The sequence below is a fragment of the Lithobates pipiens genome, unplaced genomic scaffold, assembly GCF_037356315.1.
Source record: "Lithobates pipiens isolate NorthernLeopardFrog02 unplaced genomic scaffold, aLitPip1_a1.2 Scaffold_13, whole genome shotgun sequence".
Taxonomy (NCBI): Eukaryota; Metazoa; Chordata; class Amphibia; order Anura; family Ranidae; genus Lithobates; species Lithobates pipiens.
This window is the reverse complement of record NW_027507718.1, coordinates 511,676,089-511,748,177: the sequence shown is the minus strand read 5'-3', so window position 1 is coordinate 511,748,177 and position 72,089 is coordinate 511,676,089. Positions and strand designations below refer to the sequence as shown.

The 72,089-nt window shown below is 46.1% G+C and overlaps 1 protein-coding gene across 1 annotated transcript; it reads left to right on the top strand.

Moving 5' to 3' along the window:
* The first annotated feature begins 17,981 nt into the window (after positions 1-17,981).
* Positions 17,982-64,780, top strand: PAIP2B (poly(A) binding protein interacting protein 2B). The gene is made up of 4 exons (XM_077478060.1): positions 17,982-18,243; positions 49,477-49,629; positions 56,101-56,280; positions 63,283-64,780. Exons 2-4 carry the CDS (start codon positions 49,486-49,488, stop codon positions 63,337-63,339), a joined length of 381 nt encoding a protein of 126 aa, XP_077334186.1. The 5' UTR covers positions 17,982-18,243; positions 49,477-49,485; the 3' UTR covers positions 63,340-64,780.
* Positions 64,781-72,089: the final 7,309 nt, after the last annotated feature.

The following is a 72,089-nucleotide window of genomic DNA, read 5'->3' as shown; positions in this document are numbered from 1 at the left end:
ACAGGAGGACGGGGTGATGTCATCGTCTGGAAAAAAACTAAATTGCTATTATCTTAAAAATAAAAGCAGCACAAGTTTTTTTTTATGACACAAAAAAAGCACAAATGTAGCACTAACAAGTAGTATGTTTGTTTTTAAGATTTAATAACATGGGGTGCAAAGTGGGTGGGGTGTTATCAAATATTAACAAGCTGTTAACTAAAAAAACCATAACAGCACAAATAAAATTTTTAGCAGCACAAACCAGCACAAATGAGGCACTAACCAACCAGCCCAATTTTGTGTCTTTTGGGTGTTGTAGGGGGGCTCAGTGACCTTTAATAAATTATTAATAGCGCAAAAACAATAAAAGATAGAACAAAAATGTAAACAGCACAAACGTAGCACTAACCAATGAGACCAGTTTTGTGTCATTTGGGTGTTGTAGGGGGGCTGAGTGACCTTTGGTGACCTTTAATAAATCATTAATAACGTAAAAACGATAAAAGATAGAACGGAAATTTTAGCAGCACAAAACAGCACAAACGTAGCACTAATCAACGAGACCAGTTTCGTGGCATTTGGCTGTTGTAGGGGGGCTATGTGATGTCATAGTCTGGAAAAAACAATTGCTAATATCTTAAAAATAAAAGCAGCACAAATGTAAATTTTTATGGCACAAAACAGCACAAACGTAGCACTAACCAACAAGACCAGTTTTGTGGCATTTGGCTGTTGTAGGGGGGCTGAGTGACCTTTGGTGACCTTTAATAAATCATTAATAACGTAAAAACGATAGAACGGAAATTTTAGCAGCACAAACGTAGCACTAACCAACGAGACCAGTTTCGGGGCATTTGGCTGTTGTAAGGGGGCTAGGTGATGTCATAGTCTGGAAAAAACAATTGCTAATATCTTAAAAATAAAAGCAACACAAATGTAAATTTTTATGGCACAAAACAGCACAAACGTAGCACTAAAGAAACACAGTTGAGTTTTTATTTGTGCTGATTGTAGGGGGGCCAGCTTCAATGAGCTAAGCAGTGAGACTAACAGGAACACCAGGAACGTCACACAAAGGAAGCAATACAAAGAGAATAGGATACTTTTCCATAGACGTACATGGTACAGCAGGCACATATCAGGAATGTGAAATGGATTTACATATAAATGTATCAGCAAACAGTAACCATCAAAGCTCATAGTGTGACTAGACCTCACCAGCACCAGGATCTTGTGTCCAAAGCTGGCATATGTTGACACCGTCATATCCACAAAGTAAAGCTAAGTATGTGCGTGAATCAAAGGCCTGGCCTTACATACCTGGAAAACAGAGGCCTGGTGCCAAAAGTCCCAGCGTGTGCTCACTTCCCTGGCAGATTGGCAACTGGATGTTCCTCTCTTTATCCTATCCAGATGAAATAGTCAGGCAAACCTATCTAAAAATGGTTGCACTTGATTTAAGGGATCCCTTGTATGGCCTATTCAGAAAGTTAAGCAAATTATCTGCTTTCCAAAGGAACACTGTGACTGTCAGATAAAGCCTGACAACTCTAACCATGTCTAATACATGCAGAGCAGACTCTTTAGGACAACATGACCTTGGGCAGAAATGTTGGGCTAGGTCTCAACACCAACTTGAAGGATTAAAAAGCATGACTTACAGGACAAGGCTTCCAGCTTCATGATGAAGCGATGGCAAAAAGTAAGGCCACCTTCTCAGATAAGTTAATAAGAGTCTCCTATATCGGTTTATTAGGCGGAGTACTAGATTATGGTACCATGGTGCAGAGGGGGTTATAACAGAGGAGGATGTAAGTAACACCCTTACAACATACAGTATGTGTCACAAACTGAGCAAGCAGAGCTAACGGGACACTACCCTGACTACAAATGGGTTTAACGAGGAGCAAGCAAGTATAAAAGATGTGCGGTATTCACCAGGGACCTCCTTGCAACGGACTGGACTTGCGTTTGGCTGCATCTGCTCCCAAAGTCACTTCCAAAGCTACTGGCAGATGCAAAAGGCCCAGTGGTGGAAACAGCCAGGCTACAAGCAAGGAAATAAAGAAAGAAATATACCAGAAACAGTGGCAGCAACCAGAAGGGGGAGAAGGAGTTTGCCAGGAAAATCACCAGTGGCCAGGAGAGACAGAAGGAACCTACCATGAACTGTGCCAGTAGCCAGGAGTCATAGGAGGAAGGATTGTGTCAGGAATAGGCCAGTGGTGAGGAGCATACGAGGAACAGTGTAAGTGCTCATTGGTTGCTGGTGTAGCAGCCCATGGAGTACAGCAGCCATTTTAAGGATGCAGTCACGTGATCTTGCCTCAACTGCAACATGCAGGGCAAAACCTGGACCACATACTCTAGAAGCCGTGCCAATGGAGCAAGGAAGGTAAGTACTGGGTACAATTTTATGAACGCATTGCAGGTGAAATAGTGAATTCTGCGGGACGATGGCTTACAAATCTGGCAATTCCCAACTCAGAAAGGTTACACTGAGAGAGGCTATGCTCTCTCAAAACGTGAGCTTTTATAACAAAGTTATAACCAGTGACTTAGAAGCAGAATGCAGAATTGTCAATAATACTGGCAATAGAAGATGTCTGGACAAAGTGGAGAATATTCTTTTTTTGTGAGTCAGTGAATTACATGGCAAGGTCAGATGCCCACTTAGAGAGAAAGCAGGGATAAAGTCCACCGTCAGTCAAATCAGAGCCGCATAAATGGTAGAAAGACTATGGCTAAATGGTTCCCATCTATGGCAGATAGTCTCCAGTTCGGTGAGTTGACGGAAGATACCGGGGGATCATGAGCATTTACAAATGAAATGTCGAAAATGGAGACCACTCCAGAAATCTAAAGGGGGGTTCTGAGGCGGTGACAGGGCCGTCTTTAATACTGATTGGACCATGGGCAAAATTTTTCTTGGGCCCCCCCTCCATGTAGTTTTGCTCTCCATCTGCTCTGAGACAAACAATAAAAAGCAGGTAGACTCAAAATCAGTTTACTGAATCATATCAGGCAGCAATTGGCTGCTATTGGCAATTGTGATTGGATGCCAGAGGTTACAGTGTATCATTACCATTCACTGACTAGTTGCTAGAGGTTACAGCACATATTACAGCTCACTGATTATTTGTTAGAGGTTACAGCACATGATTTCTGCTTGTTGATTGGTTGCTAGAGGTTACTGTACATCAATACTGCTCACTGATTGGTTGCTAGAGGTTACTGCACATCATTACTGCTTACTGATTGGTTGCTAGAGGTTAAAGCACATCATCTCCTCACTGCCTGCACACCATGGACTGGAGAGGTGAGGGGACAGAAAACTCCTAGGGATCCTAGGACTCCTGGGATCAGTGGCGGTGCTGAGGGAGGTGAGGGTGTGATCAATGGCAATGCTAATTTTTTTTACCAACTACCAATATAAAGAGGAGTTTTAACACTGGCCACCAATGTAATAGGAGTTTACACCGACCACTAATGTAATAGGGGTTTACACTGACGACTAATGTAATAGAAGCATTCACAGTAATCACCAATGTAAGGAGGGATTTACACTGACCACCAATGTAAGGGGGACATTCATACTGGCCACTAGTGTGAATGAGAGGATTCTACACCAAGCACCAATGTAATAAGAAGATTTACACTGACCACCAATGTAACTGAGACATTTCATTCAAATTCAAATATTCATTCAAATTTAGCCTGCGTTCACATTTAATTTGATATAAAAGGGACCCAAGCTCCTCTCGGACTTTAAGGAGTTCCTGATAGGTAGAATGCGCAAGACTTTCCTTATGGGAACATTTCAGACTGCATAACATAGCCAGGAGTTCATCTGCATGTCGAGATCTCTTCCTCTTAAGCTGGACTCCAATCCTGATTAACATGCCCATAATTACCAGTTTGTGAGCCTCCAACACAACCAAAGGATTGTCTACTGAATCACGGCTAACAGAGAATTACTCCATCAGAGCTGTACAGTTCAGTGCATATGTCCACTGATTGCAATAGTGCCTTATTTAATCTCCAAGACAGGGGGCTCTGAAGAACTGGACCCAATAGGAGGGTTAAATGAACCAGAGGATGTTCTGAAAAAGAAATAACATTGATATTCGCGGATACAACCCTAGGCAAGGCCCCATGAAAAATTAAAAGGTGATTAAGACACAAATAATTATAGTGGACCTGAGAGAAGAAGGAATAGTCCCGTTCATTGGGATGCAATAGTGGCCAGGGGTCTACCAACTGCAGGAGTTGCAAATCTGCCTTTAGGTGTTTGAGTCAAGAATAAGATAGATAGGAAGAACCCCACGATACATCCAATAAATGAGTCCTTCTGAAAACTCTAAGGCCGCGTACACACGCGGGGACTGTTCGCCCAACTTTGTTCGTCAAACAGTTTGAGCGGACAGTCCGCTCAAAATTAGCATGGACGGACTTGGCCACACGACGACGAACGAACAGTCCGCTGAAACTTGCGCGATGACGTGAACGGCACGTACGACGGGACTAGAAATACGACGTCCTATACACTGCAATGCAACCATCGCCGTGTAAATCCTTTCTGAGCATGCGCGGAACTTAGTTTGACGAACAAGCCTACACACGGGCGGACTGTCCGCTCAAACCAAGTTTCAGCGGACAGTTTTACGGAATTTCCGAAAAACTTTGTTCGTCAGACTGTCCGCTGAAACTGTCCGCTGAAGCCCACACACGAGCGGACTGTCCGCCGAAACACTGTTCAGCGGACAAAGTTGGGCAAACAGTCCCCGCGGCCTAAGAGTATAGGAAGAAGGTCCTGCAAAAACTGAGGGTAATCTACATTCGGGAAGTAGACATTAGCAAAGGTGAGCTGCACATCCTAAATCTTCCCCTTGAGAAGGAGGTAACGACCCTGAGCATCCAGATACACCACACCAAAGGTCCAGGGCACTGACTTGGTGACCAGTATGCTAACCCCTTTAGAGTTAGAAATGGGTGAGGAACTGTGATACACCAGTGGAAAGTCTCTACTGGTCAGTTTAAGGGACATTGACACTTCTAAAGTGCATTTCTGACAGAAAGGCAAATTGAGATGTACTTTTCCTGAGGTTGGCTAAAAGCGAGAGATGTCTCTGGGACATTCAGACTTTGCACATTGAGGGAGGTGACCTTAAGAATCTCCATTGCCGGCCAGGGAGGAACACACTAACAGAAAAACAATAGGAATAACCCCCTCACTGAGCAGCCCTAGGCAAGACAGACCAGAAAACCAAGAAATTAGCACAGGAGAACTAGAGAAGGAGAGGGGAGGGGGATAGAAAAAAAGGGCAAGAAAGGGATAAGGGGGAAGGGAAGAGAAAGAGCAACTGACTACAAGTCAGAGAGTGGGACTCCTTCCGGCCTACTACAAAAAAATGGAAAAGGGAAGGGAAAAAGAGGGGATAGGAAGAGGTGGGTAGGATGGGAAACATCTATAAAAAACAATGTCACTTGGGTCCCTGACGAAATACACAAGGTACCCAAACAGGTACCAAGACAGGGAACCATCCTATCGGGGGGTGGTAAGAACAGTAAGGAAACAGGAACAAAGATGTACGGACTTAGGGTCCAGAAGAAACATTGTGAAAGCATAAATAATACTTCAAACGCATTGTGCATAGAGACCAAAATAATGGGGGCAGCATAGCATCGGTGTGCTGGGTGAAATTCTGAAGCCTGCAGCTACCCTGGGCAACTGCAACAGAAAAACAGAAGACGAGGGGGGAAGTGAGCAACAGTAAGTAACAACTTGCCCAGATCGTGGAGAGTGGTTGCTGAGCGGGAGCGGATCTCCCAGTAAGTATTCTGCATAAGGGCAATGGGCCAACAACCGTCCAAGCTGTGCCCAAAACTATTGGGAAGGGGGCTCATCAGTGGCTAAAACAGTCACCATTTGGAAAGACGGATTGCCCTCAGCCACAAAATGGGAGGGGGGCAAGTAGATGTAACCTTAAAGATGGCGACCGTGGAAACCCTGGGTTGGGAAAATTGAGGCCAACCTGGCAACAGCAGGTTCCCCAGTCCACAGGCCTCGATTCTGAGGCAAAGGTGCCAAAAAACACTCAGGGAGCTACCGCAAAAAAACTAGTGTGGCCTGGACAAATGGGGACAAAAAAAAGGGGGAGAAAAAATGTAGACCTGGGGGAGTCAAGGCTATATCAGAAAGAAAGAGGTCTAACACACCTAAGAACTCTCTACAAACGGGGCTCATGGGGTCAGGCCTAATGAGTCCGCATGAAGCATAGCTGGCAAGGTTAGTTTTCAGAAAAAGCTGGTGTGGGTCTGGGAGCGTCATAAATTGAAGTTCAGGAGCGAGGTCTCCAGATCTGCTGTGACCATGGCAGAGCTAGATTGGATGCCTCCAGGTAGAGAAAAAAATAAAACCAATTGGAGACCTCAACAGCAGGCTTGTCCAAAAAGCTAAACAGAGCAGGTAGCTGGTTGGGAGAGTGCAGTAAAAATTCTGACCCCTGATTACGCACATCTCAGCCTCACGAACGACCTCCAGGAGTGGTCGAAGCATCCCCCTCATGGCCCAAGTTTGCCTGGAGACATCTGGTTATACTCGGATAATGGCTCCATCAAAATCAGTAGGAGCGCCACCACTGTGGTGCATAAATCTGGGCCCATGGTGGCTTCTGGAATACCACTGAGATGTAGATTATTCTGCCGATTGCAGTTCTTGCCATCATCCAGCCGTAACTGAACATCAATGAAAGGGCAACGGAAAGCTTGCTGGTCAGCCTCCAGGGCGGCCAGTGGCAGTGGCGGATGTCTCAAAGTCCATCACCGTTCCTCCACAGTGTCGACTTGCTGATGGAGGTCATGCAGTTCATGGGTGAGAGCATTCACAATAGCGGTGGGCATAACTTGGATGTCCTGCTTGGTCGAGTGGCCTGCCATGAGCTCCCATAAGGTGCCCCCAGTGTGGCTATCCAACCCCTGTGAGAGCCCGGATGCTGTGCCTATTCTTACTGTGCCACCTTGATAATCTATAAAAGCCAGCACAGTAATATGTTGGCCCTTAAAAGGGTTGTAATGGCTGAATTTTTTTTTTTACTTAAAATAAAAAACATGTTATACTTGCCTGCTCTGAACAATGGTCCTGCCTATGTGTCCTGTGAATATAAGAAAAGAGAGCAGCACTTCTGCTGACGGACACAGTGCTGGATCAAAAGAGGAGCCAGGTAAGTATTTCAGGAGGGCTCGGGGGGGGGAAGCTGATCATGGAAGGTTTTTTACCTTAATGCAGAGGTTGCAAAAACCTTATGTCTTTGGAATCTCTTTAAGTATCTCAGTCCAAAGTAGGAGGGACAGGCATATTGCATGACTCCATGGGTTGATCAACAGTTTGTATCCATTGCTCGGGGACACTTATAGGTTTTTCCCAACTGGAGAGACTAATGCCAGTTGTGAGGATCTTCCAGTGAAGGGTCATGTCAGGAAAGACATTTGCGTGCATGCAGGCGCATAGGCCTAAGAACCACTGCCCGTGCCTGTGTGTGCAAACACTCCCTCATCACTTAGTGAAAATATTAACACTTTGGGCCCAATTTGGACATTTTCACTTAGGGCTGTACTCACTTTTGTTGCCAGTGGTTTAGACATTAATGGCTTTGTGATGAGTTATTTTGAGGGGACAGCAAATTTCCACTGTTATACAAGCTGTACACTTTCTACTTTACATTGTAGCAAAGTGTAATTTCTTCAGTGTTGTCGCATGAAAAGCTAGAATAAAATATTTACAAATTGTGAGGGGTGTAATTTTTTTTTGTCTCTTTTTAATAAGGTAGGACAATGGAGTGGAGGAAGTGAATTAATTTTTTTCTATTTCATATAACTTATTTCTGATTTTCTACATTATTTTTTATTTGTCTACTTATTATCTGTGACAATTGACCTATGTTGTTCACTAAAAATCCATATATACATACATATATATATATATATATATATATATATATATATATATATATATATATATCTCATTTTGTTTAGGGTAGGAAAGGGTTAAGCATAATTATATAAATATTACAAAAAAAAATATATATATATATGTAGCGTCGGCTCCTGACGAGCATGCGCTATATGTTTTTCAAAGTTAATTCTCCTGAGACCACAGTTGGGTCTTGGGGCTAATTTTACAAAATGTATGGTTTCAGTACCAGTCTGGCTGGGTTGCACTGGGTTCTCCTTGACCGCAGCTGTCGCTGTCACCTCTGGCAAGTTTGAGAATGCAGTCTAGCTGGGTGTATTGAATGTCACGTTTCTTTCGGAACCAGCCCAGTGGGAGTGTTCTCCTGCTGTGCCTTCTTGGAGGTGGTATTTAAGGTACTGACATCACGTGGTTCTGGGTTCCCGTCCAGAGAGATTTTCTGCCTGTTTGATTCTGGTCCTCCTGACCAGCCCCCATGGCCCTCCTGGCCTGGGGTGCGGATCCATGCATTTCCAAGTCTCGGGGCTGGCTGGCCCGAGGCGGCGCAACTGCAGGGACAGGCCTGAATGGATATCGGATCCTATTGATCCAAAGGTGGTCCGGTGCTGTCTCATCTAAAGGGAGAAGCCCAGCAACTGGAAAAGCACCCAGGGGAGGACTTTTCAGGAGAAGGCCGTGCGCAAGGCTGGCTTCTCTGAAGAAGCCTAGAGGCTCAGTTGAAGGACACTACATGGATCTGACACTACATGGATCTACACTCATACAGTATCGCCGGACCGGCTGAGAGATACTGGTACCGTATGATAGTTCTCTAAATGTGTCTACGTCCCTCAGTTACACTCAGGTCTGTGGCAGAGACTTTACTTAACACCCCACCGGCTGCTAGGCCTAGTGAGAGGAAGTCTATCTGGGGGTTGTGAAATCCAGTTGTGAAATGGTTATTCTCTGGATTTCTTCTATAAGAGGCCTATCATTTTTTGCAGTCCAAAGTACCTGAACTTCCTTCTAACCCTCTACCCTAAACTGAGAGACTCTGTTTATATTTCAAATAAATAACCCAAAAGAGGATTCAGTGTCAGTTTCCACATTTCTTTGGGCCATCTACCACGGGAACCCCTAGACGGAGAAGTAGACAAGAAGGTAACGGTAAGCCCAATAGCAGTTCCTTCGGAGGTCAGTGCTACATATATATATATATATAGTATGTAGCGGCGGCTCCTGAAGAGCATGCACTATGCATTTTTCTAAAGTTAAAGTTGCCTAAACTGCAGTTTGGTTTGGGTACAATTGTCTAAATTGGGCCTCGGCATCAGTCTGACTGGACTGTGAGATCTTTGGCCTGGCCACAGGGTGCACTGTCTCTTCTGGCAGGCATGGAACTATGGTCTGGTTGGGTGCTTAAATGAATCTCTCTCGGAGCCCGCCCAGGGGAGTGGCGCACTCGCTGTGCTTTCTGGAAGAGGGTATTTAAAATGCAGACGTCACGTGTTTCCGGGTTCCGGTCCAGAATGATGTACTGACTTCATGGTCCTGGTACTCCTGACCAGCCCCCAGGAAGGCTATGGCCTGGGGTGCGGATCCATCCAACTTGAATGTCTCGCGGCTGGCTAGCCCGAGGCAAGGAAACAAAAGGAAGGATTCTGAGGTGGTTGGGTGCCGTCTCTGGTTCGGGAGAAACCCAGTGTACTTCAAGCATTCCAGGGGAGGACTCTTCAGAAGAACACCATGCACGGGTTGGTTTTCTTAGCAAGAGCCTGGAAGGGTTGAAGTAACCAAGAGAATCCGGTCTTGTGGATATCGCCAAGCAGGCTGAGAGATCTAGGTACCCCACAAGTGTTCTCAAGCTTAGTTTTCCTATGGGTTCTACAACGTCTGTGGCAGAGACATTATCTTGTATGTTTCTACAACAACGTCTGTGGCAGAGACTTGTTCCTGAGTAAGCACCATGTTGGCTGCTAGGCCTTGTGAGAGAGGGACTGTCCGACCTGAGTGATCATCCAGTTGCGAATGGCTATTCTCTGGATGCAGTCAAAGTAAGCAAGTTCTTCAATGTTTTATTTGACTTTGACACCAAGAGTACCTGAACTTTCTTTTCCAACCCTCTGATTCCAAGTTGAAAGAATGTTCAATTGTCTGAGTTTTGCAAATAAAATCCATTCAAGTAGATCTATTGTCAGTCTCAAGTTACTGGGCCATTTACCACGGGACATCCCCTAGATGTGCAACAAGGAGAACGGAATAACCAGCAGTCCGGGATTTGCCATTACCCCTCTGTGACAGACCTAGCTGGGACCCAGGCTCTTGGAGGGGACTGAATGCGAGCCTCTTGCCTTGTGATTATGGGCCCTCGCATTTGGGTGAACGGTGCTCTTTGTGAGCTGTATGCCTGGGGACTTCTGATGTGGTGGATTCAGGTCTGTGCCCCCCCCCCCCCCCCCCAAGACACACAGACTATAATATGTAAATGCCATGTTAGCAATAGACTGAATCACACTATTGGGACACAAACTCTTAGATGCTAATATCATCACCTCCAGCCACCTGTCTGTATCTTGTATAATGTAAATGAGTCTAGTCTGGCTTGACACAGATTCTAAAGAGTATTTCACCTATTGTTGTTTTGTTGTTTGTGCTAATTAACCTAATTGAATTGTTAGTGAGCTAGGAGCCGAAAAGTCTTATCCCTCAGTCAACTAGTCTGAGTGTTGATTTAGATAATTAGCTCATGCTAATTAGGTTAGGTTTTAGTCTTCTACTGTATTATAAATACTTGGCATTTTGGTTCTAATAAAGCAGTCCATGTTGAGCAGCTAAGCAAGTCTCGTCTTGTTTTGTGCTTGTGAGCGGTTGGAATATCTGATATCTATATTCAGACTTAGGCAGCGGTATACTGACGGAAGCACTCAATGGGAGTGTGGGATCGGTTCCGTCACACCCTCAAAGAACTGTACACGTGGTAAAGCAAGGAAAGAGGGTTGTGTTTTTTAACTGCGCCATCAGCGCTGTCTTTGCTCGGACTTTCACTGGGGTGCGTGGGAGGAGCCTTTGCCGAGGAGCCCGTGAAGCTGCGCGGCCCAAGTATTCCAGTGGGAGGAGTTCGAGTTGTTCTTTCCTGCACGAGGCACCGCGTGAGAGTATGTTGCGGAAGGAGGAAGAAATCAGTTGATTTTCTCTCGGAGTGTTGGAGAGAAGATTTTTCCTCGAGAATGTACCATGCTTTGGGTATGCAGTCTGTGTCAGGACCCAGGATGCCTACTGCAAGGGGTTCCGCAGGTATGCAGCTGCCCGGTACTGTGCTCACAGACACAGGCATTCGCCTGATGCCGCAGAGGCGGTTCATACTGTATACCACTGAAGATATCGAGGGCCTTGGCATGTTATGGGGAAAGTGCAACCGCCTGGTCGCCAACCCTCGACCGTTCGCCAGATGCAAGAGGTGTGGAGAGTTCACCTTTAAAAGTAGAGCAGCTCACCGAATTGCCTCAGGCCTATTACATGGACTGGGTCATGGGCATGGCGACTGAGGAGTCGATCGTCTATGCCCCAGCGTCATCCATTGGAGCTCGCATCGCAAGAAAAGATGTTGCCCCATCTGAAGTCCAGGAGACTACTCTGGAGGTTGTGGACACGACCTCCGCCATGAGTGTTGCCGCTGAGGAGCTCGGCTGCAAAGAAGGGAAACAATCCAGTGTTTCTTGTGGCCATAAGAGCAGATCATCCCTATGCCTTCCCGGGCCGAACATTTGGAAGAAGATACCCGTGGACAAGCACAGGAAAGCTGCGGGTGTTGCAACTGGGAACTGCCGGCCCGCAGGGGAGTCATCGCAGAGCATGCGGAACAGTTCTGGCTCTGATGAAGGAGATGACTGGTACTTTGAACCGAGACTGCCGTGAGTAATTTTTGAACTTTCTTTTAAAGGCTTTTAGTTGATAAGCCAATCTACAAAAAAAAAATTCCTGATTATGACAAGGCCAACCCTGGTCTCTGAGACTTTTGGCATAAGCGGGTGGCAACAGAGTATGGGGTTGGAATTCCCCTATGTTCCAAGGTACATTATGACCATTATTGAAAAGAGCCACTTGGCATGGTACGAGGACGATGTTTGGAGCTATTTAAAAGTACCAAAGCCGCTTCGGAAAAAGGCTTTTTCACCGAAGCTATATGAACGGTTTATCGGTTGTTTACGGCGTTGGAGCTACGGTCGGCACATTTATGAGGACAAAGTTGTGATTTTCAGACCGGATAAAGACAGTGCTGTGTACTTTGTTACTACTGTGGATGCACAGGGGAAAGATTTAACTTTGCCTTATCCCCGTTTCTACTGGTGAACTGCTCCTGAGTCAAGACTTTAAAATTTGCAAGGAGGGTTTCTCTTGGTCTTTGCCTCTTTGCAATTTTTCTTGAAGCTACTGAACTGTGGGGTAGTTAGGCAGAGCCAGTTATACAGAGAATGGAACATGCACCGTGTCAAGAACACTTAATCTGTTTTAAGTAAGAGACTGCACTTTAGCGACGCGTACCACTAGGTGGCATGAGTCGGCGCAATTAGCACTGTTTTACAAGTAGAAAAAAAAAGTTTTAAAAGTTTTAGAGTTTAGAGGAGAGGAATCCATGGAGATTTGATGGAATCCTGCCTTCTAATGGTCTGTGTATAGTGTATTGTCTGTATGTTTTCTTCTTTTTCAGGATTCACAGAGGTGCATCTATCAAACTGCCGGAGAGTGGGTGGGTTAGATAGACAGGCTTGGGGGTTAACCTTAATGTATAATAATTTTATGCTTAACTATGTCTTTACAAAATCTAGAAAGTTTATTGTTTTCTTCCCCTTTTCCCCATTCCCACCCAAATCATTCAGGTACTTGAAGTTTTTTTTTGCTAGAACTAGTTGTTAAAGAGGAAGTAAACCCTGATGGGTTTACTTCCTCTTTCATTCCCTGCAAAGGTAAAGCATAGTAGTCCATTATGTGCCACTTACCTGACACAGGAGCCAGCGAAGTCACCGCTGTCCCCTGTAGTCTGGCGCATCCATCTTCTCGGTGGGCCTCGCCGCTCTGCCGCTGTCATTCGGCGAAGCCGCGATTACGTCACTCCCGCTCATGTGCACGGGAGCCACCACGCACGGCATATCGCCGTTGATGGGTGCTGCACTCAGTGCCCCTGCACGCCGCTGTCTACGGCGCATGCGCATCTGTGCCTGTCTTTCTGCAAATATCTCCTAAACCGTGTAGGTTTAGGAGATATTTCTTGGACCTACAGGTAAGCCTTAATCTAGGCTTACCTGTAGGTCAAAGTGTGTTGTAAGGGTTTACAAACACTTTAACTCTGGGTTTCTTTTTCCTGTCTTTCCCAGACGATGGGGACATCGTCTAAATAAGCAGGGGGAGCGTGTAGCGGCGTCTCCTGAAGAGCACACGCTATGTGTTTTTCTAAAGTTAAAGTTGCCTAAACTGCAGTTTGGTTAGGGTACAATTGTCTAAATTGGGCCTCGGCATCAGTCTGACTGGATTGTGAGATGTTCGGCCTGGACACAGGGGGCACTGTCTCTTCTGGCAGGCATGGAACTATGGTCTGGTTGGGTGCTTAAATTACTCTCTCTGAGCCCGCCCAGTGGGAGTGGCGCTCTCACTGTGCTTTCTGGGAGAGGGTATTTAAGATGCAGACGTCACGTGTTTAGGGGGTTTTCCAGTCCAGAATGATGTGCTGACTTCATAGTCCAGGTCCTCCTGACTAGCCCCCAGGAAGGCTATGGCCTGGGATGCGGATCCACCCAACTTTAATGTCTCGGGCTGGCTAGCCTGAGGCAAGGAAACTAAAGGAAGGATTCTGAGGTGGATGGGTGCGTCTCTGGTTCGGGAGAGACCCAGTGACTTCAAGCATTCCAGGGGGGGACTCTTCAGAAGAACACCACGTATGGGTTGGTTTTCTTAGCAAGAGCCTGGAAGGGCTGAAGTAACCGAGAGAATCCGGTCTTGTGGATATTGCCAAGTAGGCTGAAAGATCCAGGTACCCCACAAGTGTTCTCAAGCTTAGTTTTCCTTTACGGGTTCTACAACAACGTCTTTGGCAGAGACTTTGTTCCTGAGTATGCAACTTGTTGGTTGCTGGGCCTTGTGAGAGAGGGACTTCCAACATGAGCGATCATCCAGCTATGAATGGCTATTGTAAAACAAGGACACACTTACTCTTTCCCTCCATCTATTGTGTATCACCACTGCGCTAAACAAAACACTATACACTAAGCCGCCACTTTAAAAAAACAAAATGTGTGCAGTATTCCTTATCTAAACAATAGAAGAAGTGGCGCTGAATATAAATCCATACCAGTGAATTCAAAAATATTAAAAATAATAGACCCAATCCAGTGAACATGAATTACTAAATGTTACTACACTGTGCAAGCCCTGCCCCGAGCATACAGAAAATAGAAAAAATTAATTAATAGTTTGTATCGAAATTAATTAACACAACTTATTATATAGTTACATATTACCAGAAGAATAGTGATAACAAATATATATACGATCTGTTGAAAAAAATATCCTGTGACTAAATATTATTCAACACTAAAAATAAATAAACAAATAACGAGAATCAAATGAATTGTTTCAAGTTCTATCAAACAATGTCCACTTCCCAAGAACATTGTTACCAACACCACTGTGAAAAGCTCCTGAGAATATAATGTATCCCAGTAAAATCATAGTCCATACGTTGAATCTTCAGATCATAATCCAAATAATGGAATAGTGAAAAAAACGTTTAACCAGTGTCTCTTGAATAAACAGCAGATTACATCTACACTCCTCCACCACACCGCTCTAGATGTGACTCCTCTCCCCTTATGTGATTACACTCACCCGCTGTATATGCTTCACACTTTCGTGTTTGGCTGGATGTGCTTTTTCCCTTTACAGGGTTTAAATGGGGTATCCAGGTTTCCACTCCAGAATGCAGGGCTAGTACCATGGCTGTTCTCATAGACGCCACGGATGTTTCCATAGGTGTCACGGCTGTTCCCATAGATACTCTCATGCAACAAAGAAAAGATTTGCTTCCATAGCGTGATACAGTATAAAACTTTTTAATCACACATAAAAATCTCTCACATTGCACTCACATCAAAGGATGAATAAACACGCCAAATGTAAAAATTCACAGCACTCTTGAGTAACCCATACTGAAGCATAGGTGGTCACGGCGGACCCAGGATATGCGGGAATAGTGGATAGTCTCTCACCGCTCCTTAACTGTACCGCCGCTTTACAGGGATCAATGTAAGATGTTCAGCATCCTATATGTATCTCTCTCATTCGCCTAGTAGCCAAAATCCGACATGTTTCATCATAAAATTTACTTAATCATGGACCTGGTCACTAGGCAAGACAAACTGACTTATATTTTCCCCAAACTGCTCTCAATGGGCGGTGTATAATCACCACACATGCGCATCACCTGTGTCCCCAATTCCATCAATGCTTCAGTTCACACTGCTCATTAATCCAGAGTCAATCCATGATGCAATCTAACAAGCTTTTAAAGATTATATATAAATATCATTCCAACAATCTAAAACTCAATTGCACACAAGTAAAAGTAGATTAGTACTCTATACAGATATTGGTAGTGAATAGTAGCGGAGAATTTCCACAAGGGGAGTCGCTCTTAACATATCAATCTGCATCAGCATATATAGCGTCCTATCTCCCCCAATTTCTATTACTATCCTATATCAGATGCTACATGCATTGGAGAAGGGGGGTGACCTGCAGACTTAAAATAAACAAATTGGAAATGGGTTTTATTGATATCTATATTTCCATTAAGGAGAGCTAAATACCACACATGAGACAAATGTAATTAATGCATTCAAAAATGCCTTATGACTTAATAACATCTGACCCATTTACATGGATCATGCCTGCATGCAGGGGAATACACCTGCATTAACCCATATGTATATATCACTAATTAAGTCACTGGTCCTATTTAAACTAAAATTACAAAACTATATAAAAATATATAAAAAATACATATATTTATATATGTGTGATCACACTGCTTGCAGTGCGCGTGCAACACACATATATACAAAATCCTACTACTGGTGTTCCTCAAAGTGCAATGACACACCATGGCACTGGAACCCCTTCCGGATGTTTCCTGGATGTTCAGAGATTCGCACTCCTAATATCCGTTTGGTGCGACCCACATGAACCAATCCGCAGGGGTACCATAACAAAAAATTGATCCTTCCTTCTGATAGTAACAGAGGTCAAAACATCCCACCATGTTCAAACCTACTGTTCCAGCAGGTGATCAAGGTTTTATTTAAAAATGCCTTATGACTTAATAACATCTGACCCATTTACATGGATCATGCCCGCATGCAGGGGAATACACCTGTATTAGCCCATATGTATATATCACTAATTAAGTCACTGGTCCTATTTAAACTAAAATTGCAAAACTATATAAAAATACATATATTTATATATGTGTGATCACACTGCTTGCAGTGCGTGTGCAACCCACATATATACAAAATCCTACTACTGGTGTTCCTCAAAGTGCAATGACACACCATGGCACAGGGAGTGGCGCTATCACTGTGCTTTCTGGGAGAGGGTATTTAAGATGCAGACGTCACATGTTTAGGGGGTTTTCCGGTCCAGAATGATGTGCTGACTTCATAGTCCGGGTCCTCCTGACTAGCCCCCAGGAAGGCTATGGCCTGGGATGCGGATCCACCCAACTTTAATGTCTCGGGGCTGGCTAGCCTGAGGCAAGGAAACTAAAGGAAGGATTCTGAGGTGGATGGGTGCGTCTCTGGTTCGGGAGAGACCCAGTGACTTCAAGCATTCCAGGGGGGGACTCTTCAGAAGAACACCACGTATGGGTTGGTTTTCTTAGCAAGAGCCTGGAAGGGCTGAAGTAACCGAGAGAATCCAGTCTTGTGGATATTGCCAAGCAGGCTGAAAGATCCAGGTACCCCACAAGTGTTCTCAAGCTTAGTTTTCCTTTACGGGTTCTACAACAACGTCTTTGGCAGAGACTTTGTTCCTGAGTATGCAACTTGTTGGTTGCTGGGCCTTGTGAGAGAGGGACTTCCAACATGAGCGATCATCCAGCTATGAATGGCTATTCTCTGGATGCAGTCAAAGTAAGCAAGTTCTTTAACGTTTTATTTGACTTTGACACCAAGAGTACCCGAACTTCCTACCTTCCCAACCCTCTGATCCCAAGTTGAAAGACTGTTCAATTGTCTTGAGTTTTGCAAATAAAATCCATTCAAGTGGATCTGTTGTCAGTCTCAAGTTACTGGGCCATTTACCACGGGACATCCCCTAGATGTGCAACAAGGAGAACAGAAGGTAACGGCAAGCCCAAAAATAACCAGCAGCTCTTTCGGGGGTTAGTGCTACAAGTATATATGGGTTAGAGGGGTTTATATGTATATATACAATTTTTATATAGGGATTTAATTTTTTTCTATAATATATATTTATGTTAACCCTTCCCTATCCTAAAAAAAAAAAAACAAAAAAAAAAAACAAAGCAAAAAAATAAAAATAAAAAAAATATATATATATATATATATATATATGGATTGGAGGGAGATTATTTTTATATATATATATATATATATATATAATATATATATATAATGTGTTTTTAGACAGTAAATGGGAGCACGTGTCTATGACAGATTTCTCTCCTATGACCCCACATGGTCTCTCCATGCAGTTCAGCTTCTGGCTCCTCCCACCTCCATTCTGGAACGCCTCCTGCCCTCCCCCCCATACTAATCTTTGTCCAGAAGCCCCTCCCACAGGCCGTCCTCTTCCCCGCCCTTTTATTTACTAGTCCCAGCGGTGACGCCATTCCTGCTTTTCCTCTCCCAGATGAGAACGGGGCGTGGCCGCCGCACGTGGGGAAGCGTACGTCGCGGTGCAAGGGACGCTCGACCTCCGCACAGGGCCCCGCCCCCCGTCCTTCCTTTCGCCCAATCAGCGGCCCCCGGACCCCTTCCGCTGACTGGCCAACAAGAGGCGACGGTGCCCTCGCCTCCCTGACGTGGGTGAGAAAGGGGCGGGGATACGGAGGCGTTCGCGAGGCTCACACATAGACGGAGAGAGCGGGAAGGGTGCGCGCATCGGCCGTCCGGTGTCACGAGCAGAGTTGGGGTGACCGAGTACAAGAGCGGACAGGAGGAGGAAGAGGAGAAGGAGAGCGCCGAGCCGGAGGACACAGGAAGACACACACAGCCAGGCCCCGGGGCAGATAGCAGGTGAGAGAGCGAGGAATGCCGGCCTAGGCCTCACATTGTACCCCTCACCCCCCTCTCCTCATACCGCCTCCCCCTCCTACATAGAATACTACACCCCCTCTCCTCATCATACGGGCCTCTCACCCCGGATACCCCTCACCGAGGCCTCCCCACACTGACAGCACACACACCACGTGTTCTATACTCCCCAATACCCCCATCTACGGGGAGGAGCTCCGCACACCGCCAGCCAATCCGCTTCCTGCTTCTATTTGGAGCAACTAGAAGAGAGAAGCTGATTGGTTACCAGACACAGCAGCCCCAGTTGTACTTAATTCCCCACTGGGTGCCATTATCTGACCTCCCTCAAAGTCCTTGCCTCTGTACCCTGTGTACCTACCCCACTCTGTACTCTATACGTACCCCCCTGTGTACCTACCCCACTCTGTACTCTATACGTACCCCCCTGTGTACCTACCCCACTCTGTACTCTATACGTACCCCCCTGTGTACCTACCCCACTCTGTACGTACCCCCCTGTGTACCTACCCCACTCTGTACGTACCCCCCTGTGTACCTACCCCACTCTGTACGTACCCCCCTGTGTACCTACCCCACTCTGTACGTACCCCCCTGTGTACCTACCCCACTCTGTACGTACCCCCCTGTGTACCTACCCCACTCTGTACGTACCCCCCTGTGTACCTACCCCACTCTGTACTCTATACGTACCCCCCTGTGTACCTACCCCACTCTGTACTCTATACGTACCCCCCTGTGTACCTACCCCACTCTGTACTCTATATGTACACCCCTCTGTACTGTGTACCTACCCCCCTCTGTACTCTATATGTACACCCCTCTGTACTGTGTACCTACCCCCCTCTGTACGTAATAACCCTCTATATCTACCCCCTCTGTACGTACCCCTCTGGTATCTAGCACCTCTGTACTGTGTATCTACCCCCTCTATACCTACCCACCTCTGTACAAACCCCTCTATACCTACCTCATCTGTATTCTATATGTACCACCCTCTGTACATACCCCTCCGGTACCTAGCCGCTTTGTACTCTGTATGTACCTCTATACCTACCCACCTCTGTGCATACCCCTCTGTGTAGTCCATATATACAGAGGACCCTCCCCTCACACCCCAAACATGTTGCACTCCTCTTGGATTTTTTAGACCCCACACAGTGACTACCCCGGGTGGAGAAAATCCAGCACTGTGACTATTATACAGGATTTGGATAACGCCCCGTGGGGGACATTGGGGGGGAGTCAAATAATGGCATCCAATGGGGGAGAACTTACTACAACTGGAGCTGCTGACTATTAACCAATCAGCTTCTGTCCTTCACTTGTTCCAAACAAAAGATGGCAGTAGATTGGTTTCCAGTCTTAGTAACCTCCGCCTCACCGATCACAGGGCTCTGTGATAAAAAAAAATACACACTAACTAAAAAGAATGAAAATATATATACTCTTATCTCGCACTGACCCCCAAAGGAGCTGCTGGTTTTATTTGGGCCCACCGTTACCTTCTCCTCCATGATCTGTGTCTAGGGGGTTCCCATGGTAGATGGCCCAGTAACTTTAGAGACTGACGACAGATCTGGTATCTAAAGGGATTTTTATTGCAAAAAACTTAGACTATGAACAGCCTCTTAAAATGGGATCAGAGGGTTGGAAAGGAAGTTCAGGTACTCTTAGTGTCAGTCAATATTGAAGAACTTACTTTGATTAAATCCAGAGAATAGCCATTCACAACTGGATGATCACTCAAGTTGGACAGTCTCTCTCTCTCTCGCAAGGCCCAGCAGCCAACAAGGTGCTTACTCAGGAACAAGTCTCTGCCACAGACGTTGTTGTAGAACACGTAGGGAAACTAAACTTGTGGAACACTCGTGTGGATCACCAGCTTGGTGATACCCACAAGCTTGGATTCACTTGGGTCCCTCAGCCTCACCAGGCTCTTGCTAAGAAGCCAACCCATACGTGGCCTCCTTCTGAAGAGTCCTCCCCTGGATAGCTACAAAGTTGCTGGGCCTCTCCAACTACCGGAGACGGCAACTGACCACCTCGGAATCCTTCTTTCGTTACCTTGCCTCGGGCTAGCCAGCCCCGAGACCATAAGTCGGGTGGATTCGCACCCCAGGGCATAGCCTTTCTGGGGGCTGGTCAGGAGGACCAGGACCATGGAGTGAGAACGTACGTTTGGACTGGAACCATGTGACATCTGCATCTTAAGTGACCCCCCCCCCCACCACCAGAGAAAGCCACTTGTCCTGGGGGCACCGCCACATGCTCGCTCCTGAGCCACTGCTCCTTGCCTCTACAAGACACACCCAGGGCCGCCCTCCACTCTCTCTTTACTAGTTGTGATTGATGCCGGTGAGAGCCATTGGATTCCTGCTGTTCTCTCGGCCAATAAGGAGAGTCCTCATACAGCTGACGCCATCGCCAACATTTTTAGATTGGAAGGAGCTCAGCTAAAGGTGGGGGGGGGGGGGGAGGTTGCACACAGGTTTTTTTTTTTTTTTTTTTTTTTTTAATGGAGGTATTTAAATAAAAAAAATGGCCTCTAGTACCTGAAATCCACCTCCCCTTCATTTCAGTGTGACTTTTCACACTGGGGTGGTGTACTTGCGGGGCGTTATGAAAAGTCCGACAAGCAGCATCTTTTGGGGCACTTTGGGATTGAAATGAGTGCGCAGCGCTGCCAATGAAACGCATTCTTTGCCCGCTAGCGGGGGTGAAATGCGCAGCTAAAACGATGGTACAGCGGAGTGGCTACAGTGTGAAAGTAGCCTTTGGGGTTTAATTACTAATGCTAGAGGGAGGGCAAAATTGGTCACCCTTCTACATAGGAACCAATTGGCTTCCAGGTTTTATTGCATAAGCTTTTTGGTTTCTTTTCCAGAATTATTGGGACTAATTTTGCCCTCTCTAGTGTGCATTTGGGGGTTCCAAGTAAATTTTCTAGCAAAATTATTATTTTTTTGACTTGAAACAAATGTCAGAAAAAAAGTTGTGTTTTAAAGTGGGGTTCCACCCAAAAATGGAACTTCCACTTTAAGCACTCCTCGCCACATTTTTTGGGGGGGGGGGGGGGGTTGGGGGCTTCATTAGGAGGGGGACTTCCTGTCCCACTTCCTCCTTCCGCCCAGGGACCGACAAGGCGACTCCTCCTCCTTTTGCCTTAGGCCGCCCCAAAGTGGTCTAGTGGCTAATCAGCCGCTCTGATTGCTTTTATAAGAAAGAAAGTCAACAGCTAAAGAAAAAAATACCGGGGTTGTGGCTCACAGTTGCAGCTATAACCCTGGTAAACCACTCCGAATCTTCACCCTCAAAGTCCCTCCTGTCCACCCCTCCCCCACTCCTTTTTGTTACTGATTTCTGTTTTTTATTTTTTTCCTCTGGAAAAGGTTTGGTCCTGCCCCAAATCATCGTTCCCTAGGCGTACAAGTACTGTGGCTGCAGTGCCTCCTGGGATATGCATGTCGCATGTCCCAGAAGGCCTTAGTGTTTTTTTAATTCACAGGGGATTCGCTGAACCTTAGAGGCGGTTGGCTTTCCGATGACATCACACAAACATGGCAGACGCGGGAATCCTGCAGGAGCTGCTGAGAGGATCCCGGCAGGACAACGCTGGGTCCAGTGGGGCTGAGTGTGGACTGGAGAACCTTTCTTTTATTTTTAACCCCCTGCTTACCTTGTGGCAGGTCCTCCAGTCCACATACTCGGCCCCCTGGACCCAGCGTTGTCCTGCCAGGATCCTCTCCTTAGCAGCTCCCACAGGATTCCCGCATGGGCTGTATAATGTATTTACTGGCAGAAAAAAAAAGTTTTACTATCCAAAGTTAAAACGACAAGAAGGGCAGAAGATTTAATAGATGGAAAGTTGAAAAAATGACTAAAGGTCCGCTTTAAGATATAAAAAAAACTTTCTGACTTTAGAACCACTTTAACCACCTCCCGCTGTATATTAAAATGACAGTAGGTGGGGGATCCCCCTCTTGTTCTTGGGCAACATCATATGACTTTGCCCCCAGTCCTCCCCGTGCTTGTGCGCCTGTGATCACATGACTTTGACCATGTGATCGGCTGTGTCCACAGCCAATCACACGTAAACAGAAGTGCCGGTGATCGTTTCGCCTCACACTGACAGGGTGTGAGGAGAGAAGATCTGATCAGCAGCTTCTTGCAGGGGAGACTTCTACAGGGCACTGATCATCAGTGCAGGCCCAACATTGCCCAGCAGTGATGCCAGTCTGTGCTGTCTTTCAGTGTTGCCTGTTCTTGCCCGTCAGTGTTTTATATTGGTGCGGCATCAATGCCCCCTTATCTGCGCACATCAGTGAAGGAGAAAACATACTTTATTTTATTTACAAAATTTTGTGTTTTCCTTTTAAGCAAAAAAAATAAAATAAACTCAGTCGTGATTAAATACCACCACAAGAAATCTCCATTTGTGTGAAAGAGGATAAAAATGTAATTTACAGGTGCAGTGTTGCTGAAAACTGGCCTGGGCAGTAAGAGGGTAAAAGTGCCTGGTATTGAAGCGATTTAAAGATAAATTCCAGGTAGAGAGATTTTATACATGATTACAATCCAGTGTGAATATAACCTACCGGGCCGATACCCTTGGCAGTTGGGAAATCACTGAAAACTCTGATCTCCACTAGCTCCCGTGTCCCCTGCTGAGCGGGTGCTTTCTGAACACAGGAGGTCAGCTGCTCGGCATGGGCACCATAACTCTGGTATTTTTTTACTATAGGCAATTCCGCATCTGATAAGTTGTCCCCTGGGCGGATTCGCCAGCAGAATTGCCTCCTTCGCCTCTTCCCAATTGTTTCCGCGCTTGCCAGAGTCATCAGTAAAGCCGAAAGCGATCCGATGCAGCTGTTCACTGGGAAGGAAGTTGAGGTGAGGGATAAGATGGGCCCACATTCGTCTCTATGCCCTTGGAGGACCGTAGCGACCTCAATCGTCGCAAACAAAAGATTCTTTTTCAAAATTGCTTTTTTTTTTTTTTTTTGCGCTTTTAAAGGTAAAAGTCCAAATAGACCCCAGGTCTCTCAATGGAGGTCCTGTCGTGATTTTTTCTTTACAAGGGATGTTTACATACTAAAGTTGCTCCCACGTATGTAAATGGCGTTCAAACCACATGTGGGGTATCGCCGCAATCGTTCTAGCGCAAGATCTTCTTTGTAACTCAAAGGTAACCTGTAAAAAAAAATAAAAGAAAAAAAATAATAAAAAAATTGAAGCTTCGCATTTGGAGATTTTAGAGTACCGTAGTTTGTCATCATTTCACAAGTGTGTATAATTTTTAAAAAGGGAATCCACTGGGAAAAAAAAATATTAAAAGCCAACGGCTATAAAGACTACAACTGCTGACTTTTAATAAATGGACACTCACCTGTCCCAGGGTCCAGGCCGGTCAGCTCGCGGCTGCTGCCGCCGCCATTCTCTGTGGGGGAATCAGGAAGTGAAGCGTTGCGGCTTCACTTCCCGGTTCCCTACTGTGCATGCGCGAGTCGCGCAGCCCAATGGGAATTGTCCGTGCTGTCTCTGGGACCCGTGTGTGTCCCAGCAGACGGTGCAGCGGGACAGGAAGAAGCATAGACTCCCGTGGGAGTCTATACCCTGTCTTAGTCTGGTATCTGCACCCCCCCCTTAAAGGTGCCAACTGACACGGGGGGGGGGGGTGTTCCGATCGGAAGTTCCACTTTAGGGTGGAACTCCGCTTTAAAGCATGACTATGTTGGGTATCTGTTCGCCATAACATCTTTTGCGTCATGCAAAAAAATAGGGTACTTATCGTACCTTATTTTTTTTTATCATACCACATGACAAAATATTGCAACAACTGCTATTTTATTTTATAGGGTCTCTGATAAAACAAGAGATTTATATTTGTTTCTACTTTTTAGTCTGACTTGTTTCCAAAGTTCCAGAAAAGGCATGATCAGCACTGTCAGTGGTCTCACTCCCCATTAGCGGGGGACTAATCGCTGTCTTAGCTCGGTCTCTCTCCTGGGAACACTCGGTGAGCGCGCTCTCCGCACAAACATCGGCCGCCCAGTGACACCGAAGACCCCATACACTTGCTTAGATTTTCTGCAGATTTGTCTTCACATTTACCAAAACCACATGAGGTCAAACCTTGTACAGTAGTCATGTGATTTCTATTTTTTTCCTAGTAAAGCTTGTAGAGGAGTTTTCATTTCTCCCACGATTGTCCTATAAGGACCCAGAACCCCTGACCCTCTGTCTGGACAGTGCTGATTGGCCAAGAAGCAAAAAATACCTCTAGCAATACAAGCCAAACTGAGCATGTGTAGCCTGACTATAGACTCTGTAAATAGCAGGTTATTTTTTGGAGTTAAAAAAAAAAAAAATCCTTGCTGTGGGACTGTCCCCAATGCAAATTGTTTAAAACGACTTGTAAAGGTAACATTTTTAAATAAAAAAACAGACCTGTCTACTTACCTGCTCTGTGCAATGGAATTGCACAAAGTGGTCACAAACCTCCTGTTTTTGGGTCCCCTGCCAGCGCTTCTGGCCCCTCCTCTGTCCATAGCTCCCCATAGGAAGCTTGGGGGGACACTTATGCATGCTCGCTCCCCAAACCTGGCAGTGGGAATGAAGTGGTTAATTGTTAATTGTCACTAAGCACACGGCAGCTTATTCCTTTTAAAGTGATTTAAAGTCTTGTCTTTTTATGGGGGGAGGAGGAGTTATACTTGCCTGATCTGTGTAGTTGATTTGCACAGAGCAGCCTGGATCCTCCCCTTCTCTGGTCACGCTTCTGGCCCCTCCCTCCTGCTCAGTGCCCCCCACAGCAAACTGCTTGCTATGGGGGCACCCAAGCTGTGTCCATTCAGAGCTCCATCCCTGCCCCCTTTCTCCTGATTGGCTAGCTGACTTTAATTGATTCCAGTGGCCCTGCTGCTGTGCCGCAGCCAATCACGAGGGAGAGTCTTGGATGGCTGAGGCACTCGTGGACAGAGAGGGACTTCAGGTAAGTGTTGGGGGGGGGGGGGGTTGAGAGGGGATGATGTGCGCACACATATAAGGCTTTTTATCTAAATTTAATTTAATCTGTATTAGGACGACAAACCTGACTTTATGACCCCTTTAAGTGGGCTAGCTCATATGTTGCAAACCTGGCAATGTAGCTGTTGCACCTATTTTTTTTGTTTTTTTTTGAGCTTTGTGTTTTAACTGTGGTGTTGCATGGAAAATTCCATTACAATGAAGGGCACTGCAAGTACATCATGCGTTTTTTGTTTTGTGTGTTTTTTTTTTTTTTTTCTTTCTTTTTTTCCCCTTTTTGAGAAAATTGCATCTGTGCCTGCATAAAGATGCATTAGTTGCGTTGTCCGATCAGGTCTGCCTGTCAGTTTTTCAGGCTGACCATCCAGTCACCCCTATGGAGTCATCGGTGACATGTCTACCGCTATCCGATCTTCTCTGCCAAATCCAGACTGATGGTGGTCCTAGTTTACCTCAGTCTGGGACAGTGATGATGAACCTTGGCACCCCGGATGTGTAGGAACTAAATTTCCCATGATGCTCAACTACACTGCAGAGTGCATGATCATCATGGGAAATGTAGTTCCAAAATATCTGGGAAGCCAAGGTTTGCCATAGCTGGTCTAGGGGATCGGGTTAAAAAATGGATCGCCCCATAGAGCTGGACTGGGTTCATGTCCACTCCGCACAGCGACCGGGACAGACCTATCATCGGGCAAATTGCTCAGTGGGGATTGGTCAAGTGATTTTAATTCCCCCCCCCCCCCCCCCCCCTTGTCTCATCCCCCTGCTGAGCAAGTGGAATCTGTCAGGTGGGGGTGCTTATGTGCCAAGGGGCCTAACTTAAATATAAATAAAACAATGAAGGAGGGGGGCAGCTTACAGCACCCCTCCTCAGTCCTCTGGTTTCTGCAGCACTTGCCAGCTGGTGTATGTCCCCATCATGGTGCATGTGAAGGGGAGAAATCATTGGTTGGTGTGGTCACACTGGCCAAGAATCCCTTTCACACTGGAGCGGTGCGCTGGCAGGACACAAGAAAAAGTCCTGCCAGCAGCTTCTTTGGAGCAGTGAACTCACTGCTCCCCCCCCCCCCCCCCCCCCCATTGCTCCCCCCCATTGACCCATATTGCAAAGGGACACCTGAGTGGGCTCGCTCCAGAGTCCTGCGGCCCCGCTCCTTGTCACTAGATTTGATAGGAGCGTGAGCCAATGGTTGTGCTACTATCTATCCAATGAGGACCAAGGGAGCTGCTGTGGTTGTCCCTGTTGATCGGTTTCAGGTAAGTGGGGGGGGGGGGGGCTTGCTGCACTACAGAAAGTTTATATATTTTTTTTGTTTCACCTTAAAGCGGGAGTCCGCCCGGAGTTCCACCTTTTTTTTTTTTTTTTTTTTTTTTATAAAGCCAGCAGCTACAAATACAGCAGCTGCTGACTTTTAAAATAAGGACACTTACCCGCCCAGCGCGTCCGCGATGTCGGCACCCGAAGCCGATCTCTCGGTTGCTGCCGCCGCCATCTTGGGTATGGGAATCGGGAAGTGGAGCCTTTCGGCTTCATTTCCCGGTTCCCTACTGCGCATGCGCGAGTCGCGCTGAGCAATAAGGATGGACCCGCTGCCTCTGGGATCTGTGTGTTTCCCAGCAGGCAGCGGGGGACTTTCGGAAAGGGGCGTAGATCTACGCCCCTTTCCGCAGAGGGCTATCCCGGAAGTGGGTGCAGATACCTGTACTGTACAGGTACCTGCGCCCCCCTCCCCCCTGAAAGGTGCCAATTGTGGCGCCGGAGGGGGGGGAGGATTCCAATGAGCGGACAGTCCACTTTAGGGTGGGCCTCCGCTTTAATGCATAGAATCTATTAAGGTGAAAACCTTGAGGGTTACAATTTTATTTTTTAATCCTTGCCTGCTCCAATATGCATTTTGCTTTTGTTGAAGTTACAGCACAATGCTTGGCTTTTTTTTTTTATTTATTTTTTTGTTGCTACGAAACTACAAAGCCCGGTATGGACAGCCACCTGCTGCCGCTGTTCATCTCCTGTAAACAAAAAAAAGTGGCGTGCCGTCGGGGTGGAATACACACATGACAATCTTCACAAGGACCTCGGTGAGGAGGCGCCTTGGAATTGGTAGTCCTGTACATTGCCATTTCAGGACTTTACGTCTAACTAGAATGTTGTGTGTTGACTTGAAGATAAGAGGTTGTGTACTTGTGTCATGTGCGGCCTGCTAACCCTACAGCAAGGTATACCCTGAGATCACCACTTTTATGTTTGCTTTCTATTTGACTCTTTAAAGCAGATCTTCACGTCATCTGAGCTCCACAAACCAGACTCCCTTTAATTTTTTTAAATATTCCAAGCAAATCGCCCCAATCCATCTGTTCTTCCATGTCTTCGTGTTTTTATTTTGTTCAGAAATCCCTTTGAAAAACGGATGGATCACAATTCTCACTATTCTCGAGACGTAACGGCTTTCATATTAAAACAAAAAATAGGTTATCTTTTACTTATTTTTTTCCCCCCCAAAAAAATTGTTTAAAAGACCACTGGATACACGTTGTGGAAAAACTTGTCAGACTGCCCGGATTTTTTCTTTATACACAGAAGTTTATCCCTTAGACTTGAGAAGGAAGAGTTGGTGTTTCATGTTAATAACTTGGCAGACTGCCTGGATATTTTCTTTTGACAGCTGAGTGAGCAGATAAGTCTCTCCAGTTCAATATGAAAGAATTGGCAAACTCTGCAATAGAGCATCAGGGGGTTGACTCGAGATCACGATTTTTTTTTTATTTTTTAAGATTGTTCATCTCTAATGTATATACAGATAGTTTGACTGAAATCGCATCACGCAGAGGTCGCATGTGATTTGCACTGCAGTGCGACTCGCATTGAATATCACACCAGTGGGAACCGGCCCTGAAATTTTCAATAGATCTCGCTGTTTTTTGATACCTTATCTTCTGTCTGGTGTCATGACATAGTGGGAGTGACCGCTGGTCCCCTAAAACTTTTATCGGTGGCGATCCCTGGAGGCAGTGTGGCTGCTATCTGTATATTCCTCGCCATGTTTACTGGATTACGATGGGCTCATTGCAAGTTTGTCTGGTGAGTTTGCATTGCTTGCGGGGAAGAGGAAGGGAAGCCCTGAAGTTTATGGATGTTCCTTCGCTATTCACTTTGAGGAAACATTGGATGATTTACTAAAACTGGAGCAGTCAATCTGGTGCAGCTATGCATGGTAACTTCTAACTTCAAGTGGAGTTCCACCCCAAAAAAAGTATTAATGTGCTATAAAAAAAAAATTTGGAGGAATTTAAAAAAAAAAAATTTTTCTCTCTCCTCTAAAGGCCTGTTGCTAGGGGGTCCCTTGTAATCTGCCTCCTGGGCTCCTGGTGTCACTTCCCTCGGCGCAGAAAGGGAGATCACCTCGCCTATCCTGGTTCTCTGCCTATTTATCACAGCGCTCCTTTAGGCCGGGTTCACACCGCTGCGATGCGGGAACGCCGCGAATCCGCTGCGTTTTCCCGCATCGCACACCTCCCGCCGGCAGTTCACACTGCCCTATGCGGACGGCTGGGAGTGTCAATGTTATGTTAATGACACCCCCAGATCCGTCCGCATATCGCAGTGCGATCTGCCGACTCGCACAGGAATCGGATCGCATGGTGTGAACCCCCATGCGATCCGATTCTGTTGCGGACCAAAAAAAAGGGTCCCGTGCGAGTTTGCTGCGGGAGCGCTGCGAGTTCAGCCATACTATCTGTATGGCTGAACTCGCATCGCTACGGAGATCGGATGTGATTTGCGGTGCGAATCACATCTGGATCTCCCCCCGCAGCAGTGTGAACCGGGCCTTAGTGTCACCTACAACGGTCTCCCCCTCTCCATTGTGTCCCTTTCTGTGGGGTTCCCCCAAGGCTCTGTTCTTGGACCCCCTTCTCTATCTACATTTCATCCCTTGGTCACGTGATAACTGCCCATGGCTTCCAATACCACTTATACACCGATGACACCAAAATCTGTCTCCTCACCTCACTCCTTCAGTCTCCCCTCACATTACTAACTTACTGACATATCAGCATGGATGTCCCACCACTTCCTTAAATGAAAACTCCATGACTTTTCCATCAAAATCAACAATGCAACCATCAGGCCCTCCCCTCACGCCAGGGTACTCGGTGTAATCCTAGACTCTGACTTATCATTTCAGCCCCAAGTCCAATCAGTCAAAAGTTTGTAGATTTCACCTCCGTAACATCCCTAAAACTCACCCCTTTTTATCAAATGAAACCACCAAGCTCCACATTCACTCCCTTGTTATCTTTCGCCTTGACTATTGCAACTCCCTTCTCATTGGCCTGCCTCTCCATAGGCTCCTCCCCTCTTCAGTCTATCATGAATGCTGCTGCCAGACTTATCCACCTTGCCAACCCTCTCCTCCAATCCCTACACTGGCTCCCGATCACTCAGCCAATTAAATTCAAAATATTAACCACAACATACAAAGCCATTCACAACTCTGCCCCGAGCTACATCACCAATCTTGTCTCCAAATATCACCCAAATCCTCCTCTCCACTCTTCTCAAGACCTCCTGCTCTCTCATCTCCTCCTCCTCCCATGCTCGTCTCCAGGATTTCTCCAGAGTCTCTCCCATCCTCTGGAACTTGCTACCTCCACTGGTCCAACTATCCCCTACTCTTGCTACCTTCAGGAGATCCCTGAAAACTCTCATCCCTTCAGAGAAACCTATCATGTCTCTAACTAATCTCCTACCACTTCCATCAGCTCATTCTTTACAGCTACAACCTTTTGTACCACCTGCCCCACCCTATTAGATTGTAAGCTCTTCTTCTGAGCAGGACCCTCTTAATCCTCTTGGTTTGTGTGGTGTTTATTTTGTATTATAACTGTATTGTCTCCCTTTTTTTTATTTTTTTTATTTATTTTTTATATTGTAAAGTGCTGCATAAAACTGTTGGCGCTATATAAATCCTGAAATAACAGGATGGTGTGCTCAGCTAAAAACACCTTCTCTCCTGAAGATGCAACCTTTGCCAAGAAACCAGGAAGTAGCATATGTAGCTTCTTATAGTGTTGCACCAAAATGAGAAATGCACTTGAAGCGGACCTTCACTCATGCGCCCCAGCCCCCCCCCCCAGTAAATGCCTTATACAGCCTACTTGTTTCTTGTCAGGTCATTTGCCTGGGCTTATGACATGCACAGCATTTTCTCACTCTGGAGAGTTTGCCCAGGGGGGGGTTGTTGAGTCATATGAGGGCCAATCAGAGCTGGAGGTGTCTGTGTAAATCCAAGAAGTGAACAGGTAGCAGCTTAAGCTGTCCAGTTTTATTGGCGACAGGAGAGGTGCCTGATTGTTAGAGACAATCTGATCCTTTCCCCTGAGAAGCAGGAAGTAGAATTAGGGAGTGATGGCCCCCACTTGACTCAATGACTGAAGCGATGTCCAGAGTTAATTCCGCCCAATGAACTTAAAGCAGTGTTCCCCCCTCAAAAGTGGAAATTCCGCTCATCCGTTGCCATGTTTGGCACTTTGAGGGGGGGGGCAGCATACCCCTCTTTCAGGGGCGTCAGCCGCGGGTATTGACGTCACCGCCTGGGTTCCTCCCTCTGTTGCCAGGCCAGTAGGAGAGAGGAGCAGAGCCTCGCGCATGCGCAGTAGGGTTCCTGGTGCGGAGGCGACACCCATCCGACAGCTGATGGAAAGGACAGGTAAGTGTCCGATTTTATTAAAAACGGCTGCTGGCTTTTAATTTTTGCAGTGGTGGAGGAAATGTATAGCATACGCTGCTGGAGTCAGCGGCTCATTGCGAGGGAATATCTCCTAAACCGTATAGGTTTAGGAGATATTCTTTTTACATACAGGTAAGCCTTATTATAGGCTTGCCTGTAGATAAAAGTTAAAATGACTATACAACCGCTTTAAGTCGGCAGCCGAGGACCAAGCCTATTTCTTTTTATTTATTTATTTATTTTTCGCACAGGTTGCAACTCAGTTGTGTTTTTATTCCCTTTTGCTTGTCATTTTTATCTTGCTTTTACATCTTCTGTGCAAGAGCAGTTTATAGGTAATAGATGTGTGCTGCGTTCCTGCTGTGAATGGAGGATCGGCGTGTCTGTTCCATATGTTGTAGAAGCTGCATGACCTGCACTATTCTGCTGCGCTCTTATCAGTCTGTCAGTCTGTTGGTTATATGGAGTAGTTGTATGTTTGCTTTTTTTTTTTTTTTTTTTTTTTTTTTTATCTTTTAGTGCTGTGCATAAAGATTAAAAACATGCTGAATTTGTAACATTTAAATGGCATACGTGTACACACAGTAATATGGGGTTATGTGGCAGAAACTTGTAGTAACTTGCATGCTCGGGGACATGTAGTGGCACGTTGGGTGCTCACAGCTTTACTACGTCGCTGGCTTCTGAGAGTGCTGGGACTAGTGTGTGTGTGTGGTTTTTTATTTTTATTTTTTTCCTTTTTAAAATCACTTTAATCACAAATGCACAATGTTTGTATCCTTTAGTACGAGCAGCCTGTTTCCCCCAAATCAGATTTTAGGCTGGCTACCGTCTGCATTGCTTTCCGTGGCCAATTTTCTGTCAGTGTTTTTGTTTAGATATAAACACTTTTTATCTTGCAAAAAAAAAAAACGCACGGCTAACAGATGTTACTGTGTAAGCAATACCGCTCAGATCTGTCTTCATTTACACAACACAGAGCCAGCCCAGAATCTTTTGCCGATTTTGAAATATTTTAGTTTATTTAACCGCTTCAACCCCGGAAGATTTTACCCCCTTCCTGACCAGAGCATTTTTTTTTGTTTATTTTTTTTGCAATTTGTCACAATTTCTACCTGACAATTGCATGGTCATGCAACGTTTTGCCCAAACAAAATTTAACCCCCCCCCCCCCCCCAACCTACATATAGAGCTTTCTTTTGGTGGTATTTGATCACCCCTGTGGATTTTATCTTTTGCGCTATAAAGAAAAGTGACCATTTAAAAAAAAGCGATATTTACTTTTTGCTGTAAGTGTGTATGTATACACACACACACACGTATATATATTATTCGCTGGCGAAAATCTTGTTCCCGGGGGACCCACAGGCAATAGGTGGAGAATTTAAAGGGATGTACAGGTACGGTGTAAAAGTACGCCCATCTGCCTGCCTGTGCCATTCTGCCGATTTTTGTAAATCTGCACGGCGGTCGGCAAGCGGTTAAACTGCGAAAACTAAAATCCCTGCATCTCTAGACACCACGGATTGAACACTAACCTCTATGCCTGAAAATAATAGAGTATATCCTATTTTTTATTTATTTTTTTGAAGCGGAACTGACCCGCTCCGATTGGATCCCACTCTGAGCTGTCAGCCATGGCTTCTCTGTAGAGGTGGGTGCAGAGGAGATGAAACGACAACTAAAGCCCCAGTCACACAATGGGGTGACTTCACAGCTGTCTTCCTGCAGAGCTTCCACCGCTGGAGATCACACAGAAGTGAACATACACAAAAAGTAAATGTGCATAAATGACCGTGATGTCCAAACCAATGAAGATGGGGTACATATAAATGTCAAAGTTCACATGCTAAATTCAATGAACCATCCAAACAGCATAAACACAAATGGTAACACAAACAAGGTATTGCCATTATATCCCAATAAATAAATTCTTGTGTAACAACAAAATCGTTTTCCGATGTTTGCAGAACGGTGTCAGGATTGAAGCACAAGGGTTACAAAACTATTAGGAAATGTTTGCCAAGTGAGAGACAGTGAAGGGGGGGGGGGGGGGGGGGAGGGAGCAGCCTGATTCACAGCGGCTGTGCATGCCAACCAATCAGATTCTGACTTTAATTTATAGAGCTTAACTGAACAAGCTTAAGATAGAATCTGATAAGTTACAATGCACGGTTGCGTCAGTTTTAATAAATCCCCCCCCCCCCCCCCAAAATGATCCATTTTCTGTAGTGAATATTTGAAGACCATGATGCCACTAGGTATGTTTTAAAAAATGTACTGATCATGTCCCCTGGGAGGAGGTGGTGATGGGAAGGGCTGTAATTTGGGTCCTAGGGGTGAGTGTGGGTATGAATGACAAAAGGAAATTACAATGGGGCTTCTCCCCCTATGGTCGGCTCTGAGTTGCCTATAGCACAAAGGCAGGGCGCACCCATTTAAATATAGGTTGGAAATTCAATAGGATGGGTGCGTTGTGGCGCCTGGCATTGCAGTGAATGGAGTGTACATTTCAAAGTAAAGGTTGTGGGGGGGGAAATGGAGCAGTATGCAGAATTGTGCACCACACTGCCCCCTAGCCAGCAACTTGGAACATCCGGAGCGCTAGATTGTGTACAACACTGCTCCCTAGTCCTCTGGAAAGGCAGAGCGGCTGAATAGGTAAATGATGCGCCACACTGCTCCCCTAGTCAGCAATGCAGAGCGGCCCGAGCGCTAAATTGTGCACCACACTGCTCCCCTAGTCAGCCGGAGCAACCCGAGTGCTGAAATGTACACTATGCTGCCCCCTAGCGAGCTGTGAGGGCATGTGTAACTTCGCCCCTAGAAAGCACCCAGTAGGTTAACCGTAAAATAACAATCTGGAGCCGGTGTTCAGTGCTGACTAGACATGTGCAATGCGTTTCCAATTTGTTTAACGAAATTCGACAAATCCGTTAATTCGGAAAAAGCTGAACTAATGAAAACCTGTTTTAAAAGTTTCAAAATGTTTGAAAATTTGTAGATTTGTAAATCTGAAACAATAGTAAATAACGTAAAGCCTGTCCAGTTTTTTTTATTTTTATTTTTTTTTGCGGACCTGAACGGACACTTCATAGACCTCTATGGAGTGTCAGATGTCCGTGGTGACATGTCCGCTGACATCCGACCTGATCTGAAAAAGTGACAGGAAAAACCTGCTTTCCATCAGTCATCGGATCGGGTTCATCCGATTCCCTCATAGGGGAGAGCGGCGCTCTGACAGGTCCGTCCCTGCGCAGTGTGCAGAGACAGACCTGTCACCTCCCGCTGAGCAGAGCGGGCTCCGTACATGGACACGTCCGTGTGAAAGGGCCCTTACGAATTATCCCCCATAATGAATGCCGTATCCAAACAAATTGAACGTAATGAATTAATAAGTAACAATAACAAACTTAAATAATTTTATTCTTATTATTCATTATGTTCCATTTGTTTGGATACAGCATTAATTATTTCAGATATACCTATAATTGGTTACTATTTTCTAATTTCCAATCATAACGAATAACCCGAGGAAAAAAAACAAATGCCTAAAAGTCTATCATCTCCACCTTCCAGCTGTGCTGCAGTTTAATTCCTCGTCTCCCCGGGATACTACCAGGTTGCGGGCTTTTTGGCGCACGGGGAGCCTGAGTGCTGGGTGAGGTTCACATGTGCAATGGTGCTTGGAGTCCTGGGAGTTATAGTCTTGAGGGGAATTGGGGGACCTTTGTGGATGTGTGATTGGGGACACGCAGGGATTTATTTTTCTATCATGACGGCGACATTATGGTGGACACTTCAGACGTTTTTGGGACCATTGTCATTTTATACAGCAATCGTGCTATACAAATGCACTGATTTCTCTGTAAAGGACAGGCAGTGAAGGGGTTAACTACTAGAGGGCCGTGTAGGATAAGTGTGTCCTGGGACGTGTTTCGAACAGTGTGGGGGGGGGGGGGGTGCATGGCTACATGTGACACGTCGCTGATCTCTGCTGCAATTGCAGGGAGCAGAGATCAGTGACACTGTCACTAAGAACAGGGAGATGCTTGTTTACATTAGCATCTCCCTGTTCTTCCCCATGGGACGAAGCGGGTATCCCACAGCGATGGAGTACGCAGGACCCACTATCCAACTCGCGGATCTTGCCGGGGGCTCGCGCCCGCCTCTTAAAGGGTGACATATAGGTACGTGATTCTGCCTGTACAAGCCCTTCTGCTGACGTACAACGGCGTGAGGCGGTCGGCAAGCGGTTAACTAGCCTATACAAAGGTAAAGGATAAAAACTGTGCATTGAACTTGGCCTAAAATGTCTTTGTGCTGTAGCTTTGTGGATTGTGTTTGATGTCGAATGTGCAGATATGGGGGCTGTTTGTGTAGCGGCTGTGTCTGCATCCTCCAGGCTTTTTTTTGTTTTTTTTTTTTTTTTTTTGCTTTAACATTAAACAGGAAGGAGATGTCTGTAGAGCAGCCACTTCCTGGGCTTGTTGGCCGTGTGGGAAATGACACAACATCTGGTTTGTAGCTGTTAATAATTATCATGCAGGTTATCACACAGCAGTTGTCTGATCTTCACAAGTGTGCGGTGCCAATGATACGGAACTATTGTGTTATAGGTGTTAGAATTCTATTAGTGGAATGCTTTTCACATTTTATACCCTTTGGTTTTGTGAGGCCTGAGAAGTTCTCGGCAGTCAGTGCTTTTCTGCTCGGCATGATGGATTTGATTTAAATCGCTAGTAAAAGGGTCCTTCTCCTCCTTTCTCCTCCTTCTCCTTTCTCCTCCCTCCTTCTTCTTCTCCTTTCTCCTCCTTTCTCCTTCTTCTTCTCCTCCTTACGACTATGTACGTCAGCAGCATGGCACAGGCAGCCAAATTGACGTACAGGTACATCCATTCGAAATTGCCGGAGTGCCATCGTGTGCCAGTCAGGACCCCCGTGAGTCCAGCCGCGGGTCCCGTGGACTCTATCGCTACGGGGATACCCGCGATTGTCTCACGGGGAGGCTGAGGTCTTTATTACAGGAAGCTCCTGCACAGAGGTGGAATTTCAATACACAGGACTTTTGTATTTAATCTCTATCTCTCTTGCTGACCAGCACCATGCTGGTACGTTGCTGGATTGCAGGGGTGATATCTTGGTCAGAGAGGTGGAGGCTAGAGAGAGGTGTTCATCCAAGTGGTTAAAGAGCTGCTGGATTACTTTTTGCAGGTGGCAGAATGGTGTTCCCTTTTCCACCCGAGAGATCAGGGAGCCCGGTAAGGATGCAACCAGTGGCACCTGGTTTCTGGGACACGGTGAGAGGAACTGATGTTGCTCCTCTCTCTGACTTCCCAAACTGGAAGAGACAAGGATTTCACCACTTATGCTCTTTTTTTTTTTTTTTACTTTACAAAACGGTTACTGGCTTGTACAAGTGCAAGCCAACCCAATCTCTCCCATCTGATCAGAGGAATTAGAGGGCAGAGGAGAGATGGGGGGGGGGGGGCGGCTCATATTTCCATAGCATGTACCTGCTGGCTTGGGCTCGGTTGGTCGTGGTGTTCTAGTATTGGTACACGTGCATTGCATTTCAAAGATATATTTTGTGTGCAGCACCAGACCTATTGATCTCCCCCCCCCCCCCCCCCCCTTTTTTTTTTTTTTTTTTCCCTTTTTTTTTTTTTTTTTTTTTTTTTCCCTCTCTCTCCACCAGCAGATCCCTTTTGACTTTTTTGGTTTCCACAGGATCCTGCTAGTTTGTGCTGGAAGCATTGAAATGAGAAGCTGGACCTTCTACAACCCTAGTTTATACTTGCACCAAGCAATTGCTTGCACCCCATGCACACTTGTGCCACTTTAGGCATCAAAGTCGCATGACAAGCCGTACCCCATGTTTTTCCAATGATAGCCATTCATATATGTGAGACTTAAAGGGTTTGTAAACCCTCATGTTTACCCTTTTTTTTTTTGTTCTTTTTTGTCTTTTTTATGCATTAAGGTGAAAAACATTCTGTCGTGCAGCAGCCCCCCAGCTCTAGCCCATGTAATCTATCATGATTTTGATAGCAGCACAGCCGTTGACAGCAGCGGGAGCCAATTGGATCCAATGACGCGAGCTCAAGGGTTGGGGTGGTGCAGAGTCCTGCTCTGTGTCAATAGACGCAGCAGGACACGGGAGGGCACCTGCATGTGTCTTGAAGGAGAGCGTCGCTCCGATGGGGCACTCGCGAAGAGCAGCAGCTACTAGCGTCACTGAGGGACCCCAGAAGAGGAGGATCGGGGCCACTGTGCAAAACTTAAGTGCAGAGGAGGAAAGTATGACATGCTAACAAAGGGGTTAGGAAACCTTTTAAAGTGTAGTTTATTATTCCTTTTTTTTTTTTTATTATATAAACATGTCCTATACTTTATGGTTTTGCACAGAGTAGTCTCAATCCTCTCCTTTTGGGTTCCAGTCTGGTGCTCCAGGCCCCGCCCCCCCCCCCCCCCTTCATCAGGTACTCCCAAGAAAAGCCGTTCTCGCTACACGCACCCAGGCCCGCTTCCATTAACAGACAGCGCGACTCAGGCCCTGCTCCAGTGTCACCACATTTGATTGACAGCAGCAGGAGCCAATCTGTCCAATGAGGGGAGAGTGGTGTGAGCCACTGCACTTGTGCACATCACTGGATAAGACGGGCTCAGGTAAGGGGAGGGGGGTGTCTGGGGGCAGCTGCAGCACAAATGGTTTTTCTATATGCATTAAGGTGAAAAACCTTTTTAAGGCTTTAGCACCACTTTAAAGTCACAGCGACTTCAAAATTAGTTCATTCACTACCTTGGTTGGACTTTCATGCAACTTGAGGACCATAGAATTCATGTTAACACTCAAACGTTGCATTAAAGTCGCACCTGAATGTTTTACATGCAACAACGGATCTGACTTTGCAGATGTACAAGTCGTATCCAAGTTGCGCCCCAAAGTGGCGACTTTGGCGTCCTACAAGTGTTAGACCCCATTTCACACTGGGACTGCTGGTGCGTTTGTGGTAAAGCTCTGCTCATTTTAGCGGGGCTTTACTACTGTTTAAGCGGCACTTTTCGGCTGCTAGCGGGGCTCTTTTTAACACCAAAGAGAGGGTTGAAAACTCCCTTGTTGCTGCTCTTCTGAAGTGCTTTTCAGGCGCTTCGGAAGCGCTGCCCATTCATTGCAATGGGCAGCGACGTTTTGGGAGCACTAAATACAGCGCTGGCAAACCGCCCAAAAGGATGCTGCTTGCTGGACTCTTTCTAACGTCCTGCCTAATGCACCGCGCCAGTGTGAAAGCACTCATTGCAGTGAATGGGAGGAAGTTTTCAGGTGCTTTACGAGTGCTATTTCTAGCGTTAAAACGCCCAAAAACTAAAGGGCATTCACTTTTGACCTGAACTTGTACTTATTATAATATTTTTTCGCCTGTTATCCAGATTGGGTAACATTTCTTTGTATTCCTTATCTTTTTATTTTTTTATTTTTTTGCTATATCAGTTTCTTAATAATCGCGTAACTGAGTCTACTTTCCCACTTTTTGAGTGGTGCTTTTCACACTCGGGCTCAAAGTTGTATCAAAGTAGTGCAGGCACCTTTTTTCAAAGTTGCACCACTTTGAACAGGTGCCATTGAAACTAATGGGCGGTGGCATGTCATGCGACTTTGTGCACAAAGTTGCATGTCAATTCGCACTTGTGCTACTTTTGGACGTCAAATCCACACGGCAAGTTGCAGCTCATTCTTTTCAATGGCACTTGTTCATAGCGGTGCGACTTTTGAAAACATTCCTGCACCAATTTGGTGCAACTTTTTGGTCCAGAGAATGCACGGGCGGATCAAAGTTGCACCGCAAGCCATGCGTCTTTGGAGATTCCCTAATGTGGACAGAGCCTAAAGAAGTTTGCAAAGGTGTCTAATACGCTTCACTTTTTTATTTTTTGTACCGCTACACTGTTGCTATAATAACTTTGATTTATTTTTATTTTTTTAAACCAATTTTATCATGACGGCTAGTAAAACACTAAAGATTCCCGCACAGTAGACCACGTCCTAAAATAACATTACCTTCAGACAGGCGATAATGGAGTCTCGGTGGGTGTGAGGGAAGCGGGAACAGGAGCCGCTTGTGGTACACTGAGTCTTTATTAATAATAAAATAATTATTCATAACAAAACAATTTTTTTATTCTTATGGTATATAATTTATTTCACCAACAGTTTACACAGCACTTTACAATAAAGGGAGACAACACAGTTACAATGAGGGCCCTGGAACTACACAGCATCTGAGCACCACAAAAAAAAAAAATGCTATTTAATTTCTTAAAACTGCTTTCACGCTGAAAGTGCCAGCCACTCGTTTTTTTTTTTTTTATTTTTTATTTTTTTTTTATCGGTGCTCCTTTAAAAACTTGTAATATGAAGGAGAATGGATCTCACCGCTCCAGGCGCACACATGCAGGCTGTAAACTGTCTCTTCGGCTGGGAAGCCACAGGTGCCGGCTATTACCACTAGTAACAGACGAAAAACTAAGCTCTGGACTGCCGCACTCTTCAGAAGACCGCTTTCTTTTATTGGAAAATGACATCACAGCACAAACACAGCGAACAAGGAAAAATTGCTGACCTTTCACACTAGCCGTAGTGCTTATTCAGGGCTATGAGTAAGCACTATGGCTAGTGCGAAACGTCAGCAATTTTTCCTTGTTCGCTGTGTTTGTGCTGTGATGTCATTTTCCAATAAAAGAAAGCGGTCTTCTGAAGAGTGCGGCAGTCCAGAGCTTAGTTTTTCGTCTGTTGCTGTTTAAAAACTCGCAGAGCTCTTAACCCCAAAAAAGGGGGTAAAAACCATTAGTATCTGCAGCACTTTGAGAACGCTGTCCATTCATTCCTATGGGCAGTTTTTTTTTTGATTTTTTTTTTGGAGCACTAAATACAGCGCTTCCCAACCTGCCCCAAAGATGCTGCTTGCAGGACTTTTCATAAAGTCCCGTAAGCCCAGCGCGAGAAGTCGCACTAAAATGAATGGGAGGCGGTTTTCAAGCACCTGAAAACGGCCCCAGTGTGAAAGGTGTCTTGATATTCAAAGGGCCCCCCCCAAAACAATCCCACATGTCCCCATCCCTCCTGGAATGTATGACATTTGCCTAGGCAAGAAACCCAGGAAATGACTGTAGAAATGTAAAAACAAGTACTGTATAACACAAGTAAATGACATACAAAAAAGTGTCAATTTTACTAATGCTAGCAGTTTAAGAATTAGAAATGGGCGGCACAGTGGTGTAGTGGGTAGCACTCTCACCTAGCAGTAAGAAGGGTCGCTGGTTCAAATCCCAACCACGACACCACCTGCCTGGAGTTTACATGTTCTCCCTGTGCCTGCGTGGGTTTCCTCCGGGTACTCCCACAATCCAAAAGACATGCAGGTAGGTTAATTGGCTTCTGTCCAAAATTGGCCCTAGTATATGAATGGGGACCTGAGATTGGGCTCCTTGAGGGTAGGGACCAATGTGACTGTGCAATGTACAGGGATAGGGACAATTCTAGACACTCACTCAGGTTGAACTGGATGGTCTGGTGTCTTTATTCAACCTTACGAACGATGGAACTATGAATATTGCTCAATGTTCCGGCTATGAATACGGTTAAACTTTAGAGTGATTGTGTTGAGCACTTTCAGCACGTGATTATTAAATCACTTACTGTGTGCAGATTTTTTTTTTTTTCCCTTCCTTGCCTAGGTGCCTCCCACCACCCTCTGGTGCCTCTCTGGGCTCTCCTGTGCAATTGGGACCACAGAGATCCAATCTGGCTGTGTGTGTGTGTGTGTGTCTCTCTCTATCTCCTATAAAAAGTGTGTGTATGTGGTCACATACCCTCTGTTCTCAGCTGCATAAGGGCAGTGGGAGTAGAAGCAGCAGCACACTGAGCTTCCCAGTAAGAGGCTGTGCTGAGGCGGGGGGGTGCAGGGCATGTCAGGACAAGCCTGATCGTCAGTAGAGTAGGCTGAGTTCCCAGCATGGCTAGAGAACTGACCACAGTATGTTCTGCTTAGTGTGGTCAGATTTTCATAGGAAAGCGGAGGGACTGGCAGGATCAGCAGGGATTTTCTACAGAGAACAGGATACTTTCTCATACAAGCACATGGTATATTAGGGATCTGAAATGCTGGGGGTAACAAACACTTTAAGGCTGCTTTCACACAAAGCGCCGGCCGTTAGTGGTAAATTGCCGCTCATTTTAGCGGTGATTCACTGCTGTTTAAGCCGTGCTTTTGCGTCGCTTTTCAGCCAAAAAAAGGTGTTAAAAACTCCTGTGTTGCAGCTCTTTTCCGGCTCTTTGGAAGGGCTGCCCATTCATTGCAATGGACGGGCGTTTTGGGTTCTGTATACAGCGCTCCCAAAGATGCTGCTTTACAGGACTTTTCTGAACGTCCCGCAAGCGCACCCCCCCGGCGTGTAAGCACCACTCATTGTAATGAATGGGAGGCAGATTTACAGGCGTTTTACAGGCGCAAGCTCTCTAGCGCGTAAACACCTGAAAACTGCCTCGGTGTGAAGGGGGTCTTGGTACCAAAGTTTGTCACCATTCTGCGAGTCCATGTGTGCAATTTTATAAGTGACATGTTGGTTATCTATCTACTCGGTGTAACCTCCTCTTCCCAAATCTGTCCTTTCCTGCAACACAAATCTCATTTTCTGAGAGATACTCCCAAAGGGAAATCGCACTTGAACGAATTCAGACCCCATCACTTTCCTCCTTTAGAGCCCTACAGGTGCAGCAGCTGATTCATAATTATTAAATCGCTCCCATAAAATGGAATATAATCCCTTTATGTTGCTCTTGCAATAGTGATGGATAATTGATGATTGTGCCCATTAGCACGTGCCATTTCTTCAGAATAATGTGGGAATCTGCAACAAAGTTTGGAAAAATCTCTGCAGTGTACACAGATCACCCAGAGGGCAATCCCCCAACTAAAAGTGGAGTTGCTCTTTAACCACTTTCAGACCGGACCATTTTGCTGGTAAATGACCAGAGGTCTTTTTACACTTTGGCACTGCGCTGCTTTAACTGGTAATTGCGCGGTCATGCAATGTTGTACCCAAACAAAATTTGCGTCCTTTTCTTCCCACAAATAGAGCTTTCTTTTGATGGTATTTGATTGCCTCTGCGATTTTTATTTTTTGCGATATAAACGTAAAAAGACCGCAAATTTTGAAAAAAAATGATATTTTCTACTTTTTGTTATTAGAAAAATCCAATAAACTCAATTTTAGTCATACATTTAGGCCAAAATGTATTCAGCCACATGTCTTTGGTAAAAAAAAAGTCAATAATTGTATATTTATTGGTTTGCGCAAAAGTTGTCACATCTACAAACTAAGGTACGTTTTCTGGAATTTACGCAGCTTTTAGTTTACGACTGCCTATCTCATTTCTTGAGGTGCTAAAATGGCAGGGCAGTACAAAACCCCCCAAATGACCCCATTTTGGAAAGTAGACCCCCTAAGGAAATTGATAAGAGGCATGTTGAGCCCATTGAATATTTTATTTTTTTGCCTCAAGCGATTGAATAATGACAAAAAAAAAAATTTTTTTTTTTTTTTACACAAAGTTGTCACTAAATGATATATTGCTCACACATGCTATGGGCGTATGTGAAATGACACCCCAAAATAAATTCTGCTGCTTCTCCTGAGTATGGGGATACCACATATGTGGGACTTTTTGGGAGCCTAGCCGCGTACGGGGCCCCGAAAACCAAGCACCGCCTTCAGGCTTTCTAAGGGCGTAAATTTTTGAGTTCACTTCTCACTACCTATTACAGTTTTGAAGGCCATAAAATGCCAAGATGGCACAAAACCCCCACAAATGACCCCATTTTAGAAAGTAGACACCCCAAGCTATTTGCTGAGAGGCATGTTGAGTCCATGGAATATTTTATATTTTGCCACAAGTTGCGGGAAAATTACAAACTTTTTTTTTTTTTTTCACAAAGTTGTCACTAAATGATATATTGCTCACGCATGCCATGGGCATATGTGAAATGACACCCCAAAATAAATTCTGCTGCTTCTCCTGAGTATGGGGATACCACATATGTGGGACTTTTTGGGAGCCTAGCCGCGTACGGGGCCCCGAAAACCAAGCACCGCCTTCAGGCTTTCTAAGGGCGTTACAGTTTTGAAGGCCATAAAATGCCAAGATGGCACAAACCCCCCCCAAATGACCCCATTTTGGAAAGTAGACACCCCTAAATTTAGGGGTACACTAGTGAGACTAGGTAATAAATGGCGGGTGCCCTGAAACTATAAAAAAATAACTAACCAACCAGCGTCACCTGTAACAGTTATATGGTGATCACTGGTGAAAGGGTTAACTAGGGGGCAATTAGGGGGCTTTATGCGGTAGTATATGGGGGTCCCTGGCGCTATAAAAAGCTGCAGCGAACCTAAATACCTACCTGCCTAACTAGCGTCACCTGTGACACTAATACAGCGATCAGAAAAACGATCGCTTATTAGGCTGGGTTCACACTGGAGCGATGCGGGAACGCCACGAATGCGCGGCGGGTTCCCGCATCGCATGCCTCCCGGCGGCAGTTCACACTGCCCTATGCGAACTGCTGGGAGTGTCAGTGAAATGTTACTGACACCCCCAGATCAGTTCGCATATCGCAGTGCGATCTGCAAACTCGGATCGCATGGTGTGAACACCCATGTGATCCGATTCTGCTGCGGGCCAAAAAAAGGGTCCCGTGCGAATTTGCGGCGGGTGCGGCGAATGGCTGAACTCGAATCGCACAGAGATCGGATGTGATTTGCACTGCAGTGCGGTGCGAATCACATCCGTTCTCATAAACCGCTGCAATGTGAACCCAGCCTTAGTGACACTGGCGACGGGGGGTGATCACGGGGTTAAACCTTTATTGGGGGGGTTAGGGGGGTACCTTAGAACTAAAGGGGGCTAACCCTAACTGCCCTAACAGTTATTAGTCACAAATGACACCCGCCGGGTGATCAGGGGGTTAAACCTTTATTAGGTAATAAATGGCGGGTGCCCTGAAACTATAAAAAAATAACTAACCAACCAGCGTCACCTGTAACAGTTATATGGTGATCACTGGTGAAAGGGTTAACTAGGGGGCAATCAGGGGGCTTTATGCGGTAGTATATGGGGGTCCCTGGCGCTATAAAAAGCTGCGGCGAACCTAAATACCTACCTGCCTAACTAGCGTCACCTGTGACACTAATACGGCGATCAGAAAAATGATCGCTTATTAGGCTGGGTTCACACTGGAGCGATGCGGAAACGCCGCGAATCCGCGGCGGGTTCCCGCATCGCATGCCTCCCGGCGGCAGTTCACACTGCCCTATGCGAACTGCTGGGAGTGTCAGTGAAATGTTACTGACACCCCCAGATCAGTTCGCATATCGCAGTGCGATCTGCAAACTCGGATCGCATGGTGTGAACACCCATGCGATCCGATTCTGCTGCGGGCCAAAAAAAGGGTCCCGTGCGAATTTGCGGCGGGTGCGGCGGGTGCGGCGAATGGCTGAACTCGAATCGCACAGAGATCGGATGTGATTTGCACTGCAGTGCGGTGCGAATCACATTCGTTCTCATAAACCGCTGCAATGTGAACCCAGCCTTAGTGACACTGGCGACGGGGGGTGATCACGGGGTTAAACCTTTATTGGGGGGGTTAGGGGGGTACATTAGAACTAAAGGGGGCTAACTCTAACTGCCCTAACAGTTATTACAGTCACAAATGACACCAATGCAAAAAAAAAAAAAAAAAAAAAAAAATGACATTGGTGTCATTGTGACTGGGGGGCAGGGGTAATTGGGGGGGTGATCGGGGGGTAAAGGGGGGGTGTGAGTGTGCCTGGCATGTTCTACTGTGTGTGTGAGTGTTGGTGCAACTTACTGATCCGCTCTCCTCCGTGTCGGAACGGAAAATACCGACACGGAGGAGAGAATACATCACTTCCTCTCCTGTGTTTACATTACAGGAGAGGAAGTGATGTCACCGGGGATTTCTATTCGTCGGGAGCGATCGCGAGGGGGTGGCCATGAATGAATGGCCGTCCCCTCGTCCGGGATCGCTCCCGCACGAATACCGACCGCCGCAGGCACCGGGCGGGGGCCCGATCGGGCCCCCGACCCGCGGGAGGCAAGGGACGTACATGTATGTCCTTATGCCTGCCCGTGCCATTGTACCGACGTACATCGGCGTGCGGCGGTCGGCAACTGGTTAATCAATATTCCATTATTCCCTCTAAGGCTGGGTTCACACTATAGCGATGCGGGAACGCCGCAAATCCGCGGCGTTTTCCCCCATCGATTGACTCCCGCCGGCAGTTCACGCTGCCCTATGCGGACTGCTGGGAGTGTCAATGATATGTTAATGACACCCCCAGATCCGTCCGCATATCGCAGTGCGATCTGCACTCGCACAGGAATCGGATCGCATGGTGTGAACACCCATGCGATCCGATTCTGCTGCGGACCAAAAAAGGGTCCCGTGCGAGTTTGCTGCGGGAGCGCTGCGAATTCAGCCATACTATCTGTATGGCTGAACTCGCATCGCTACGGAGATCGGATGTGATTTGCACTGCAGTGCGGTGCGAATCGCATCCGGATCTCCCCCCCGCAGCAGTGTGAACCCAGCCTTAGGGGGACGCTATCATCGGGCAGGCTGGTGTACTCTGTATTAGATCTGGGGGTTGTGTAATGTATATGGGGGGCAGCTGTAGAGAAGTCTGAGGACGAAGTAGTTGTAGATGAACACCACCTGTGTTGCTGTTGTGTCTGTCGCTGTGTATAGCCGGTGACCTTCCCCCGCCCCACCTCTCTATTAAATGCTTTGTGCTGAACTCGGCTTTCTGGCTTCCAGCTGGTTGGAGATGATTGTGCCCCACGTTGGTGAATGCGCCGGGATTACTCTTCCTCCATGCTCATAGTGAGCAGATAAAAACACATTACGAGTTGCCTTGGCTCGTGTCTCTTGTCATATTTGATTTGGAAGACGCAGTAGTGATTTAGTAAACTTGTTTTCATGGGTGGCTGTTCTTGTTTTGCAGACCTGGTTAACTGTGTTCTGTTATTTGTAAATGTTCAGTAGCATAAGGTATTGGGGTTTGCAGGGAGTGCTTTTTACTCCCATGTAGTTGGCAGTCCTCCGACACCTTGCCCGTGGGGGGGTGCGGGCAAGAATCCTATACTGGAGGGCAGCAGACCAGAACGGTGCATGGGCATAGCTGCTGGTAGAGGCACAAACCATCATTGCTGGGGAATACCCAGCAGGGGGGAGAGTCTATGCAGCGGCGCCCCAGGGAGCTGAAACGCGTCAACGGTTTTCATTTGCGTTTGTTCACTGTGGCTTGTCAAATTTTTTTTTTTTTTTTTTTTTTTCTTAAAAGCAACCACAGTGCGGATCATCATTTTCCCTACGTTACATTGCTCGGCCCAGCAGGTTGTCTTTGTGGTGCCGCCCTGGGGGGGTTGTTTTTGCGGTGCCGCCCTCGTGGGTGCCCAGCAAGGGGGACTCTCTTTAAAACCTTTTTGGGCCTCATGCATATAAGACACTTTGCAGTGTTTTTTGCTGGGGAAAAAGACTTTCTGATGCTTGTGAAAGTGTCCAACGTTGGTTTCATTGGTCAGAATAATCTATTTAGGCCATTGATATTATTTAACAGTGAAATGCTTAACTTGCCTAGCATTTAGCAGCATCGAGATTTTTTTTTTATTTTTTACTATTTTCATAATCGATTAATCGGGCAGTAACCTAATGGGGATAAAAAACTAAAATGAGCCCTTTATAGTACAAAGAGCAAATCGCTACTGTAAATATTACTTTCACAGTTTCATAAATTAAAAAGGTGAACGTAGTGATTATCTGCTTTTTTTTTTTTTTTTTGGCTCCTTTTGTTCTTTTTAACCCCATTATGTTACTAAATGTCTTAGCCCTTGTACACACGGTCGGAGATTCTGACAACCAAATCCGTCGGAGTAATTCCGACTGATTCCGGAAGTGATGTTGCATACACACGGTCAGACTAAATTGTCGGAAAATCCGATTTGTACATAACGTGATGACGTTATTTCGTTGCGACGGGACTACGTTCAGGCTAGTAGCCAATAGCTTTGGTCTAGGACAGTGATGGCGAACCTATGGCACGCGTGCCACAGCTGGCACGCCGAGCCCTCTCTGTGGGCACTTAGCGCTCCGCCAGGATAGAGGGAATCCCCCAGTAATGCAGTCACTTGCACTGGCGTGCAGGTGCGGAGTAGCCGGCTCCCTTCCTTTTATGAGTACGATCGGGCAGTGGAGCTGCAGATGTGAGTAAAGCCCCCCCCTTCATGCACTGAGGGCAGCCCAGTGGAAAGGACATGGAGTGTCTTCTGTAAACAGCGCGCAATGCCTCTGAATACCCAGGAAGAGAATGATTCTCCCTTCCTGGACTTGGAGAGCCAATAGGAGAGCGGCTTTCTGTACAGGGGCTCGGGTGCTGAAGCATGGCAATGTGGAGAACTTTGGCTGTACATACACAGGTAGGAAAGTGCTGTGGGGGAGGGGCCACAGAGGACACTGTTTATGTGGGGGGATGTGAAGGGGGCAGAGGACACTGCTTTGGGAAGGGCTCTGTATTCTGAGCACAGTGCATCCATATTATCCCTGTATTCTGAGCATAATGCATCCATATTATCCCTGTATTCTGAGCATAATGCATCCATATTATCCCTGTATTCTGAGCATAATGCATCCATATTATCCCTGTATTCTGAGCATAATGCATCCATATTATCCCTGTATTCTGAGCACAATGCATCCATATTATCCCTGTATTCTGAGCACAATGCATCCATATTATCCCTGTATTCTGAGCACAATGCATCCATATTATCCCTGTATTCTGAGCACAATGCATCCATATTATCCCTGTATTCTGAGCACAATGCATCCATATTATCCCTGTATTCTGAGCACAATGCATCCATATTATCCCTGTATTCTGAGCACAAGGCATCCATATTATCCCTGTATTCTGAGCACAATGCATCCATATTATCCCTGTATTCTGAGCACAATGCATCCATATTATCCCTGTATTCTGAGCACAATGCATCCATCTGCTGAGCGTAACCTACTCCTTTGAAAAAGCACAAACGTTTTTTTCTAGCCAGAATCGTAAGTTTTTTTTGGTCCCTTAGGGCTCATTCAGAGGGATGATCAGTCCCACCCTCTGTAAAGAGTTGCTGGTAGGTTTAATTCCATGTTGGCACTTGGGCTCAAAAAGGTTCGCCATCACTGGTCTAGGAATTTGATCTGAGCATGCGTGGCACTTTGTCCGTCGGAGTAGGCTACACATGATCGGAGTATGTCCGATAGGAGCATACATTTTGTCGGAAAACTTTACCGTCAAGTTGGAAAACTTGGTCCGTCGGATATTCCGACGGTAACAGTCCGATGGAGACCACACAGTCGGAATATCTGACAAAACGGTCCGACAGGACACATTCCGTCGGAATCTCCGACCGTGTGTACAAGGGCTCAGACCTGGTTCACATCTATATATGTTTATTGGTGCTTTTTGCAGAAACGCACTACAATTCATTTACATGGTTTCCTATTGGACACGTTCATATCTGCTTTTTTTTTTTTTCAGCCGATGCGTATTTGGAAAGGGTCAGGGACTTTTAAATGCAAAACGGTGCTTCTTGGGTTCAATATACTTCAATGGAGAAGCTGCAGAAAAGCATGTAATGCTTTTTTGAAGCAATTTGTGTTTTTTCTTTATCTGCCCAAAAAAATGCTAGATTGCACTAAAATCACGTACGGAGAAATCAAAAACGCACTGCAGAAACTGATCAAAAGCAAACTGTATAGTTGTGCACTGAGCCTTATCCTGGCCACACGGATCCATTTTCAGATGAGAATATTCAGACGAAAAATCTTTGTACATTCGCTGAATGGAAGAATTTTTTTTATTTGAAATTTTCACTTGTATATATATTTTATTATTTTTTTTTTTTTTGGTTATTACCCGATTAATCGTAACAATCAGCCAACTAATTTATTATGAAAATCGCAGTAGTGTGAACTGGCCCTAAATGCTGCTAGAAGCCTGTGTGTCCACGAGCACATAGCATAACATGGGGGGGGGGGGTGTTAGATAGAAAAGCCAGACCCCCACAAGGAGCAGCTGCAACAAAATGTTTTTGTATTCATTGAGGCCTAAATCTGTTCTCCAACCCCCCCACCCCCCCCCCCCCCCCCCTTCCATATTACAGAGGGGATGAAAATAGATGTCCGGTCACATACGTGTGTTGTAGCTTTCTTGGTGTTGAGCTCAGTACACTTTCCTGTCTTCTCTCTGTTGATCTTTCACGTGATTCACAACTAACAGCTGATTTGTAGTTTTACTTAATCTGTTTATCTCTCGCTGCCAGATAACTGCCATGATGAACGGTTCAAATCTTGGGAACTCCACGTCCAACAACAAGTCCAAGGATGAACAGGTGGTAAACGGACATGACGAGAATGAAAACAACCCCTTCGCAGAGTACATGTGGATGGAGAATGAAGAGGACTTCAACAGACAGGTAATGGACTAATGTCGGCGAGAGCAAAGTCCTCCACAGGTGGTCTGAAAACAACTTTTCTACTTTTGCTGCCAGAGCTGTTTTTGGTTTTGGGCCCCCCCCCCCACATGTTTAACCACTTAAGCCCCAGGCCAATTTGCAGCCAAAGGACCAGGCCCCTTTTTGCGATTCGGCACTGAGTCGCTTTAACTGACAATTGCACGGTCGTGCGATGTGGCTCCCAAACAAAATTGGCGTCTTTTTTTTTTTTTTTTTTTCCCCCCTCCATTTTTTTTGCGCTATAAACAAGAATAGCGTAAATTTTGAGAAAAATCTATATTTTTTGTTAAAATCCCCAAAAAATATATATATTATTTTTCATCAGTTTAGGCTGATACATATTCTACTTTTTGTTTAAAAAAAATTACTAGTAAAAACTTTTGTGCAAACCAAATAATCACTAATTGCAATTTTTTTTTACTAAAAATATCGCAATTAGCGATTATTTGGTTTGCACAAAAGTTTTTACTAGTAATGGCAGCTTATTTTTTATTTTTTGTCCATGGGACATTTTTGACACATTTTTGGGACCATTGTCATTTATACTGCATTCAGTGCTATTTTAATGCAGGGATTCCTGTGTAAATGACACTGGCAGTGAAGGAGTTGACCACTAGGGGACAGTGTAGGTGTTATGTATGACGTGTTTTTTTTTTTTTATTGGGGGCGTGGCCTGGCATGTGACGTCACTGATCGCCCTTCCCTATAAAAGGGAACAGACGATCGGTGACAGCCACACTAGGAAGCACGGGGAGAGGTTTGTTTACACTTCTCGTTCTTCAGCTGTGTGACCCCCATCGCGGGACACCAGCGGTGATCGGGTCCGCTGGCCCCGCAGCCACGGTCACGGAGCTCAGGGCCGCAGCGCGCTCCCCACCCACAGCTGGGCACTTAAAAAGACAGGTACATGCTTGTGCCCAGCCATTCTTCCGTGAGGCGGTTCTTATTTTCTGAAAGACACCATAGAGAATAAACTGGTGGTAGTTCCAATTTTGTCTCTCAATATTGCTAATTGGGTCTGTTAAATAAATAAAAAACCCCTAAAGCTAATATTGGGGGACACCAGCTCAATGCATTGCCCAACTTTGCGTCTTTTTTATATTTTACCAAAAAAGTTGCACTAAGTAAATATCCCACATGTCAAACCTTAAAGTGGCTGTTGAGCTACGGAGTATCATCTCTACAATCCCCTCTATTACATTAACTGATGTGCCCAGTGTATGTGGGTTTGTAAAAATAAGCCGTTCTGTAGTGTCAAGCGCCCAGTCTGACGGCTACAGCGGGAGGGGCTGAGAAACCCACCCCTGATGTCAGCTGGCAAGAGGAGAGGCGTGGCCGGTTATGTGAGGGAGGAGCGGCGCCCATAAAAGCAGTATAGAACAGCTTATTTTTACAAAACCTACACTGGGACGCGGTTAATATAAGGGGATTGTTGAAACGACAGCAGCAGTCTGAGCTGATAGGCAGGGAGGGGGAGAAGCATGACAGAGGCACAAACTGACCATGGTGTCAGGGCTCAACAGCCATGATAAACCATAGTTTAAGGGGGGGCAAAATTACACAGCACAGGCACTGTAAAACAGTTTAACTGCTTGTTGATTATTTTTGACACTTGTTTACAAGTTAAATCTGTATTTTTTGCTAGAAAAAAAACAAAGGTGTGTGTGTGTGTGTGTTGTGTTTTTTTTTTTTTTTTTTTTTGCGTCAATACAAATTGAGTGCAAATCATACTACAGGAATACGGTGCAATTTCCTGTCAATCACGTGCGTTTTCTTCCACTGCTCCTGTCTGTGTATAAAAAGAAGCTAGGGGGTACATAAAAAAAAAAAAAGTGTGCACTCGCAGCCCCTAAGCTGACATCCCTTATGCCCTAGGTCAGTGATGGTGAACCTTGGCACCCCAGATGTTTTGGAACTACACTTCCCAGGATGCTCTACTACACTGCAGGGGGCATGAGCATCATAGGAAATGTAGTTCCAAAACATCTGGGGTGCCAAGGTTCACCATCACTACCCTAGACCCACGGGGTCCTGGAATCTCTTCCAGCCCTGTAAGCACCTTCCTAGTGGCCCTGATTTGCTGTCATCGGTGGGATCGGGACAACTATGGTAGATTATTTTGCGTGTGGCCAGGTGGTACTGTGAGTGCCAACATTCTTTTTCAACTGCCCACTAGGTGGCACTTTTCCTTATACACCCACGAGCATTGGGGGAAATCACACGATTCTTTGCAGTGCAATATTGCGCCCACTTTTTTTTTTTTTCCGTATCGACTTAAATCGCACCGCAAATTATCGGTCCTAGGTATTGGCGAGTGCTTGCCTGAAAGGATTCATAATCTGATTAAAAAAATAAAATAAAAAAATTGGTGCAACCCTAAGTCAATCTATTTACCACAGGCAGGGGTGCTTACCATGATCAGCTTTTCTTTGTGTAAAACAATTTAGAAGCAATTAAAGTAGTTTATTTCCTTGTGGAAGAAACTATTAGTGGCAGTTTGGCTTCAGTTTGAGTTTATTGAAATTTACTAGTACATCTAACCGCTAACACCGGATTTTAAGATTGGGTTTATCCAGGAATTCTACGTTAAGCCTGTGGGAGAAGTTTTTGTATTTGCCGACTGCCTTCTGAAGATGCTGTTTGCTTAGCTCTTATGCAGAGCCTGTGCCAGGCGGTGCGCCATCCATTCATCTGGCAAACAGTAGGTCGGGTGTACGTGCCAAGGTCAGGAACTTCCAAATATTGAGTCAAGAAGGTCAACATGACCTCCAGGCAGCGAGTCTTTTCATATAAAGAACGCAGCGGATGTATCCTCCATTGTGCTGTCATGGCGGGCTTCTGGTTTCTACCAGGCCACCTTTTTAGGGCACTTTCACACTGTAAAGCGCCACTCATTTTAGCAGTTCACTGGTAGGAGCGGGGTGCTTTTAACTCCAAATGGCGCAGGCACTTCGGCAGCACTGTGTATATATAAAATGGGGTAAAAAGGCGCTTCCTCAAATGTAAAATAACTGGAGGTGCTCCCTCCAGAGGCTGCTCTTCCCCTCTTGACCAACAGGGGGAAAAAACCTTGGATGGGGGGGGGGGGGGGGGGGAACCAAAGCCAGGAATATACACTCACTAATACATTTCCCACAATTGGCAGAGCTTACATCAGATGCCTCCCTAGGCCATACCATCAGAGGAATGTATATAATGTACTCATAAAAAAACAGCCTTAACCATCATGACCTACGCGCAGACAACATATCTATATGTGCTACACCTATATTAACTTATGACCAAACACCATATATGCAAAATACACAGTATAGATGAACTGGATTGTTTGCACCAAATATCATGCTATGTGTGCATATACTATGCTTGTGCTCTTATGTGTACACAGCCTAAGGCAATGTTAAAGAATCTGAAGAAAATGAAAACTAATAGTAAAAAATGATTGGGCACGTAGCACTTTCATCTTTATATTTTTTTATTTTCATTTTCTTCAGATTTGAGAGAGATGGAGATGGAGATAGATTCCTCTGATGGTATAGCCTAGGGAGGTATCTGATGTAAGCTCTAATTGTGGGAACTGCATTAGTGCATATTCCTGGCTTTGGTTTTTTTCCTCCCCAATCCAATGTTTTTTTTCCCCCCTGTTGGTCAAAAGGGGAAGAGCAGCTTCTGGAGGGAGCCCCTCCATAGTCGTTATACTTTCCTGCTCTGTTGCAGTGGTTTTGCACAGAGCGGCCCAGATCCTCCCCTTCTCAGGCCCCTCTTCTGTGATTCTGGCTCTTCCCACCTTTTCAGTGCCCCCACAGCAAGCAGCTTGCTATGGGGGGGCGGCACTTGAGCAAAGCCATAGCTCCCTGTGTCAATTCAGACACAGAGCTCTGCCCCCGATTGGCTTAAACTTCCTTTCCTATTTGCAAAAGTTAACTACTTCAGATCTAAAAGGTTTAAACCTCCACCCCCCCTTCATAACAGTCCATTTTTCAGCATTATACTACTTTAACTGGTAATTGCACAATCGCTACAACCACTCCCCCCCATACGTGGTATTTGATCACCACGTGTGTGTTTGTATCAGGGGACACAGAGCCATAGTAGTTACTATGTGGGTTATAGGGCCACCTCCAGGCGATGGACACTGGCACGCCCCAAGGCGAGAAGTGCACTCCCTATATAACCCCTCCCACTACTGGGATTCCCTCTGTTTTTCACCAGTGTCTAAGGGGTTGGTCACGAGTAAAGCTGTGCTGAGCTCCACTGGAGCAGTCCTTGCGGGGGCTAGCCATGCTGACCCAATCCATTCAGAGTGTCTTATTTTTGGCCAGATTGAATGCTACCCGGGCCTTGTAACCGAAGAAACAAACAAGGTTTTGCCTGTGAATGCTTATTTTTGATCACCACTGGGGGTTTTTTATTTTTTTGTTTATGTAAACAAAAAGATTGAACTTTTTTTTTTTTTTTTTTTTCAATAAAAAAGTGTATTTGTTTGCGGTAAAGTTTTATAGCATCTACACCTACGGTGTATACATACTGGAATTAATTATTTTACTACCCATGGTGATCATCGCCTTATAATGGGAGTGCGGTGGGTAATCTGACCCTGACATCACCAATGCAGCTAATACAGTGATCAGTGTGACTACTATACACTGTCACTGTACGATTGATACTGGCTGGGAAGGGGTTAACATCTAGGGGCCCATCAAAGTTAATTGTGTGCCTAAGAATGTGTACTATGTGCTGCTTTTTTCTTTTTTTTTTCTTCTACAGATCCATTTGCTTTTGATCTCTAAAAAGAAAAAAAGCAGTAATCCTTTCCTCTGTACAGAGCCCTGTGATTGGACACAGCTGATCAACAGGTCTCAGTCATGAATCGTTGACCAGGATCTGCTGACAAACTCCCACTGTGTACAATCGGAGGAGTAGGTGCTCAGGGGCACGCATCCCCCAAACCCATAAACAGGCAGTGACCTATTGGCACGTCGCTATGCCTGTCGAAGCATTTTTTGTTTTGTCATAATTTTGCCAATAAGTAATTTCTTAACTGGTGGGTGGGGTGGCGGCACTGTAAAATGTGCTCTTGGCAGGCTTGTTGGTTTACCGGCTTTCCTCTCCTCATGCTGTGACGGCGCGTGAGGAAAGGAATGCCGATAACTGCCAAATTTGTTTGCATGGGCTTTACCTCAATGACAGAGCATGTCCGATGTGCACCCCACGTGTGTTCTGGGAGGATGTCTATGGATGCCACCCACAACAAACCACGCTTTTAGCTGTCTTTTGGCTAAGTGGTTCATAGCGGGTATTGGCTCATAAGTAAGCTTGAGAGAAATTACAAGAAGATATATTCAGTCCGTAGTCTTGATTTTTATCCCATACGTATGTAGTTCATAGAGATTAGGGCTTCTTTCACTTGGGCATCCCAGCAGAGGATCCTGGACTGATCAGCACAGAAATAAATGGTGTGTGTGTTATCCATGTCTGTTCCAACTTGTTTCCCCACCTTCCTCAGCATCCCAAGCATCCTTCGCTACCCTTAGAGATAAGTGGCAGTCTGTTTTTTAATCAAAGTAATCGTGGGTCAAAAAATGGGCTGATAACACCTGTGTGTAAGGGATCGATGGGCCTCGTACGTAACAGTTGACCCGTATGAGGGGCTGTGTTTAGCCTGCATGGGATGCACAGGTGTTCCATGCAAACGCATGCAGGCAGTCCCTTTCATGTCAGTCTGGGCCCAGATGGACTAGAACCTGTGACATGTTCCTGGCTCTGCCTTCTTATCCCAGTGACACCCACTCTCCCTGCTTCTTGTATTGGTGTCCGATGAATAGAAAGTGAAGGGAAGCCCCCTCCCCCGCATGAAAACTGCAATAAAATACAACAGAAGCTTCATTTTTTGCCCACTCTTACAAACGATTGTTGCAGCACACTTGTGGGCTTTAACACATAGCTGCCATAGGAGTGCTCACGTGGTCTCCCACACTGAACTTGCCAACCACTGACAGATCAATGTGGCAGTCTATCACCTGACTAGGAAGCATACGTGGTCACTGACAGCCAACCACACGATGCACATGACCAGGAGACACGCATGGTCACTGAAGCCAATCCCAGGAAGCATACACGGTCACTGGTGGTCAACAAGATATCCCAAGACTAGGAAGCTCACGTGGTCACTGACAGCCAATCGCATTACTAGGAAGCACACCTGGTCACTGGCGGTCAACCACAGAAATAACATGACTAGGAAGCGCACATGGTCACTGACAGCCAATCACAGGAAGCACACATGGTCACCCACAGGAATCTCATGTAATGCCTCCAGTGTTATGACACTTTAAAAGGGCCAGCTCTCGCTGGCTGGAAAGGGGAGAAGAGGAAAAAAATATCATGGACATCTTGTGCTTTTTGTCACTTTTCTTTTTTTCTTTTCTTCAGGTGGAAGAGGAGCTACAGGAGCAGGAGTTTCTAGACCGCTGCTTCCAGGAAATGTTGGACGAGGAAGACCAAGACTGGTTCATCCCTTCCCGAGACTTGCCGCAGGGTGTGGTTGGGCAGTTGCAGCAGCAGTTAAATGGTCTCTCAGTCAATGACACTCATAGTACAGAGGACATCTTGGTACGTTTACCTTCCTTCGGTGTTGAGACTGAACCTAATGTGACTTTCTCGCTTTTACAAGTCATGCTTTTTCTATTTTAAAAAAGGAAGACCAAAACTGTAGCTGCTGACTTCAGATGCTTAACATGGTTTCCTATGGTACACTTTCACATCTATGCGTTTTGCAGCTGGTCCGGTTTTTGGAAATGGTTGGGGACTTTTTTCCCCCAAGCTTTGCATGTAATAGACTTCAATGGAATCGCACCAGAAATGCAAGTGTTTGTCATGCGATTCTTGATGTGTTTTTGCTCTTTTTTTTTTTTTTTTTCTCCCAAGGTATAAACTGTATATAGCTGCATGCTAAGGACCGGGCTGGGAAGATGGCTGCCGCATCCTTAACCAATTAGTCAGTGGCTGTCAACAGGATTCCCCGCTTACATAAAATTACATAAAGAAGAAAAAAATTGGGGTGGGGGGGGGCGGTGTAGAGAAACGGTGTGTTATCTATACCAGACCCTTCAAGTCTAGTATGGATTCAGGGGGCATAACTAAAAAAAGGGAGCATGCAGGTCAGGAAAGGGAGGGGATGAGTGAGCGCCCCCCCGCCTCAAAGCATCTTGCCCCCATGTTGATGGGGACAAGGGCATCTTCCCCACAACTCTGGCCGGTGGTTGGGGTTCTGCGGGCAGAGGGCTTCTCGGAATCTGGAAACCCCCTTTAGGCTGGATTCACACCTATGCATTTAGTGCTTTTTGCGAATTTGCACTACAGTCCATTTAACCACTTCAGCCCCGGACCATTTTGCTGGTCAAAGACCAGACCACTTATTACAATTCGGCACTGACAATTGCATGGTCATGCGACGTGGCTCCCAAACAAAATTGGCGTCCCTTTTTCCCCACAAATAGAGCTTTCTTTCGGTGGTATTTGATCACCTCTGCGGTTTTTAATTTTTTTGCGCTATAAACAAAAATAGAGCGACAATTTTTGTTATAATAAATATCCCCCAAAAATATATAAACATTTTTTTTCCCCTCAGTTTAGGCCGATACGTATTCTACTTATTTTTGGTAAAAAAAAAAATCTCAATAAGCGGTTGATTGGTTTGCGCAAAAGTTATAGCTCTTACAAAATAGGGGATAGTTTTATGGTATTTTTATTAATAATTTTTTTTTTTTTTTTTTTTTTTAACTGCGACGAAATGGCGGACACATCGGACATTTTTGACACATTTTTGGGACCATTGTCATTTATACAGCAATCACTGCTATACAAATGCAGCAATTCCTGTGTAAATGCCGCTGGCAGTCAAGGGGTTAACCAGGGGTGGCAGTGTAAGGGTTAAGTGTTCCTAGGGGTGTGTTACTAACTGTGGGGGGCTGGGCTTTCATTTAGTGAACACTGATCTCTGCACCAATCACATAGAGCAGAGATCAGCGTCACTAGTTGCTAGGCAGAATGGGGAAATGCTGTTTACAACAGCATTTCTCCGTTCAGCCGCACCGTGAGACGATTGCGGTGTGCTCGCGATGGCAGGGTGGCATTAAAGATTGGAGGTACCTGTACGCCAATATGCCTGCCCGTGCCATTCTTCCGACATACATCGGCGTGCGTCAGTCCGGAACCGATTAACATGGTTTCCTATGAAACATATTCTGTAGTGCAAATATGCAAAAAGCACTAAATGCATAGGTATGAATCCAGCCTTAAGACTAGTTTTTGCCTGCTTTTTTTATTTTTATTTTTATTTTTTTATTATAATTCAGCTGTCAGCGGGCAACCCTGCTTAGTTGATGACTCATCTGTTAGTAGGGACATTGGCAACCAGCAATGTACAGTGTGTTTAAAGCGTACAAAAAATGAGGGTTTTAAAAATGCAAATTGCACTGCAAAAGTGCCTGACAAACGCATCAAGTGCAGCTGCATAGATGTCAACCTAGACTTGGAGATCTGCCCCCCACCCACCCTCCCCCCACCCATGCCCCCAGGTTACTATTCCTAGTAAAATGGAATACATTTCTCTGGCTGTATGGCCAGACTTTGTGTATGCCAAATAGTGGTTTGGGTTTCTTTCTCTTCCTCTCTCCAGTCCAAACACCAGACCTCTCCTCCACCAGTGATGAAGGGCACTGCTATTTTTATACGTAGGCCTGTGCTTTGTCTGTAAATTAATGCCGTGTAGGTGTAAGATTACATTGGTGAGCGCATGCATTTTCTCACAAAGTTTCTCTGGTTTCAAAGGAGGAGAGAAGCCGTGAATATCATAATTTAGAGCAGCAGTTCAGTTTTGCAAAACAGATCAGACCTTGCAGTGCTGGAAGGGAATTGTATGTTTCTATGGCTCTTTTCAGACGTAGGTGACTCTGCACCCCAAAAGTTTTCAACTGAAAGTACTCTACTACAGAAATATACTTTCCTCCCTGATGGCTGGTGGATCCTGCCTTACCTCTGTTCCAGCTCTGCAGCCTCCGTCTGTGTTTGGGTATTAACCTCTTTGGATGTGGAGGATGCCCGTGTACCCCACTGACTGCTGTGGTTCCTTCCTCTGACCCCCCCCCCCCCCCCCCCCATGTCACGACAGTGTCTGATATGGTGGTTGGTTGAAGGAATCACAGCGGTTTAATTGCCGATTGTGGCTGAAGCACTGGAAAGGTAGGACTTCTATTATGGTGATCTTTCAGTTGGGAATCTTTTTTGCAATGGGCAAGGTTGCCTTAGTGCAAAGAATCATACCAGTGAGGAATAATGCTTTAACCCCATTGCCACCCAAGCCCACTTCTGGCATTTCTCTCCTACAAACACACAAATCGCCCTTTATTTATTTATTTTTAGCAGAGATCCTAGGGCAGTGATGGTGAACCTTGGAACCACCTTTCCCATGATGCTCATGCACTCTGCAAAGTAGTTAAGCATCGTGGGAAATGTAGTTCCAAAACATCTGGGGTGCCAAGGTTAACAATCACTGACCTAGGGAATAAAATGGCGTCCGTTGCAATTTTATTTTGTCATGTGGTTTTTGCGCAGCAATTTTTCATATGCAAAAAAAACTTTCATAACTTTAAAAAAAATAACCGTGCTATCTACCCCAATTTCTTTGTATAATGTAAAAGCTGATGTTGCGCAGTGTAAATGGATATGTTGCCTGTCACATTTTTAAAATTGCACAAACTTGTGGAATGGCACCCAACTTTGGTACTTAAAAAAAAAAAAAAAAAAAAAAAAAAAAAAATTCTCCATAGGCTATGCTTTTCAAAGTTTTACAGGTTACCAGTTCAGTTAGTGGATGTCTTGTGGTAGAATTATTGCTCTCGCTGTAACGTTCGCGGTGATGCTTCACATGCGTGGTTTGAACACCATTTACATACACGGGCACAACCTACGTATGTGTTAACTTCACACTTCTTTTTTCTTCTTTTTTTTTTTTTTTTTTCACTTTTATTCCTTTTACAAGAAATGTAAACATCCTTTGTAATAGGATTAAGGAATGACATGTCCTCTTTATGGAGGCATTGCAATGAGACCCCAGATATCTCCTCTACCCTGAAAAGCATATAAAAAAAATCTCTGCTTTCCAGGGGGAAAAAAATTGCCGTTTTTTAACTGTGACGGAAGTGATGTCATGATATCACTTCTGGCCTCCCAGGGTCATAGAGATGGGCAGAGATTAGTTGGTCCATGGGCAGCTCTATAGTAATCTGACTTCCCGATCTCACGGCAGAGCAATCCAGCGGCTTAATAGCCCCTAGGACAGCTTTTACATTACAGGGAATCACTGACTGGAAACACTGGTGTATGAATGGTGCCTGTAGCTGCAAGCATCCTTCAGATATCACCACTTCATCCTAAGATCGTTATATGATGTCCTATAGGATGGGAAGAGGTTAAACACTACACCTGGAAGATTTGTATTTTGCAAATGTGCGTTGGTCAGATTCCAGTGCAGATTACTAGTGACTAAATACAGCAATCTCTGGGTGCTGCCAGATAACAGTAATCCAGACCAGCTTTGTTTGTTTGGCAGTAGGCGGGTCCCTAGAACCGGGGGGCTAGAATGTGCACTAATTTGCAGGTTTTGGATTGAGCATAATAAACAGACTGAATGTTGGCCAGGTAAAGTTTACACAGATCTACTGATGGCTTCATAAGCCCAAGGACAGAAGGCAGGTGCTAGATTTAAAGAGTTGGTGTCCCTGGATAGAAAGAAATGTTGTGCTTTTAACCCTTTCACTGCCATGGTCAGGCTTGTGTTGTAACAAGACCAGTTTCAGCGGACCAGCCTGTAACCCTTATGTCTATGGCAGGGATATGCAATTAGCGGACCTCCAGCTGTTGCAGAACTAAAAGTCCCATGAGGCATAGCAAGACTGACAGCCACAAGCATGACACCCAGAGGCATGATGGGACTTGTAGTTTTGCAACAGCTGGAGGTTTGCTAATTGCATATCCCTGCTCTATGGTATCCCCCCCCTCCCCCTTCTGCTTTAAAGCCTGACTCTGAGATAAGATTCCTTGCAGTTGGGCTGTGTCTACACTGCAAGGGTTAATTGCTTGTTCTTGTCTAGGGCAGGGGTCTCAAACAGGAGGCCCTCCAGCTGTTGGGAAACTACAAGTCCTATCATGCCTCTGCCTATGGGAGTCATGCTTGGCACAGTTAGCCTACTGGTGCCTCATGGGACTTGTAGTTTTGCAACAGCTGGAGGCTACCAGTTTGAGACCCCTGGTCTAGGTGCTCCCCATGGCCAGACTGGTACCTGCAGCAACACAGTCGTGCGCACACGCACATATGGGGAAAAAATGTCAAGATAAAGGTTTGGTTTAGGTCAGTGTCGGGATCAAAGGGTTCAGGGTGACTATTTTGTATGGGGAAAAAGTGTTTTAGGTAGGACAAGAAAAGTAAATCAAAAGCACACTATTGACCATACTACATGTACAAATAATATGCATATCAGGAGCAGGGGGGGGGAGAGACTATTTAACATAGAAAGAAAATCAAATTTGTACTGGGGATAAAAACAAGATATAATCCAAATGGATACACTTGGTGTAGGGATATGCAATTGGATCTCCAGCTGTTGCAGAACTACAAGTCCCATGAGGCATAGCAAGACTGCCAGCCACCAGCATGACACCCAGAGGCAGAGGCATGATGGGACTTGTAGTTTTGCAACAGCTGGCGGTCCGCTAATTGCATATCCCTGCACTAAGTGGTTGTGATGCTTATGTAGAACGCATATCAGTTGAAAAATTGTGTTCGTTGCATTTAACAGGTTTTTACCCTCCCTCAAAAGCGTTTAAATGCATGTGGGATATCCCCCCCCCCCCCCCTCCCGCTTCTCCAGTCTCTCCCATGTGATCCGGGAGCCTGAGACTAAATGGGGAGGTTGAATCTCGGGCTTTTCAGCTAAGAGGAGAGATGTGGGGACTTATAGACCCCAGATCTCTCTGTAAAAGAGGACCGGTCATGCCCTATTTCTATTACAAGGGATGTTTACATTCCTTGTAATGGGAATAAAAAAACAAGAGTAAATGTAAACTTAAGGGCCGGTTCACACTGCAGGCGAGGCGACTCCGACTTGCCTCGCCGCGACCTGCCACGACCTCAGCGGCAACTTGCAGATGACTTCTGTATAGAAGTCAATGCAAGTCGCCCCGAGGTCGCCCAAAAGTAGTACAGGAACCTTTTTTCTGAGTCGGAGCGACTCGAGTCGCTCCTCTCAGAACGGTTCCATTGTACAGAACGGGGGCGACTTGCGAGAGCGAGGCGAGTCGTGTCGCCTCGCATCGCCCGCTGTGTGAACCGGCTCTTATAGGGTTTTTTTAAAATATAAAAAATATTTATATTTTATACAGAGTGCCCCCATCAAGCGACTGCATCGTAGTTCGCGCCCACACATGTAACCACATGTGAGGTATCACCAAGAAACATTGGCGCAAGACCAGTAATTCTAGCGCTAGACCTCCTCTAACTCAAAACTGGTAACCTGTAAAAAAAAAAAAAAAAAAAAAATTTAAAGCATCGCTTATGGAGGTTTTTAACCATTTCCCGCCCGACCTATAGCGGAATGGTTCAGTTATACTGACTGGGCGTCATATGGCATCCAGCAGGCTAAGCCAGCGCCTAGGCACACAGCACAGCTATCGGTAGTGTGGCGTAACTGACACACCATCTTCGATTGTGGTAAAGAGCCTTTGACCAAGGCTCTTTACCATGTGATCAGCTGTGACCACTCATCAGTGTGAACCAGGAAGAGCTGGTAATCTGCTTTTTTTTTTTCGGTTTGTGCTGAGACGTGATCGGCGGGGGTATTGGGGGGGGGGGGGGGGGGTTCGCTTATCAGAGGTTCCCATCTGAGTGCCCACCCAAGTGCTGCCGATTGGTGCCTGTCGGTGAAGGAGAAAACCCAGTTTTTTTTTTTTTTATAACTTTTTTGTTTGGCAAAAAATAAACCCCAGTGGTGATCAAATGCCACCTAAAGAAAGCTCTATTTGTGCCAAGAAAATTATAAAAAATGTAATTTGTGATAGTTACATGACCGCGCAATTGTCATTCAGTGTGACAGCACTGAAAAGTGCCTGGTATTGAAGTGGTTAAATACTGAAGTTTGGTGCCATTCCACAAGTGTATTTTAAAGCGTGGCATGTTGACTATCTATTTACTGAGTAACATCTTTCACATTCTACAAAAAAATTGGGGGGGGGGGGGGGGGGGTTGGGGGAAATGTTGTGGTGTGTTTGGGGGTTTTTTTTATTTTATTTTTTTTGTTTTTATCCTGATTGGGGAAAAATTGCACAAATACTGTGCAACAAAAAAGCTACGATTGACATTTTTTTTCCCCTCTGGGCTTTCTGCTAAATGTATGTTTGGGGGGGTTCTAAGTAATTTTCTAGCAAAATGTTTGTTTTTTTTTTTACATGTAGGAGAGGAATGCCAGAATAGGCCTGGGATGGAAGTGGTTAAAATGCAATTTTTGTTTTTTGATCTGTGTTTTAATCCTTTTTCTGTTTTTCTTCTTTCTTTTTTAGAGCAAAAGTACCCTGAACCCCGACGCAAAGGAATTTGTCCCAGGAGTGAAGTATTGAACATTGCAGGCGACTTTTTAAAAACAAAACGAAAAAAAAAAAAATACACAAAAAAGACTGTTCCTTATACCTTCAGGATAAAGCTGCACAAAAAAATGAGGGGATTATTTGGGGAGGTGGTTAATAAGCGATGCTTTAACTCGACACTGTGACTCGAGTACCTTAAATGTGGGATTATGTTTTTCTTCAGGCGTTTTAAAGCCGTTCCCGCCCCCTTTACAGCATAGGATTCGGTGGTATGCTTGTCGGACTTATTTTTTTCTTCTTTAAAATACGGGGGTTCCGTTTTCATCAGAAGACCACCTGCTGTTGTATTTAAAGTGAAAACAACATGGAAGAATCGTAATTAATCATCGTCGTTTCTTTTTTTTTTTTTTTCTATTTTTTATTTTTTCACCATCCTCTGACAGTCATTGGTTTTTTTTTCATTGACCATTCACAGGAAGATGTGATTTGTAGCTTCCAGCATGAAGATGGTTACCTGAATTCCAACATTTGTGATTTTTAGGGGACATTTAACATTTGTTGTCATTTCAGTGCCATTCAGAGGGCAAATACACAGCTTTAGGGTTGTCTTATATATATATTTTTTTTTTTCTTTTATGTCTGGACTTGGTCCAAGTCTGTGTTTAGCTTTACTCAGGAGAGCAGACCCCTGATGGTTCTCCAGCCTGGAGAGCCATTGGTTTTTTTCAGTGTTCAGTTTAAAAGGCGCCATCTTTTATCCGGACTTCACCGTCGACAGCTTGTACCTCGGACTTCGGATTTTCTTGCAAAAACAAAAAACCCAATTAAGTCTGTATACCCATTGTAATTATGCTGCAGTTGAATTACCGGCCTTGACTTCTCATATTAGAGTGATTTAGTATGACACAAACACTAAGCTACGCATCGTGGCTGACGGTAAGTGATGTTACAAAGGGGGTACAGTTGCGTCCCCCCCCAAACATGCCATGGCTGCGCCATGTTAAAAAAATCAGTATGAGACTTTTCTGTAGTCTGTTACTGCCACCAAACCATAACTTTGGTTTGTCTGATCTTAAATAAATGCTGCAGAGTAAGGTTGAGCTTAACTGCGCAAGATCTTGCAGTTCCTCCAGAACAGAAGACCTCCCCCACCATGGTGGCTGCTCAACCCTGCTGTAGTCTTAAGCTTTTTTTTTTTTTTTTCCCCTACAAGCCTGGCGCTATGGTTCATCGTCACTTGTAAAAACATGGCAAACGGGGATCTTGGAAATGCAGCCCCAGATTTGCCCACATGGCATGCACCTCCATCTTGCATTGATCCGTAATGTGCTCGGTGGGTAGAAAGAGAAACAAAATAAGCTACGTTTTAAAAAAAAAAACTGCCTCTACAGTTGTATTGTTTTTATGAAGTGATATGGCCACACACACTCAAAAAAGAAAAAAAAAAATCAAATAAATCAGCCTGATCATTGTATATGTGTTGAGTGCTTGTGATTGGTAACATCTGGTCTGAAGATTGTTTTATTAAAGTTGATTTATTCTCCTATTTAAAGTGGTTGTAAACCTCAGACAAGAAATCTGAACAAAGAATATCCCTCTGTAGCAGGGGGTCTCCAACCTGGGGGCCGGATGTGGCCCTTTTCTTGCTTTTTTTTTTTTTTTTTTTTTAATGGACCTTGGGGTACTTTCATTCACTGACACCAACAAAGGGGCACAGTTCCTCCCAATGATGGGGGCACAATTCCCCCTAATGACACTAACAATAGGGCACCATTCCTGACAATTCCTCCCAATGGCGCCAGTGATGGGGGCATTGTGTACTCCAAGTGACGCTGGGACGTTTTCTAATCCTTATGGCCAGTGTCTGGCTTCCCTAAAATCCAAAGGACAGTAAACTGGCCCTTTTTTGTTTAGAAAGTTTGGAGATCCCTGGTTTATGGTATGTACTTGACGCCATTAAGAGCACTATGAATCACTTCTGACAAGTTTTCCTGACGCAAAGAAAAATGGTGATAGGGGAAGGACCTTCAGCATACAACCTGCTGATAAACGGTTACAACTTATGTAGGGGTATTTGTTTCTCATGTCTCTGCTGAGGCCAGTCACTTCTGGGTATATGTAAGGGTTTACAACCACTCCAACCAAGCTATAGTAACAGTTTCTGCTTAGAGGGGTCGAAGGGATAAGACCTACACCTTTCCAAGTGAAAATGCTGTTTCAGGTTCCCTTCAGATCTGATTGCATATCTACAACTCTAGACCAGCTAATCCCCATGGGTAGAAGATCAATGTTTTTAGATTTGCCAATGTTTCCCTTTCAAAGAAATTGCTTGTCTAGTTTCATAGGGCTTTGGTTTTGATGAGCTACAGGTAGGTGTAGGCAGGATACTGGTCCATAGGTCTGGTGCATGAACCATCTACAGTAGGGTGCCAGTTGCAGCATTTTCTCCAGGAAAGTTACATCGTCAACACTTCTGTTAGTCCTATGTATCCATCCCAGCAAGCCCATAATCGCGGTTGTGAAGCATCTCAAAAAAGACAAATGTTTTTTCCTATTTTATAAATTAGGGGAGGGAATGGAATGTCTACCATGCTCATAAGTATGGTGACCCAGGTGTCCACAAATTTGTGGCCATATAACGTGTTGTAAGTGCACACATTGTTTAAAATCATTGTAAGTCTATTGGTGGTGTGATGTGTTTTGCTTGCCCCAACCCCCCCCCCATCACTGATGGATAAAGTGTCAACCACACAATGGGGTTGAATTACTAAAACCAGAGTGCAAAATCTGGTGCAGTTCTGCATAGTTGCCAGTCGGCTTCCAGCCCAAGTGTAACTGCTCAACCTCCTTCATTGACTGACACAGCTCCCTTAATTCTTGACCTTGGATAGCCAGATGGTGCTGTCCCTCTGGCTATAACCCCTCACCCTGCTTCCTGCAGCTCAGTTTTTTTTTTTTTTTTTTTTTTTGATCCTGTGATCTATCAACCGGCTGGGTGAAAGGCTGGATAATATAGATCAGGGATCCTCAAACTATGGCCCTCCAGCTGTTGTGAAACTACGCATCCAAAGAGGCATTGTAAAGTCACACAGACATGACTAGGCATGATGGGATTTGTAGTTTCTGAACAACTGGAGGGCCATAGTTTGAAGACCCCTGATATAGATCCTTGTAGTCTCCCCAGCCTGGCCATTGAGTGTGAGCAGACCCTAGCTATGCGCTGGGTCGGCCACGATGTGCCCCTTCTGCTCCGGGGCGGCCGGTGAGCTATATGCTCCTGGCACACATATGACCGGGCTACTGCTGTCCGTGTCGGTGAGCCGTGGTCGACAGCCACCCCGTACTGCTCGGGTTATGGGTCTGTCTGTGGAATGCGTCCAGCAGTCCCGGCAGGAGGGGTGAGTATGGTTCCACCTGTCTCAGCAGGATGGAGCAGCTGGGCATTCCCTGGGAGGTCGACTAGGGGGTCTCTCCCTGTCCCTTTCCCTCCCACCATGCTAAGGAGCTCCTGTGTGACTGGGCATAGTGGGGGGGCGGTGGACATACCTGGCCGGGGGAGTCTCTGGGTCCTGGCAGGGGGCTGCTCTGGACGGTTGGTGGTCCGATCGTTTTCCCCCTGTTTTTGGGCTGTTTTTTGAATATGTGTTGCCATGTGGGAACTGGCCACCACGGTAACCGCTGCCATTTCTTATATTCACCGACCGACACAGCTCCTCTTAGCCATTGGGTTGTTACGCCCTCCTTTAGGAGAACACTAGGCATTACATGTTATGTAACACAGGACTTTCCAGTTCCGCCCAGGGGGCAGTCCCTTAGCTAACAACCATCCAACCTGCCATGCAGTCATCCATTTTTGTTTTGCCTAGTGAAGAAGGACCTTTTTTTTTTTTTTTTATTTTTTTATTTTTTTATTTTTTTTTTTTTTTTCTCCCCTGCAGAAGCTTGGCTTTTTGCACAAGATGAGATCCTGTGATCTATCAACAGCCAGCTGGGTGACAGGCTGGATACCCTTATCCTTGTAGTCTCCCCAGTCTGGCCATCGAGCATGTGCAGACCAGAGTTTCGTGCTGGGTTGGCCACAAGGAAACCTCGGCTCCAGAGGTGGTCGTGAGCTTTTATGCTCCGGGGCACACATATGACTGGGCTACTGATGTCTGCGTCAGTGTGCCGGGCCAGCAGCCACCCTGTGCTGATCAGTGAGTGGGTCTGTAATGGAATGTCTCCCAGCTCTTCATGACTGGTAAGCACAGCTCTCCCTGCCTTGGTGGGGCTAAGCAGCTGGGCATTACCTGGGAGGTCGATTTGAGGGTCCCTCACCTCCCTCTCTTCTCTCCCTGTCCCTTTCTCCTTCCCCCCCCCCCCCCTCCCTGTGGAGGATGCTGCAGAGCGGGGTGTGTGTCTGTGCAGGGGCTCTCACCTGGGGGGGGGGGGGGTTGCGCTGGCTGTGTCCTGGGTCCTGTTTTTCATGTCCCTGGAAGGTGCCTGTGAGGCTGTACTTGTGTCCTGTGCAGCGCTTTCACTGCCATTGTTTCGCCCTGTCCCTCATGGCTTTTGCATCAGCGACCATCTTGGGTGTGGGCAAGGGAAAGCATGCTTTCCTGGGCTTTAGCAGGCTTTTTCCCTGTGATATATTTTTTTTTTTTTTTCCTTTATACTGGAAGCCGACGACCATTTTCTGGAAGCCTGAACATGTTTTTTCAGTGTTCTCTAGCGGCAGCATGTGCTCTGGTGGCCATTTTCCCTGTGTTTTTATGTCCTTATACTGGACGCTGGGAAGCCATTTACTTTGAGCCTGAGCACACTACAGAGCGGTTTCAGCGTCATTAGCAGCTGCTTCCACCGGCACAGAGCTGATTCCTCTGCACCTGGGAGCCAACAGACTACAGGCACTACCTGCTGGATAACGCAGAACCTTTTCAGGGTGGTGAGTCCTGCGGGAAAGAGCCCCTCACCCAGCAGCAGTAAGGAGGCTGGGACTGTCCCTGTCCTAAGTCCTTTGGGTGGCAGACAGGATAAGGTCAGCATGGCTTCGGAAACTGGTGGTTCTTCCCCCAAAATCTAGGCAATTGCAACCGGTTCGCCTGCGGAATGCACAGTGCCTTTGGACACCTTGTCGGCTGTCCTCAATTCGTTTGTTGCCAAGATGGAGGCGGTGCGTGGGCACAAAGGTCGTAGACCCCCCCCCCCCCCAGTATCCAGTTTAAACAAAGTAACCACAATCCCGGTAGATAGAGGGGGACTCCTGCATTTAGTTTGTGGGGTCAGCTGTGCCACCAGTACTGGCATCTGCACTTGTGTCGAAGACACTGAGTGGGCGAAGTTGTTGCACCGCAAATTGGGAGAACAGGCTTCTGTCTGTGTGGAACTAGCAGACCAACTAGTGCAAGGCCTTAAGTAAGTTTGTGGCGTGGTCCAGGATGCTCTCCCCCCTGTTATCCAGGGCTTCAGCAGTGGTGCTGAGGCGCCTGATTTGGTTAAAATGCTGGTCTCTGCTGACCAGGCATCCAAGAAAGCCCTGACGGCTCTTCCCTTCCTTGGCGACCGGCTTTTTGGAGCCTCTATGGATGACATTAAGAATGCCACTGGTGGTAAGAGTACTCTACTCCCACAGACCAGGAAGGCTAAGGAGCCGTAGGAAAGAACCCTGCTTTTTCGTCTGCCCGGAGCTTCGGCCAAACGTCCCCAGCCCAACAGGATGACCACGGAAGGACAAACGTCCCTGGAATCGCAAGCCTGCGAACAAAAGTGCTACTGCATGAAGGTTTGCCCCCACCCATGTCTCGGGTGGAGGGGTCGCCTTCGTGAGTTTGCAGCCCGGTGGTCCTCTCGACTGTCCGACCAATGGGTCTGCGATTTGATTTCCTCAGGCTACAAGATAGTTTCTCGCTTGGCCACCAAACAGATTCCCGGCTCACTGGGAAGCCCTCTTGGGGGGTCGTAAGGGACCTGCTGAATCGTGGGGTGATTGTACCTATTCCAGAATCGGAACGTTTCCAGGGGTTCTACTCAAACCTGTTTGGACGTACCCCTTCCTCCTTGGGAACTACTATCTTGGATCTAAAAGCTCTCACTTTGTGAAAGGGCAGAGGTTCAGAATGGAATCGGTTCGCTCAGTAGTCGCTGCACTCCATCAAGGGGACTCCCCGGCATCCTTAGACCCCCCAGGATGCGTACCTGCACACACCCATATGCCTCCGGCATCAAGTGTCTGCAGTTTGCAATTGGGGAAGCCCACTGTCGGTTTGTGGCTCTCCCTTTTTGGTTTGGCATTGCCTCCCGAGTCTTTACCAAGGTATTGGCTCCAGTTTTGGCGTTGCTGTGTCAACGTGGGATCACGATCGTGGGATACCTAGATGATCTCCTCCTAAGAGCAACTTCCGCCTCAGAGTTAGAGGAGGGTGTGGCAATCGCCATGCAGACCTTGCAAGAATTTGGGTGGCTGTTAAACCTAAAGAAGTCGGTGGTGGTACCGACCCAGCGTTTGGCGTACCTAGGCTTGCTGCTGGACTCCAGGGAAGCGATAGTGTTTTTTTTTTTTTTTTTCCTCCCTCCAGACAAGCTGCGGTAAAACTGTTGATGAACCACAATTGGTCGTCTCTTCACTTGGCGACGTTGACGTTGAGGACAAATCAGCCTTGGCTTTTTTTTTTTTTTTTTTTTACGACCCCTGGCGTCTCTCTCACTGGTAAGTACCTTTTGTTCGAGGGGTGTGACATGTAGATCCTCTGGTGCGTCCACCATTACCCCCCCCCCCCCCCCCCCCATGAGATCTGAACCTGGTGTTATCGGTGCTGCAAAAACTGACATTTGAAAATATCAGGGAGATACCTCTATTTCTCAGAAAGTGGTCTTTCTAGTGGCCATTACATCGGCCAGGAGGGGTTCGGAACTGGCGGCCTTGTCCTGCAAGTTGCCCTACCTGGTTATCCACAAGGATAAGGTGGTGTTGTGTCCGCAACAGTCTTTTCTGCCAAAGGTGGTTTCAGCTTTTCACATCAATGAGGAAATTGTGTTACCATCTGTGTCCTAAGCCGACACATCCTAAGGGGGTGGTCCTTCACGCTATGGACGTGGTTTTGGCTCTGAAGGTGTATTTGTCTGCCACAGCTCCCTTCCGGAAGTCGGACTCGCTGTTTGTTTCAGGGGCGGGTCCAAAGAAAGGCATGGCGGTCTCGTCGGCCACCATTTCCAGGTGGATCAGACAGATTGTAGTACAAGCCTACGCCTTGAAGGGGCAGGTGCCCCCCTTTCCAGTCACGGCCCACTCCACAAGGTCAATTGGAACGTCTTCGGCTTTCCGACACCAAGCGTCTGTCGCTCAAGTGTGTAAAGCGGCGACCTGGTCGTCTGTCCACACGTTTACCAAGTTCTACAAGGTAGATGTCAGTGCATCGGCTGATGCCTGATTTGGCCGCAAAGTTTTGCAGGCGGCCATATAGTTGCAATTGAGTATGCAATATTTTTTTCTCCTGGTTTTTCGATTAAAAATAAGTACTGTTAAGTTAATGCCCTGTTGCTTTATGTTCTGCAGTTTTTGGTGCGGTTGTGCGTAGTCACTCCTGTTGAGGGTACCCTGGTTTTGTGGTGGATTCTCCCTTTCTCTGCAATTCACCGACACAGCACCCACCTCCCTCTTCGTCGTCTTCTTCTCTGTTATACTGCTTGTTGACGTACCGTTGGCTGCATGGCAGGCTGGAGGGTTGTTACCTAAGGGACTGCCCCCTGGGTGGTACTAGAAGGGTTCTGTGTTTATATAACATGTAAGACCTAGTATTCTCCTAAAGGTGGGTGTAACAACCCAATGGCTAAGAGAGGACCTGTGTCGGTCAGTGAATTACAGAGAAGGGGATTTTGGGGTGCGTACAAAAAACTATCTTTTCGGTACATGCAGCCATTTTCTTTAACTGCGGCCATTTTCCTGGCGCTCTCGGGCGTGTTTTGCTGAGTCGGCCGCCTGCCATTTTCTAGTAGCCTCAGTTTTGATTTACTCTAGCACTGGGTTGCTGGTTCAGTCTGGAACAGTGCAAAACTGACAGAATGCCTTGTGGCTGGCACAGGGGAGAGTGGACAGCGACAGCACAGCTGTGCTGTCGCAGTCCGGTACCTGGGTCAGGGTGGTGAGTCCTGCAGGGCAGCCCTCTGTCTGTAGCAGCTAGGAGGGTGGGCATTTTTTTTATTTTGTGGCTTGTCTTAGGTCCCTAGTGATAACAGACGAGAGTGGGTCAGCAATGGCGTCAGAAGCTGTCACTTCTTCCTCAGATATCCCTGTTATTGCAACCGGTTCCCCTTCACCTGCGGTGCCTATGGATGCTCTGTTGGGGTCCTGGAGTCCTTTTTTTGCCAGTGTGGAAGCGGCGTGCGGGCGCAGGGGGGGGGGGGGGGGGGGTTTACCCCCTCCCTATTCTGGGGTAAGCTCTGATTCAGACTCGGGGGGGCCTGTTCTGACGTTTCAGAGGATGCAGACCAGCACCGTTCGGACAGCGAGGATGACTCCGCGTCTGGGCCAGCACATGAAAAAGCTACTAGTAGGAGTACTTATCACAGCGGTGTGGGATACCCTAAAGAGAGGATACAGTGGGGGGCATCTGCAGAGGCATCGGTCCCTTTTTGGGTCCCACAAGCCGTCCTGCATTAAGGTCTTTCCCTACCTAACCTACCTAGTCACGGCCCTGGTGTCACAAACACTTACTGAATGGGCCAAGTTGTTGCACCGCAAGTTGAAGAAGCAACAGGTTTCCCCAGTCTGTCTGGAACTGGCAGACCAGTTGGTGCAGGGCCTGAAG

Coding starts and splice junctions, on each gene's coding strand:
- PAIP2B (XM_077478060.1), top strand. CDS start 49,486: ATGATGAACGGTTCAAATCTTGGGAACTCCACGTCCAACAACAAGTCC. Junction 49,630..56,100: donor AAGAGGACTTCAACAGACAG/GTAATGGACTAA, acceptor TCTTTTCTTCAG/GTGGAAGAGGAGCTACAGGA. Junction 56,281..63,282: donor ATAGTACAGAGGACATCTTG/GTACGTTTACCT, acceptor TTTCTTTTTTAG/AGCAAAAGTACCCTGAACCC.